At 46.0% G+C, this 72,089-nt stretch overlaps 1 long non-coding RNA gene and 1 pseudogene across 3 annotated transcripts; one reads left to right on the top strand and one right to left on the bottom strand.

Annotated features, from left to right (window-relative positions):
* Positions 1–47,229: 47,229 nt before the first annotated feature.
* On the bottom strand, positions 47,230–61,952 carry LOC121822231 (uncharacterized). Of its 3 annotated transcripts, none has more exons than XR_013044386.1 (3): positions 61,067–61,952; positions 60,503–60,622; positions 47,230–52,622 (listed from the first exon to the last, which is right to left on the bottom strand). It is a non-coding gene; the product is annotated as an uncharacterized LOC121822231 (long non-coding RNA). The 3 variants fall into 3 exon arrangements; XR_013044388.1 differs by lacking the exon at positions 47,230–52,622 and adding an exon at positions 58,167–58,555; XR_013044387.1 differs by lacking the exon at positions 47,230–52,622 and adding an exon at positions 59,443–60,237.
* Positions 61,953–69,616: 7,664 nt separating this feature from the next.
* On the top strand, positions 69,617–70,479 carry LOC102905846 (uncharacterized; annotated as a pseudogene).
* The last annotated feature ends 1,610 nt before the right edge of the window (positions 70,480–72,089 follow it).

Below are 72,089 nucleotides of genomic sequence, written 5' to 3'. Positions count from 1 at the left end.
AACTGATAAGGCAGGGGACACAACAATATCGTTCACCTGCCCAGCCGGCTTTAGATGTCGAACAAATACTAATGGACCCGGAAGCGATGGAGGAATGGGTGACCCAGGACAAGAGGAAGCACTCTATTGTTCTTTTTTCACAAGAAACAACTTGACATTGAACGCCCTCGTGGCTCCCGTCAGGGAACTTGCTGCCTGCTTCCAGCCTTGCTCAGCTGTGGCAGTCACTTCCACAGCACTAGTCGCTATATTAGTAATTAGTCTGCTAATATTGAGCATTGTTTGGGGACTTCCCAAGTATGAAAATAATTTTTTTGTAAAAGCAAAACAAAAAGGCAATTTGAAGGAGAGAAATAGAAATGTCAAAATTCTTTAAGTCAGCAGAGTGGTTTTTTTTTTTTTTTTTTTTTTTTTTTTTAAGGCACTCACTTCCCCTGATAGGCTCTCAACACTGGCATAACAGCCAACTCGTGTAGATGATGAAACCTCTCAGTGTCAATGAAGAAGGACCCTTGGTGTCCAAACTTGTGACTGGGGTCACACTCATGCAGTATAGGTAAATCAGCCCTTAAACATTTGCTATGAAGCCAAATTACATCTCTTTAAAGTTAATATATTGAAGCCCTAACCTCCGGCAAATCAGACGGCAGCTGAACGCGGAGAGGTCTCTTAAAAAGTGATTAAGTTAAAATAAGGTCTTTTGAGCAAGCGCTAATCCAATAGGACTGGGGTTCTCATAAATAGAGGACATTAGGGCCAGCAAAATGTCTCTGGGGCAAAGGTGTTTGTCCCCAAGCCTGATGACCTTGGTTTGATCTCTGGAACCCACGTGGTGGGAGGAGAGAACCAATTCATTCAGGTTGTCCTCTGACCGCCATCCATGTGCCATAGCACATGCACGTGTGTGTGTCACACACGCACAATAAATAAGTGGGGAAGAAGGAACTCTTAGGAGACCCTGGGCGGGGACAGTGTGAGTTGAGTACGGACCGTGAAGGCAGCACACAAGCTGTAGAGAAAGACCCTGCTGCCGACACCTGGGGTGTGGACTTCTGGCTTCTACAAAACACAGACACACAGATAAATTTTGGTTGTTTAAGCCATCTGGTCTGTGGTATGTCGTTACTACAGTTTTAAACAACTAATTTAAGGTTTATTATGAAATTCTTCATCATAGTGCTAGCATAAAAATGTGTTTGTGCAAGGCATTCATGCGTGCATTAAGCACTGTATAATTGAGATTACATGATACAGTAAAGCTAACTGGTAACACAAGAATCAAATTGTTAGAGGGAAGCAATCGGCAAGACTTTGTCCCAGGAAGTCATATACATCTGAACACGTGGAACTGTATACACCTTTCCTGTACACACTCTGCCTTGTATACATACCCCCTGTATGCAGTCACCCTGTAGACACTCCCCCTTGGATATACTGCCCCCCCCACACTCCTCCTATATACACACCCCCAAATACATTCACCCCACCTCGACACACTCCCTTGTACACAGTCCCTGATCTGCATGCTACCCTGTATATATTCTATCACCCACACCTCTACCAAACCACATCCTCTTTCCCTTAGCCAGGCCCTGATACCCATTTCTGGCGCTCTGCTTAATACAAAGTAACATGGCCACTGTGGGTGTGTTTAGCTGTGTTTGTTTTTCTGAGACTTTAAGCAGATCTCCTCAAGCAAAAAATGAGAACCAACTTAAAACACTTGCTTGTAGAGGGCAGATTTTCAGTTTGACCGGAGTCAGTCAGGCAACATGGGTCTAGAAAGCCGGGCATCCTTCTAAAGATTTCTATTCATGGGAGACAGCATTTTCCAGACTAGCTGGGGAGTCTGCTGTGTGCAGGGCAAGGAGGCACAGTGGTTGTGGCTTGGCCAGTACCATGATCTGTGAGGAGCAGAAGTCTGCTTCAGTTTCAGCAGAAGCTGAGGCTGCCTTCTGCAGGGAAGTGCCCCCCCCCCCCCCCCCCCCCCGCCCTTTCTGGGATGCCAGAGCATTGGCTTCCTTAGGGAAGGCAGTGAGCTGTGCTATGGGAGGTTCAGGGAAACTCACAACACTCTGGACCTGAACTATGTAAAGTTTCGTTCCCTGAACAGTAAAATAAGAGGATTAGATCAGATCAGTCACTTGCAATTTTTTTAACTATTAAAAGAACTTTACTCAAAAAGCTTATGTGTGTTTAAAACATACAAGCCCAGGTAGGGCTGGCCTAGCTGGGGAACGGGGCCATTAGGCAGGGTCCTGCCTGGTTTTGCCTCACCTTGCCCAATATCACTTCCTCTTCCTTCTCCTCCCCTTCCTTTTCTTCCTCCTTCCCCCCTTCCTTCTCTTCTTCCTCCTCCTCCCCTTCCTCCTCTCCTCCCAGGTAGAATCCAAGGACTCTCAGTGGAACCCTCTGCTGAAACACAGGTTCCAAACATCAGCTATGACTCTAACTAGGATTGTCCATCATCTGGGAAGTGGGGATGGGTTTTTGGGGAGGTGCCGACTGCAGTGTTTAATGGTCCCGTTGGTGTAAATGATTCTACCATGGCAGAAGTCAAGCTAAGTTACATCATTAAGTGTAGCAATGAACATGTAACAGCATGCCATGTAGTAAAGTAATTATAAAGCAGTGATTTTTGAAGATTTAAATCTTTTGAGGAGTGGGATTGGATGGTGTTTCTCTCCATAAAGGGCAGCCTGGAACTCACTATGTACCCCAGGCTGACCTCAGACTCTCAGAAATCTTCCTGTTTCAGCCTCCTGCTGAGTTTTAGTATTGCAGGCATAAGACATTACACCTAACCTACCTTTAAAATATATATAGCCAGGCATTGTGGCATATGCCTTTAATCCCATCAGGCAGAAGCAGGCAGATTGCTATGAGTTCAAGACCACTCCAATCTATATAGAAAGGTCCAAGTCAGCCAGGGTTACATAATGTTACCTTGTCTCAAAAAAACAAACAAACAGACATAGATAGTTTAACTATGTGTTTATATAATTAAGCTTTTTGGATTATGGCTGTTTTTAACATAATTTGCTAATTAGTTCTCTCGAGTTGGCACTCAGGATACTAGGACTATTAAATAACCAGTGTTCAAATGTCTGCACAACAGCACCAGCCATCGGAAGCCAGAGAGGGCTAAGTGGAAAAATGCTGGGGATGTGGGAAGCGCACTCAGGGTAGAGAACAAACATGTTTGTGGTGTGGTGTCCAGCCTACCTAGCTAAGGAGAATAGAAAAATCCAGTCTGTGAACCACTGTGGGATTCAGCAACCCACATTCCGCAGGCTGTGTGCTTTTGTTTTTGTTTTGATATGCATATTTCTTTCAGATAGTATTTGGGTATATTTACACCCATCCCTCCACGTTCTGTCTTCTGGCCTGACACTGGGCCAGGAAGACTTGTGGCCCAGAGGCATCTGCAATGTGCTCAGCTTCCTAACTGATTTTACAGATGACACAAGGACTTCCGGTGTGACCCAAGCAGATCACAAGTGGGTGTGGTCTTATAGGGCCCTCTCATTCCTCCTGGTTACCTTTAGATACAATTCGTGCTTGATTTCCATTTTCCTCCTCCATTCTTCCCGGAGTCTTTGGACAGCATGCAGGACTCTAATAATTAGTCAAGTAGTTAAGAACGTGAATTCTGAGCCCAACTCCCTGGGATGAAAAATCCTAGCTTTGTCACTTATTAGCTGTGCGACCTGAGTTCAGTTCCCAGAACTTGTGGAAGAAGGAAAGAATCACTTCAGAAGTTGTCCTCTGGCCTCCTCAGTCACACACACACACACACACACACACACACACACACACACACACACACACACACACACACACACTAATGACAATGATGAAGTTCAAGTATGGAGAATAATAGCTCCCACTTCCCAGCATTATTGGGAAAATTAAATGAGTTTCCATATTAAGTACTTATACACAATGCTCAGCCCACAAACCATGCTATTTAAAATTTGTATTGTTACAAACATACATGTACAGCACATCATTAATATTATTGTGTGACAGATGAATGCATGTGAGTATTCAAATGCATGAGAAAGACCTGAATAGATTTGAGATGGAATTCTTCTGTAGAAGTAAAAAGCTCAAGTGTAGTTTTTATAGTAATTAGTATTCTAACAATAACCTTGGCTAGCATTTAGTGAACTTAATCCACACAATTATGTAATTAACTCCTCATAAAAAGTCCTAACGGAAAGGAGCTACCACTGTCTCTATTACACAGTCAAGAACACCCAGGCTCCTGGGTAAGTGACCGCCATGTTCTAAGTCCCAACCTCATACATTAAAATTCTACCTATAAGATGATAGTATTTGGGGGAGGGACTTTGGGGAAAGTAACTAGGTCATAAGGGTAGAGCCCTCATAGGATGGGGCCCTCATAAGAGACCCCACACAGCCCCCTTGCTCTGACCCTGTGAGAACACAGCAAGAAAGCTCTGTCTAAGAACCAGGGAATGGGTCTTCACCAAACACTAAAGCTACTCAATGCCTTGACCTTGGATGTTGATGTTTCTGGCATTTATAAACTGCCTGGTCTACATTCCCAAGATCATAGTATACCTCAGGGGTTCAAATGCAGGGCCTATTCCCTAGTACAAGAGCTCTCAGCTACCAGCCTATTGCTGCCCCACAGCCCTGTTGGCCACTCCAAGCCCATAGCCCACCCACCATCCCTCCTCTACACTACACGCCCTCTCCCTGTCTCCATCTCTCCACCCATCCTTCTAGAAGACTTTCTGCAGATGGCTCCCAGAACACCATACCTTCACTCTCTCCCGCCTATGACAATGCCACTTTTCATTGTGTTCCACACGAGTATCTCTTTCTTCCTTCTGAGAAAGAAGGATTTTTCCAGTCAGTGGTAACAACTGCCCTTTCTTCCCGTCTCTGCTGCACTGAAAGTTTCCCATGGTAATGGAAGCTACCAGTTAATGAGAGCAGAGCACTTCTTATACCGTACTTTCCTTAATTCTCATAACAGGCCTATTCATTGGATGGCTTGTGTTCCCATCGGTGGCTAGAAGTAACTTCTAACATGTAACCTCCAGACAGAGCTAGATGAAACAAAGCTCTGCTCATCTTCTCAGTCCTAAGCCCCTGTTCTTTCACTGTTGGTTTCTGTCTGTTGGTTTTTGAGATGTGGTTTCACCTAGCCTCCTAGGCTGGCTTTGAATTTGTTGTGTAGCTGAGGATGACCTTGAACCTCTGATTTTCCTGCCTCTACCTCACAAGTGCTCACACTGTGACAGGTCCACGATCTGAGGCCCAGGACCTTGAGTTCCAAGGGGCTGGGAAATTAAAGAAGATGTAAGAACCAGGAGGCAGTATGCCCTTGGTCTCAAGGACTCATTTAAGTAAAACTACACAAAAGTGCCATTTTGCAAGAAATGGTTGTGTGAAGAGTTACATGATACTTATATTTATTGCTAAGCCATGGTTGCCCAGACACCTGGTAGCTGCCATCTTGGTTCATTTGTTACAGATGGCCACACTGGGGCCATGTTGTCCAAACCTTTATCTGACCCATGCAGCCCTCCTTCCCTTTACACTACTATGCCTGACTTAAATCTATTACCTTCCATTCTTCCTTTTCCCCCTTCCCTTCCTTCCTTCCTTCTAGGAATAGAGGTTGAGACTCAGCTGCCTGAGTAATAGGGTGACAGGTGTGTGTGTGTGCCACCACGCCCAGGAAAACCCAGGTTCTTGGTCACATCTGTTTTTAATCATGTTTGTGTTTAAACATACACCAGATGAGCAAATGAGTCATAACTCGTCCTTTACCAGGCCTCACAGAGCTGTTGAGGACTTAGAGAAAACCAATGAGAAAGAGTAGCAGGCAGTGGTAGCGCACACCTTTAATCCCAGCACTCAGAAGGCAGAGGCAGGCAGATCTCTGTGCGTTCAAAGACAGCCTAGCCCACAGGAGACAACTTCCTGAATATAACACCAGTAGCACAGACACTGAGATCAATAGTTAATAAACGGGATCCCCTGAAACTGAGAAGCTTCTGTAAGGCAAAGGACATGGTCAATAAGACAAAATGGCAGCCTACAGAATGGGAAAAGATCTTCACCAACCCCACATCTGACAGAGGGCTGATCTCCAAAATATATAAGGAACTCAAGAAACTAGACATCAGAATACCAAATAATCCAATTAAAAATGGAGTATAGATTTAAACATAGAATTCTCAACAGAAGAATCTCAAATTGCCAAGATATATTTAGAGAATTGTTCAACATCCTTAGCTATCAGGGAAATGCACATCTCACAACTCTGAGATACACCACCTTACACCTGTCAGAGTGACTAAGATCAAGAATGCTAATGACAGCCTGTGTTGGAGAGGATGTAAGATGAACATTCCTCCACTGCTGGTGGGAGTACAAACTTGGACAGCCACTCTGGAAATCAGTATGGCGGCTTCTCAGAAAATTGGGAATCAATCTACCTCAAGACCCAGCTATACCACTCTTGGGCATATACCCAAAAGATGCTCAATCATACCGCAAGGACACTTACTTGCTCAAGTATATTTATAGTAGCATTATTCATAATAGCCAGAAACTGGAAACAACCTAGATGTCCCTCAATGGAAGAATGGAAAAAGAAAATGTGGTACATTTATTTACACAATGGAGAATTAGTCAGAGGTAAAAAACACAATGGCATCATGAAATTTGCAGGCAAATGGATGGAACTAGAAAAAAAAAATCATCCTGAGTGAAGTAATCCAGACCCAGAAAGACAAACATGGTTTGTACTCACTCATAAGTGGATATTAGCTGTAATTAAAGGATAACCAAGCTACAGTCCACAGCCCCAGAAAAGCTAGGTAACAAGGAGGACCCTAGAGGGATGCATGGATTTCCTTGGGAAGGGGAAATAGATGAGATCTCCTGAGTAAACTGGAGGTGCGGGGTGCGGGATGGGGGGTGGGAACATGAGGAGCTGGTGGGGAGGGTAATGAAAGAGACATTTTGATGAGGGTGGGCATTTGGGGGTTAGGGAGAAACGTGGTGCCAGAGAAACTCCCAGGAATCCACAAGGATGGCCTGAGCTAAGAAGACTCCTAGCAATAGCGGAGAGGGTGCCTGAACTGGCTTTCTCCTGAATCAGATTGGTGACTGCCCTGACTGTCATCACAGAGCCTTCATGCAGTAACTGATGGAAGCAGATGCAGAGATCCACAGCCAAGCACTGGACCAAACTCCTGGCGTCCAGCTGAAGACAGGGAGGAGGGATCGTATGAGTAAGGGGTGGGTCAAGATCATGATGGGGAAACCCACAGAGACAGCTGAGCTGAGCTAGTGGGAGCTCTGGACTCTGGACCGACAGCTAAGGAGCCTGCATGGGACCGACCTAGGCCCTCTGCATGTGGGTGACAATTGTGAAGCATGGTTATACAGCTTATGGGGCCCCTAGCACTGGGATCAAGACCCGTCCCTGGTGCATGAGCTGGCTTTTGGGAACCTGTTCTCCATGCTGGGTTGCCTCACCCAGCCTTGATGGAGGGGGAGGAGCTTGGTCCTGCCTCAACTTGATGTGCCATGCTTTGTTGACTCCCATGGGAGACCTGCCCCTTTCTGAACGGAGGAGTGGAAGGGGGAGGAGGTAGGCAGGAGGTGGGGAGAGGGAATGGGAGGAGAGGAGGGAGGGGAAAACTGTGGTAGGTATGTAAAATAAATGAAAAAAAATTTAATTAGAAAAAACAGGATACAAAGACAGCCTAGTCTACATAGTGAGTTCCAGGACAGTCAGAACTACATAGTCAGACCCTGTCTTAAAAATAAGTAACTAAACTAAATAAATAAAATAATTTAAAGGCTGTCTAGACCTTTTGAACTATCTGGATTAACTTTATGCATAGGCTAAAATGTGGGCCCCAGGTTCCATGACACAGGAAGTCCTCACAGAAAACTGCCCGGGGTATCTGGATTCCCCAAAGACTGCCCTCTGGTGCTACCTACACATCCGAAATCTACTGTGGTGATGGCAGTCCAATGAGAGCCTTGCACATGCTAGCGCAAGCGCTCCAGCCAGTGTCAGAAATTTTACCTTGGGGACAATGGAGAATTCATCAGGGGACAATCAAGCCTTGCTCCAACCGAACACCCTCAGTTTCTCACAGTCTTGGACTCATCTTGTATAATATTAGAGGGACCAGCCTTAATATTATACATCCCAGGGGCTCAGGAGAGAGAACTACTAACGGCGAGGACTATTTTCTGTAAATTGAATCTCAGCACACCAAGTTCTATAGTCCACTTGCTTTAATTCCTCTGGCATAACATCCTTTATACACAGCTTCAGTTCTGTTCTTATGTCTAGCTCCTTTCTTGTCTGATTTCTCTCTATATTTATCTACTGTCCCCTCTAGGTTCTATCTTAATTCCTTCATCTAGTTCTGCCCCTTCTAGGTTCTCATCCATCTTGTTCCTTCCCATATCATCTCCTCTCCCGTCTCCTTCTCCCTCATCTGGCTCTTCCTCATCTTCCATCTCGTTCCTGTCGTACTATCCTGTAGCCCTTCAATCTACTTCTTCCCCATCTCAGTTCGTTCCTCTCCAGTTCTTACCCATCTCGTTCTTCCATTTTCTTCTCCCTTCCTCTCCTCCTGTCCTCTGCTTTACAGTTATATATCTCCCCAAAATCACAATCCTCCCCTCCACCCAGGACACTCAGCCTGAACTTCCTCAGGCAGTGATTGTCCGCTATCAGGATCAAATGGAGGGTTGATAAGAATTACAAAGAGGGGCACTAGTTGTTAATTACCATTTGTGACCCAAAGGGGAAGTGACTAATGAATTAACTAAAGGCTAAATATGGGTAACATCTAAGAAGAGGGATCTTACGTGCACAGCTATAACCTTAAATGTGTTTGGTAAAGGATGTTAAAAATCTATAAGTTGCTAGGTCAATGGGAGAAAATAAAACTGTCTTCTTTTTTCCTGTGGCTCCTATCTGTCCAAGCTGTCTGCCGTTTTTCTGCAGGGTGGGGGAAAGTGTGCTCAGTCTCTAGGCAACCTGTGTACAGCTAGATGCCCCTGGTGATAGTTAAAGGGAGATCTGGAACTGGAGGTAAGGTTTGGGAAAGGAGGAAGTTAAGCTTAATTAGCACATCCACCAGGCCTTCTCAAACAGGTAGCCTGGATGCTTAAGTCTGTTCTTAGAGAGTACAAAGGTATCTCTGATAAGGTACTTTCCTCCATCCAGTGATGGACCTGGCCGGATGCTACCAATAATGATAATTACAGGGAGGCTTGAACTGGGAGTTCTGACTGAGCATAGCTGTTAGCACAGAAGTTTATCTAAATATTCTAGAAGTAGTTAGGTAAGTAGTTAGAGGTCTATAAAGTTAGTAAGGCTGTAAGAAAGGAGGGCCTAAGCTAAATTGTGTAAAACTATTACTTAGTGTCCACCTGGCCTAGGCGGCGTCCTCTTGTGAATTTACTGTAAGTCAGGAGACTTGTACGTGGGCTGCTATCACTTGTTAGTCCTTGGAAGTTGGGCGCCCCCCTGGGTGGTGTCTCCTTGTGGAATTTAAGTCAGGAGACTTTCAGGTGGGCTGTTATCATTGTTAGTCTTTGGCAGTTGGGCGTCCACCTGGGTGGTGTTTCCTGTAGTCCTTGAAAGTGACTAAGGGAGATAACTGGTTCCAGAGAAAGCCTTTCCTGAGGCTGTTCTCCAAATACCTGGAATGTGTATGTCCAGAGAGTGATCAGTCTACACTGTTAGTCCTTCTTAGGGGAAAGTCAATTGGGAAAACTATGAAGGCACACATGATTTTCATAACAGAATACAGCTGATATATAACAAGCCAAGTAACACCAAAAACTCCTTGGGATTTGGCTTCCTCTGGAGGAATTCCCTGATCCCTCCAGGTAGTGACTTTGCCATAACCAGCTGAGTTCTTATGATATATTTCTGCGGCCCGCAAGAGACTCAGTTCAGGGGTAGGTAGAAGACTGAAGTTGGCCAAGAAACACTCGAGCTATTTCTAAAGAAGAAATGATACAACCTCTCCCATCAAATTGCCAACTGCCTACTCAAGGATGCTCAACCCCTTTAAGAATGTCTACAGAGCACCCTCGAGCTGATGTAAACACGACACAGCACAGGGAAGGCGGGTGCTGAGGGGGCTGGAGGCTTCAAAGGGGTGCTCAGAATTCAGTAGAACCCCTCAGGGAAAGTTTCCTAGACATGGCAACAGGCAGATTTTCTAAAAGCCAAAAATGATTCTTTTCTTGGTACAAATGCAATACATGCATGCTCATGGCAAAACAAATCAGAAAATGCAGACAGGAAATCAGAAGAAGTGCCCGCCTACCATCCGCCCACCCAAAGACAGCTTCCGTCAACATTCTCAACACCTTACCAACCAGCCTGTGGAGGAGCGATGTGCAGAGGTGTGGGACAGGTCAGGAGGGTGCTGGTATCTTGGATCGAGTGGGGGTTCCGTGGTAAGGAGTAAGTGTTAGAAATGTCCTGGACTGGGTTGGGAAGTGGATGGTTTAGTACGAAGACTGACAGAAGAACTTTCAGGTCAGGCAGAAAGTTGAAGCATGGGGCAGTAGTATGACCTTAGCTGACTGGTGACACCATTAAAGTCATCATAATAGCAAGAGCAGTGAACCTGTGTTGTGTGTTCACCATATGTAAGACATTACACTAAGTACTGTACATTCCATCTTTACATCCAAGCTTCGCAACCGCCCTACAGAACTCTGATCCTCAGTTTAGTGGAGGTGAGAGCTTTGCCCATATTCCAAACCAGTACATTGATGTGTAGGCTATCTGTGTAAGATCACACACACACACACACACACACACACACACACACACACACACACACACACAGAGTGTTCATTAAAAATTCAGCCTTTGGGGGCTGGGATTCAGATCAATGCACAGATCAGCCCTCATCAGAGAAGCTAACTGGACAATGTGCAGAGAATGGGAGACTTCGGAGCACTCCATCCTCAATGGGATGTCCTCATTAAAACCCTCCCCTCAAGGGCCGGGGGTCTATGCAGAAGAGGAGGTGGAAAGATTGTAAGAGCCAGAGGTGATGGAGGACTCCAAATAATGAATGAGTGTCTTGCAGACACACAGACACACTGATACACATATGTACTCACAGTGGTCATGACAGCACACACAAGACATTCACGGGTTCAAACCAGGCAGAATCCCAGCCCTGAGAAGGGGAAGTGGACACAAAGTCCCACCCCTAACCAAGAAGCTACCTGCAATGGATACCCACTGGAAAAGTGACAATCGTGTTCTCCAATGACTGTCACTGGGTGTGTCAAACCCACTCCAAGGCAGTCCCCGTGCTCAGGACTAATTGGCCAACACCAAATAGACCCCATGGTTTTTTGTGCACTTTTTGGTTTGTTTTGGTGTTATTTTGTCTTCTTGATTTTTTTTGTAATTTGTTTTGAATTTGGGTAGGGAGGTGGGAAGATCTGGAAGGAGGGGAAAGAATATGATCAAGATATATTGCATTAAAAATTGAGAATTTTTAAAATTCAGTCTTTGACCAATGTACACTGTATGTATGAAATTCTCAATAAATTAGTAAAAATATTATATTTAAATGACTTTTGAAAACCAGGGGCTAGGGAGATGTCTTGAGCGGTTGAGTACACACTGCCCTTGCAGAGGGCTAGCGTTTAGGGCCCGGCATCCATGTCGAGTGGCTTACCACTGCCTCCAGCCCCAGGGGATCTAACACTACTGGCTGATGAGGAAAGCCTGGTTCGGGCTCAGAGTCATGGAACCCAGCAGGACAGAAAGGAAAGGAAACTTGGGGACATGGGTAGTAAGGAAGCCCTCACCCTGGAGTCTGGCTAAAGCCTCTTGTCAGCCGGGAATCAAGGATCTCAATGTAGTGATGTTTGCATAAGGCTTGTCCCTCTCACCAGCTATAACCTGCAGTTTTCTCGGCTAATATCTAATCCTTCTATCTAATATTTCCTGCTGCCCGCACTCAAGAAAACTCTGGGGAGCTGTGGGGTTGATGGGTAAACACCCCACACTTCATGGTTAAGAGTGTTTGCTGCACACTTATAAGGACCAGAGATGGGATCCCAGCACCCACAGGAAAAGCTAGGCATGGTCCTGTACCTCTTCACCGAGGAGAACGAACATTGGAGGACCCCCGGAGCTTGCGAGCTGCCAGCCTAGCCAAAAGACCTGGAGTTCTGGGTTCAGTAGAGGAATAGGAGGGAGGAATAGGGGAGGACCATCAACTTCCTCCTCTGGCCTCAGAATGCACATAGACACCCACATCTGCACACCTACCCTTACCTCGCACACACGCACACACACAAAATTAATTAACTAAAGACCAACTCTGCTTCCTATGTGCTCATCCTGATATTGTTTCAATCCTGAAAATTCTTTTCTCTGGTGAAGCCAAGGATCTGGCTTTACCTGAGTTGAAGTCCATAACAGGTCTCCTGCTGTGCTGTGGCTAACACAATCAAAAGCATAACCAGGATGGAGGTGAACATGGGAAGTCAGAGGTGAGGAACCCAGGGTAAACAGAGACTGCCCTGGAAACCTTGGTACCATTCTACCAGAACACTTCCTGGACTGCCTCCAAAGCTCCATCAGATTTTTACCAAGATAGGCAGCTCCCTGGACAGGCTCCACCCATATCGACACCACAGCTACCCTGCAGATCATGTGACCAGTCTGTGTTCCGTGAATAGGCAGAGACAAAAATCACTGCGCTACAATCCAGAGAGTATTTTGGCTGTGGCCCCAATTCTTCCTTCTAAAAGTGGCTAACTACGACAGGTCATCTAACGGCTCACTCAGTTTCCAGATTTGAGAAAGGGAGAAAATAGTGTTCAAGGAAGCACTTAGACCTTGTAATTTGAATTACAGAATGCTGTATGTGGAGAGTGGCCTGGAACACAGTTAAGGGTTTTTGTTGTGTGAGACCGACAGGGGCTCATGATATAGCCCAGGTTGGCCTCGAACTGGAGATTCTCCTGACATGGCATCCTGAGAATTGGGGTCTCAGGTATGTACCACCACTCAGCATAGTTGAAGATTTAAAGACAACTTTATAATATAGCCATTTTAGTTATTAATTAAGCTATTCAAAACCATGGGAAACCAAAGGCCTCAGAATTGCTTGCTATGTGATTTGACTTAAAGTCATCCCTAAGCTGAAATGGTTCAAACCAGAAAGTCACATGTGAACATGTCCAAAACATACCTGTAACAGGTATAGTGATGTAAGTTTTTAATTCCGGCTACAAAGGGGGTTAATGTAGGAGATCCTCCCCCACCCCGCCCATCTGAGAGTGCATGTGTGGGAAATAATGAGGGTGCCTTCTGAGCGACTCATGGTGCCAATCCCCTTCAAAAATGCTCTACAGATGATGGATGATGGATGTGAGCAAAGCCCAGGCCAATATCTGAGTCCCATGAGCTCTACAAGCATTCATTGTCCTTGGGTTAATAATCTCACAGCCCAACAGGCTGGAAAGAGCAGGAGTCAGCAGGATGGGTCCCGGATGCTGGCCTCAGAGGCTGCAGCAGCAAGATAATGCAGGTAAATCATCCTCAAGGACCCAGGGAACAATAAGAATTAAGGGAAAGACCGGAGCGTCAGGGTGTTAATGTAAGGCTGAGAGTAAGAAGTGTACCGAACCCGGTCCACACATGTGACCTTAGCCAATTTCCTTGGCTCCTCGGAGCCTGGCTGTATCTATAGGTTGGAAGTCAGCTGTAACCATCTCAAAGGTCCTTTCAGTTCCAGGTGGGAAACCATAGAAATCCAAACTGTATGGACATCTGCTGCGCTGAGTTAACCGAGAGGAAAGGCCAGAAAATCCAGTGTCATGTGGAGGTGGTGACAGATTCAGGCTGCAGCTCTAAGAAGGGCGACCCACAGAGAGGGAGGGTGAGAGGGCAAGGGCTGCTCCAGCTCTGGGTGGCAGCCAGGGCCTTCCTCTGTCAGAACAAAATCCTTTCACAGAAGTGATTTCATTTTACCATTTCCACCGCTCGTGAAGTATGTACGGCGACCACATGATCCTGAGAGACAACCAAGACATGACCCTGAGAGACAACCAAGACATGACCCCGAGAGACAACCAACACAATGCTTAAGAGAAAAGAAAGACATTTTTTTTAACAACACCCAGGGCTGAAGTTAGGAAAAGAGCCAGCCATATCCCGAAGCTTTGAGCAGCCACATAGGCTTCCTGGAAAGTTCTATGGAATGACACCTTCTCTCTCTTTGTCACGTGATTATTGGGTTCACTGGCTGCTGCCCAGCACCGAGCCAGCTCTCTTATGGGACTGGGTTCTCATCAGTCATCTCTGAGGTGCCTGCGACAAGACAACATATTACATTTTTTTTTTCTGTATTTTTCCGCAGCCTCCTCTCTCCAAGAAGTGCTTCTCGTAGGGTTCCCCCTACCCCTAGGAATTCTTTCAAGACAGGAAGCAGCTTAAAGATAATGGAGCTTCCTGTCTTTGGTAGTAACAGACACGGAGGAAGAAGCAGGCAGGCGATGGAGAGAGGGGGACCTTGAAGGAAAGGCGGCAGAGAAGAACGCTCAGGGGTCAGAACATTAGAAAGAGACACTGACTCTGGCAGAAATCAGGTCCCAGAAGGCATAAAGTGTTTGCTGTTGGGCTTTCCCCCTCACTGAAGACCTTGGGCTCAGAAAGAGCAAGATCACCAAACTGGAAAGGATCTGAGTCAGCAGAGGCACATTTATCATGGCCCTTGACTGATGACCCCCGAGGCTTTTCACTAGTTGGGCACAGTCTTTCCAGGGAGAGTGAGCCTGTGGGGTGGTAGATTAAATAATCTGTCTACTAAACAGTGTGAACTGGGGGTACAGCTCAGCAGGTAAAGGTCTTCTTTAGCATGCACAAAGCCTTCGATTTGATCTCCAGCATAGAACCAAGTATCATAGTGGATGCTTACAACCCCATCACTTAGGAGGTAGAGGCAGGAAGATCAGAAGTTCAACATCGTTCTTGGCTCTATAGCAGCTTTGAGCTCAGCCTGGGAAGCATGAGACCCTACTCTCCCAACACAAGTAAATAAAGTATAAACAAGCCAACAAGATGAAGGCTCAGAGTTTTACTTTGATTTTTAAAGGAAATAAGAACAAAAAGGTTCAAATAAAAATACAGAAATTCAGTATTGGTGACTCAAAGCTGGTCATGGTAGCCCATGCTTATAATTCTAGCACTGAGAAGCCTGAGCCGGAATAACCACCATTACCTCTAGGTCAGCCTGGGTTTCGTAGTGAGTGCCAGCCCAGCCTGGGCTACAGCATGTGACCCTGTCTCAAAAAAAAATTATAACAATAAAACAATTTTTTAAAGTCACTGGTTTCTAGGGATTTCTGGGTGTGAGTCACCCCTGACGTGTGTAGAAAAATGAATAACCCCATTGTCTTGGCCACACCAGCTTATAAAGACACCAGGTATATCTCCTTAATTCTCAAATCATATTAGCACTAAGCTCCTACCAGCTGGCTCTGGAAATCCAGTCTCCAACTCCGTTGATTGGGATGCTTTAGTCATACGTATCCGAAAGTTCAGGCTCAAACACATTCAGGCATGTGTCATCTCCTAAGTAGGAAGTCCAGAAGTGGTAGGTCCGGGTGTGAAACCAATGACTGGAGATGCTTAGAAAACAGTGTTGTGAAGAGCCTTGCTTTGGCAGCGCCGGTCTGAAAAAGCAATCAGAGCCAAGGTCTCTCTGACCTTCCTTCCCAGCTCTTTGATCCTCTTTCCTTGAAGTTTTTCTTCTCTGACTTAGAAATGAAATAAAGTTTCGTTAAATCTCCCTCCTTAGGAATCTCATTAAATAACCAGGAAAGATTATCCACTTGAGAAAAAAAACTATAAATTGTCACCAAGACCCAGACAGACATTCCATCTATTCAGAGGGCAGCTGACAGATTGGGGGTTGAGAGTGTACTTCATTTGCATAATAAGATAACCTTTGTTCACTGTTCGGTTCCACCCTTACCTCCCTTTAGCTTGTCCACAAGCTGTTCTGTCTCCCGGACTCACTCAACTTCCAGAAAACCACTTACAAAACACTCTCTGGTCTCTGTTCCATTCAGTGTCCTATTTCTCTGTCCCTTATGGAGAAGCATCAACATGGCTCTAAACCTCCTTGGAATACTAATTCCTCTCCCCTGATTTCCTCCTATGCATTAAATGTATCTACATACGGTTTTTCTCCAGTGAATCTGTCTCCTGCCAGTAACTCCGGTGGCACTTCAGGGGTGAACAGAAACTCCCCTTGCACCCCTACATTTTCACCTCTCTGTTGTCCTTGTTGGTTTTGTCTTCGGGCTGCTTTTTTTTTTTTTTTTTCCTGTTGTAAAAGATGTCTCCACAAGATGATGTCCAGGGGAAGAAAAAGACTTAAAATAAGTACTCTAAAATAGTGGCCTCCAAAGAAGAAACATTTCCCCAGGAATCCCATTATGGGTAAGAAAAGGCTAAGCCGAGGTAGAATGGAGTTGAGCAGGCTGGGATGGGAGACTGAATGTGAAGGACACAGATCTCAGGTCAGTGTAGCTTGGCAGGTGAAGAGGGTTATGCTGCTGGACAATCTGCAGCCACCAAAGCTGCCATGAGCCAGTGGCTTCCAGGTTCTCTGGCTTACAAACTTAAAGAATGCTTTTCACAGACGACAATGCAACAGTGAGTTTTAGAAAGGAGTTTTATTACAGAGGAGATGTTAAAGGAAGGAACTCACACAGGAGGGGCCCCAGTGGGTGGCCACGAAGGGTCTTTTTTTAAGGGGCTGATAAGGCTTTACTGGGCTGAGGTAAGGGGAGGTGGTCGGTCAGTCTAAGTGGCCCAACCCCAGATCCCCAGTGTGTTCATGTACCTCCATCCCAATAGCTGAACCACAGTTTCAATCCACACCTTCACAGGCCAACCAAGCGTCTGATCACACCTCACTTCCCGGCCTCTGTGTTCCTTAGGATGCTTACATATAAGGGAAAGTGAGATAAAAACAAGAAACCAGAACACAAAATGGATCCCCTAAACATTTCTGGCCTCTGGACACAGCTCTGACAAAACCAAGAACATCCCCCGCTTTGGGCCAGGACAGACTGTCAGTTTCCTAGGTCCCCACCCTAGCTACCTGAAAAGTTTCTTCCTGAAACAGGAAGAGGAAGAGCTGGCCTCCCAGGAGGGGATTTCACACATGTTGGACAGGTCTTTCTCAGCTTTGTTAATGTATGCATGCTCATTTCCACCTCTGTGTTCCATCCTTTCTATAGAGTCCTGACACTCTCTAGACAAGGGGGAGAGGAACAAACCCCCCCCCCCCCCGGGTGTGGCCAAGCTGTAAATAAATCCATCTTCCCCTTACCAGCTTCTATTGTCTAGCTTCTTTTGAAATGCAGAAGCAGTAGGTTTATGCCCCGTGTCTGGTAGCAAGCTCTCTTCTGGTGTCTGCCCATTAAAAACATGGAAACTTCCCAGAAGCACTCTCCTTCACGTCTCACTGGCCAGATTTGGGTACACGCACGCACACACGCACATGCACACGCACACACATGTTCCTAGCTTCTCTTCAAGTCATCTGTGGTGACCTGCTCTCCTTGATTTGAAGGGAAGCGAGAACCAAGCACAGTAATGTGGTGGTATTCTAATTGTACTGAAATGTGATTTTGATTGTATGTTAATAAATAAAGTTGTCCGGGGGTCAGAGCTATTAGAGCCATAGACAGAGTGTGGCAGTGGTGGCACACGCCTTTAATCCCATAGATCTCTGTGTGTTCAGGGATACAGCCAGCATTGGAGACATATGCCTTTAAGACCTGGGGGGCTGTACATACAGACAGTGACGAGGCAGTCACATGTTTGAGTTTACAACCAATGAGAAGGCAGAATGACTATGAAACGACTTACACACAGGGAAATAGCTCTCTTTCGGGAAGCTGGGACACCGTAGGAGGAAGGGTGAGATTTTAGCTCTGAGCTCTGACCTCTTGGCTTTCTCTTTTACATTGGTTCTGTGTTTCTTATTTAATAAGACGGTTGGTTACATCTAAACAGTAAACATAGTAAACCTTCTCAATGCAGCCTTGCTCACTGTAAGATCACAAACCCTGTTTTCCCCACGGCTCACTTTGATTCTCTTCTTGTATGTTGGAATTCCATCTTGTGGACACTCACACCCATTTTTTAGGCTCTCCTACCAGCCTATGATTTACTGCAAATGTAATGCAAATTAGCCCAGACCCACCCTACAATGCATCCAAGGGACTGCCCCCCCCCCAACCCATTAGCTGGCCATTTCCTTTGTTCTGGAATGCATAGGAGTTAGAAGTGCACTCAGCAGCTGGTAGAATCCCTACATCAGTACCCCAGTCTATGGAGTGATACAAATATCACTTACAAGAAAACTGGTTTGTTTGGCTTATGGTTCAAAGGCTAGGAAGTTCAAGATGGAGTATTTGTGTCTGATGAGCTCTGCTGCTGCTGGGTAGAGCCTCAAAGTGAACTAGTTCACTGGTTCACTCAATGAACTCTCTCTCTCTCTCTCTCTCACCTACCCCATTGTGTTTTAGTGCCGGTATGGGTATTGCAGAGAGCAAAGCCATGGACATGGTAGGTTAGTGCTGTACTGCTGAACTCTCTCTTCTTTTAAAGCAACAGTCCCCTTGGGTTAAAGATGTTGTCTTAGTTACTTTTCTAGTACTGTGACAAAACAGCCTGACCACGGCAACTTAAAAAAGAAGGTATTTAATCAGCCTTATGGAACAAAGGCACAGCAGCTGGAGCATCTGAGAGTTCACATCTTGATCTACAAGTTGGAGTCTAAAAAACCAAGCTGGTAATGACACGAGTCTTTTGAAACCTCAAAGCCCACACCCAGTGACACACTTCCTCTAACAAGGCCACATCCCCTAATCCTTCCCAAAGAGTTCCACCAACTGCATTCAAACAAATGAACCTGTAAGGACTATTCTCACTCAAACCACCACAGCCTTGATCATATGCCTGCCCCCCCCCACCTTCCAATTCCACATTAATCTTTCATTATCATGATATCTCAAAATGGGCCTTGGTCCTTAGTGTGAGGGAAGGGAGATTGAGAAACCGTTAAGGGGTGGGCTCTAATAAAAAGTGGGCTAGTGCTTGCTAGGAGCATTGCTCTTAGAAGAGGTTAAGGTAGTTCTCATGGGACCCTGAAGTAATTTTCACAAGAGAATTATCATAGAAACTAAACCAAATGAAGCGGGTCACACTGCAGCTTCTCCGGCTTCCTGTCTAGTGATTCAGTCCCACACTGTCACTTGCATGCCAGTCATTGTGGTACCATCCACCAGGAGGTCTTCAGCAGAGTCAAGCCGATGACAGTGGCATGCCTTTGCATCTTCAGAGCTGTGAGCCACATAAGCTCTTTTCTTCATAAAGCACCTTAGCCTCGGGGACTTCATTACAACAACAGGAAGACCACAAGGAGTAGGTAGGTGGCTATTGGGCTGAAGATGGCGAGGCAGAAGCCACTGCTACTGCCTCAATAGTAAGGCAGAGGCAGCAGTGAGTTTCTAGAAGGATTACAGAAATTCCTGTCAACATCAAGACTTAGAGGAAACGGCCCACAACCGCTTCCTTTGAGGAAGAAAGTCAAGGTACGCCTCCGTGGTAGAGTACTTGAGTAGCATGTGTGAGGTCGTCGTGAGTTCAACTTTTAGCAAGAAAGAGAAGAGGAGAGAGAGAGAGAGAGAGAGAGAGGATGCTAGATAGCTTAGCAGATAAAAGTGCAAGTCTGGTAACCTGAGTTTGATCCCCAGGATGCAGGTAAAGTGGGTGGAGAGAACCGACTCCACCACAAAGTTGCCCTCTGACCTCTACATATGCATGGCGGTATGTGCACCCCCACACATATATCATGTACACATGAACAATAAAAATAAATTTAAATATTTAAATGAAAGTGAGAGAGTCGGGGAAGGCCGTGAGGGGGGAGGAGGGAAAGGATGCAGAGGTGGTAATCCCCACCACGCTCCTATAAGGCTTCTACAGAAGATGGGTGGATCTTGGAGAATGATAGTGGGTTATTATAAGCTTAACCAGGTGGTGACGCTAATTGCAGCTTCCATACCAGATGCAGTTTCATTACAGAAGTAGATTCGTTACAAATGTAGTTCATTCCACGAAACTTCTGGAAGTCTGTGATGTGAGGTATGTCAAGCTATTTCTTCAAAGGAGAAAGATAAGCATTTCCACCTGACCCCCGCTGCCATCACACGCGAGGCCCAGTGCTCGGTTGACTGCTGGGGATTTGTGAGGCCATGCATGTCTCACCTGCCTCACATGGCCTGAAAAGTTGCTAGTTTTCAGTGCAGCCAGAATAAGAAAGTAATCTGAATTATTCCTTGAAATAGTTCCTTGTTGTTGTACAAACTGGTCTGCCACTTGGTCACATGACCAGCTAAACTAATGGTACCTGCATTGCCAGCATCACATGACATGCTGTTTGGAACCTATCACAGGACCCCATGGGTAAAATGCATTGCAAGCCTAGGGTTTTAACCTAAGCTCTGTTGTAGTGGGTAGCCATTCCAGCTTTGACCTGAAAATACCACCCTCTTTGAGGCTTCGGTAACTGTCATGCCTACAAGGCAGAACCTAGAGAGGACCCCTGAAGACCCAAGATCTGGATGGGGGAGCTCTCTTGGTTCCTGGACCCTGGATGCTGGAGGTAGACTGAGCAGAGTTCTCCAGAGAACACCGCCGGACTGCGCTACACCTTTCCCAGACCCTGTAAACTATGCCTTCATTTGTAAGTTACCCCATAAAATAAACCTCCCTTTTAACTACATGGAGTTGCCTTAATATTTTAACCAATACTCTGTTGCCATCTACAGACAAATGCCCCCTTTGGAGAGACAGCTCTTGGTTTGTTAATAGGACTTAGCAGAAACCGGATGGTTGCCCAAGGTCAACTAAGTTGCCATGACACCTAAGCTGGCCACCATTAACAGTGATAGCTGATTTATCAAGCCATCAGCAGGGTATACACTTCAAGACTCCATCATCCTATGAAAGAGATCCATGTCAGGTCTGGACAGGTCCTGAAGAAGGAACTGCACCACATGGAGAAGTGACCCGGCACCAGATGTGATGGCGCACATCTGTAATCCTGGCACTTGACAGGCGGAGGCAGGAGGATGATGCATTAAAGTTCAGTTTGAGCTGCATAATGAGGACCCTCTCTAAAAACCAAAGGGGGGGAGGACTGGGGTGCAGCCCAGTGGTAGAGCGCATGCTCAGCATATGCAGAGTTGATCCCCAAACTGAAGGAGAAGGAAGTGGATCAAAGGGCAACTGTTCCTACTTCAGCCCACTGTCTTTATTCGCCCAGCCTACATCTGTGGCCTCGTGGGGAATCTCCTGATCCCTTGACAGCGGAGGACTTCTCTCCAGGCCTCATTCACAGATGGTCACACGTCTAGGCACCACCTGAAAGTGGACAGATGTGCCTACAGTACCCCTCTGGGACACCCTGAAAGGACTGGTGAAGGAAATCTTCCCAGCGGGGGGAGCTTACAGAAGTCTGCCTGATAGTTCTCGTTGTTTAAAAAGGAAAGTCTATGGTTAGATACAGATTCATTGTCTGTGACCAATCATTTATTTGGTAGATTGGCCAGGGACCTGGGAAGAACAGAACTGGAAAATTCGTATCAAGGAAACTTGAGAAGTGGTTATAGATATAGCTCTCTTGTGGACACAAGACATAAAGACATTGACATGCATGTGAATAATAACCAAAGGGTGACCTTAGCAAAGGAGGGTTTTAGTAGTAAAATGATTTGAAAGACAATACTACGAATGCCAGTCAGCCTCTATCCCCAGCCATCCTTAGCATCACCCAGCTAGCTCATGAGAACACAGTGGTATCAAGGAGAGAAGGCATGCCTAGGTTCAGCAATATAGACTTCTACCCATCAAGGCCAACCTGACCAGGGACCCTGTAATTCAGTCCTGGCTGGTTCCATGTAGCAGAATCTTCCAAAGCCCATTCCACTAGCTGCTTCCAGATGTTGACTACGCAAGTAAGTTTTCTGAGACTCTAACAAAATGTCCAAGATAACTTGTAAAAGGATGGGTTTATCTGGGTTCATGGTTTCCATTCAGAGGCTGCATGTACTGCTCAATGGCAAGCATTTACTTATCACACACAGTCTATAACTGATCAACTCCATTGCTTTGAGCCTGTAGTGAGGCAGGTAGGGAGTACAGGGTGGAACACACAAAGAGAGGAGTGTGGTGCTATTGGGAGATGGTGGAAACTTCAGGAGGCGAGGCCTATTGGGACATTTTGAACCACTGGGGACATGCCCTTGAAGGGGATTGTAGGCCCCAGGTCTCCTCCTCTTCCAGATGGCAATATCTTGTAGGTCTGCTGCAAGGTTCTCTAGAACATTCTATGTGTTCATCACATGGTGCTGTGTCTCCTTAAGAAGGTTTCAAAGGTCCAGAAGTCGTGGATAGATGTGAGTGGTGCCACTCAATAATGTGACCCATGAGCAAAATTGTAGCTTCCTATTACCACATTCTGCTCTGCTGGCCTAGCAGTCTTAGCTACTTCCTCCAGGAGACATAACAATGGCTGCATTGTACTGGAAGTTAAGACTACCCCTGTCCACTTGGGGTTCATTAACTTATGAATCAAAAACAAAGAAAAGGTACTGGACCGCTGGGGTGGTTGATGCTGATTACCAAAAGGAAATGGGATTCCCACTCTACAGTGAAATAAGGAACACACACACACACACACACACACACACACACACACTAGAGAGAGAGAATGTGTGTGAGTATACCTGTGAGTGTGCACAATCCTTTAGGCGTGCTCAGTGATGCAAGCCAATAGAACACTGTAATTCAATGAAGCCAGGATATGGATGGCTCAGACCTCCTGGAATCCAAGTCTGGGGAACTCAACTGGGAAAAGAGCTGGGACAAAATTGAGATGGTTGTTGAAGGACAGGAGAACACAGATTAAGTAAATGGGGGAGCCAAACAAAGCCATGTGACCAACTAGACAAACGATGGCTGTAATTATCACGGGTATTTTCTCTGTGTTTTTTTATTATTATGCATGTGTAGAAAGATAGATAGATGATAGATGACAGATGATAGATAGATAGATAGATAGATAGATAGATAGATAGATAGATAGATAGATAGATGATAGATGTTAATTTATCTTCTTATTTATGTATACACTAAACTCATCTTTCTTTTCCTCTACCTTATTCCCTCACCATGTAGCAGGAGACATATTGATGTTATATCATAGGATTTACACATTGTTAATTTTATGTCACAAGATTTAAGTTACAGAATATTACAGAGAAAGTGAATACCCCACAAGGAATTCAGTTCCTCTTCTGGGGAAGGGAGGTTAGTGATTTTTGACTTTATGCAGGGTATTTTTATGATGTTACTAAAAATTATAACCTCATTATCATCTTTATTTGAAGATTAAGCATGATGTAAGATACATTTGGGTATCAAGTTGACAAAGGGTGGACCAGTGATAACTGATTTTATGTGTCAGTTCTTCTGGGTCAGGAAGTGATAAAATAATTGCTCAGACATTATACTGAGCATACCTTTGAGGTGTTTCTGGGTGTCATTATCATTTGAACCATTAGCACGAGGCCAAAAGATTGCACTCTCCAATGTGAGCAGGCCTCAACCAATCCATTGCAAGTTCAAATGGAACAAAAGACTACAGGATTTTTTGCTCTCTCAGCCAGACTGCCTTCTGGCCAGGACATCAATCTTCTCTGAGTATAACTCAGTCTGGAACTATACTCTGTTCTCCAGAGTCTTCCGGCTTACCAACTGTTGATGTTGGGACTTCCCATCCTCCATAATCATGTGAACCAATTCCTGACTTTAGAAAATCATATATATCTAGATACATAAACAAGGATGCAGAGAGAGGCCTATAGATAAATATCAATAGTTCTGTTTTTCTGGAAAACCTTGATCAATACAATCAGCTAGTTAAGCCACAGAGCCAGGAACACTTTTCCATGAGTCTTCTTATGGATATACTGGGGTTTAGTTTGTTTTTTCTCTTGGACAATACCTAGACATTGAATTGCTGGTCACAGAGTGTGTGAACATCTGACTATGAGAAGCTGCCAGACTGCCTTCCAAAATTATGTGTGAGAGTTCCAGTTGCTTCCCATGCTCATCAACACTTGATGTCATCTGTAACTTAAGTTTAGCTATTTCAGTTCACGTACAATCAGGTTAATTTGTGTTTTCCTGCTGAGATAGTGTGGGTTATTTTCCCACATGCTTAGCAGACATCTCACATGCTGTCTTTTGTGAAGTGTGTTTGCTGATTTAAACAGCATTGCTTTTGTTTTATCAGCTATGGGCTTGCTTTCTATTTTGCTGATTACAACTTTTTTTGTTTGTTTGTTTTGGTTTGTATTTTTGAGACAGGATTTCTCTGTGTAACTGTCATGGCTGTCTTGGAACTCTATCTGTAGTGATTACATCTTTAAATCACAAGCACTTAAATCTCCTGCTGCGACTTGCCTATTCCATCTCTTAAAAGTGCACAAACTTTTAACTTTGAAGAAATCCAATTTGTTGCATTTTAAAGGTTGCTGTTTTTCTGTAACCTACAGGGAAAAAACCTTGACCAGCTCTGAGGTGATAAAGATATTCTTGTACGTTTTCTTCCAGAAGCTTTATAGCACAGTTCTCACATTTAAGTCTACGGTCGATCTTAAATCCATTTTTGTCAACGGTGAGGGGTAAGAGTAAAGGCTCATTTCTTAAGGATTTATTTTATTTGTGTGGGTGCCTGCCTATGTGTGCACACATGTGTGTCAGCCTGTGTGTGTTCAAGCATGTGTATACACATTCATGGGTCTGAGTACCTGCACACACATGTGTATGGGGGTATGTGCACGTTGTGCAGGTATGCATGCCTGTGCATGTACAAAAGCCAGCATGTGCCATCACATCCCTTGAACCTAGAGGCATAGTTGTTGGTGTGGTTCTGGAATTAGAACTCTGGCCCTTATGGCTGCACATCAAGCCTTCTTAACAGATGAGACATCTCTCCCACTCCAAAATCTCACTTTTTAAAATAGGAAAATGCTGTTGTGTCCCAACACCATTTGTTGAAAAGCCTATGATTTTCCCAGCACGTGGCACTGGCAACATTGTAGAAAGGTCCTTGATAAAGAGTGTGTCTATTTCCCATCCTCATATTCAGTTCTGATCATAAAATTAGCCATATGCCACTGACTCTAATGATTGCGGCTTCCTGGAAAGTTTGAACTCACAAAGTCAAATTCTCCAACTTTGTTCTCAGTCTGTCTTCTGCTGTTCTACATTCTTTATTATCCTCTACATTTTAAAATCAACTCTCAGTTTCTACACCAAACCCCAATAACAGTCTTATTTTCACTTTGTAAGTGGAGTGCATGCATGCGTATCGTGTGTGTGTGTGTGTGTGTGTGTGTGTGTGTGTGTGTGTGTGTGTGTGTGTGTTTTGCTGGAGATCAGACCTGGGTCTTTTTGAATTAGATCTCACTATATAGCTCAGGTTGGTCTTGAATTTACTGTGTAGCTCAGGCTGGCCTTTGAACTCTTGATCCTCCTGCCTCCACCTCTTCAGGACAGGCATTACAAGTACACATCCCTACGTCTACCTTATCTTCAGTTCTTTTCACACCTACTTCACGATTAAACTTCCTGAAAGAGTTAATCATGCCTCTTCTCTCTCCTTACACCCCCTTTAGCTACTCAGCTCTCTGGAACGTGGCTTTTCTTCCAATGCGCCAGTACGAGCACCCTCACACCGGTCACCAACCACTTCCTCGTTGCCAGAATCTTTTGGACCCTGTCGCTGCTTTTGACTTGTTCAAAAACACTGGCAGCATTGTCAACTGGCCACATCCTACTTCCTGCCACATGGCACCTCCCTCTGGGAGCATCCTCTCTATATCCTCAACAGTCTCTCTCTCACCACAATACTTACTGAGCACTCACCGTGGTTCAAGTGTCCAGTGACGTCCTGTACCTAAAGCATACATACCACAGAGAAGAAGAGGCAAAATTCCGGCATTTGCCATCTGGATGCTAAGACACCTGTCTGCATTCCAGACCTCCCCTCTTTCCCACAGGCACCCCAAACTTGACGTGTCTGAAATACACTCCACCCCCTTTCCTTATTTCCATTTCTCTTCCTGTCTCAGTTATCCATACCCAAAGCTGTTCCTCATCTGTGTTCATTTTCACTTTCACCCCCAACACCCCCAACACACACACACACACACACACACACACACACACACACACACACACACACACACACACATCTCTGCGCCACACACTGCTCTCCATGGCCAGCACTGTGTCTGTAACTTGGGCCAGTGTTCTCTCTCTTGGCTCTTAAAGGAATCCCTCTAGTTCTGTCGCATCCTGCACCCCATCTCTGTGACAGCCTGCCTGGCACTCAGTGATTTTCTAATGGAACGGATCATAAGACCTCGCTGCCAAAAAACGCTTCCCTGACTTTCTTAGCCATTGTTCTATTGCTGTGAAAAGACACCACGACCACAGCAACTCCTATAAAGGAAAACATTTCACTGGGGCATGCTTACAGTTTCAGAGGTTTAGTCCATCCTCTTCATGGTGGGGAGCATGGCGGCACACAGGCAGACACGGTGCTGGAGAACTCGCTGAGAGTTCTACCTCTTGAGCCATAGGCAGAAAGAGAGAGACATTGGGCCTGGCAGGGGCTTTTGAAACCTCAAACCCATCCCTAGTGACACGCTTCCTCCAACAAGGCCACACCTCCTAATCCTTCTAATCCTATGAAAGAGTTCCACTCCCTGGTGACTAAGTATTCAAACAGATGAGCCTATGGGGGCCGTTCTTACTCAGACCACCACACTTGCCTTTAATAAAAGCGACCTCTTCAGCGTGGCCAGAGGACCTCTTCTTCCCTCTCAGTTCCATCTGTCCACACCTCCCTTCCTTCCCTCATTCTCCCGTCACACTACATGTTTTCTTCCTGTGTCCCCCAGGTGTCAAACTCCACTGCCCCCTCAGTCTGGACACTACCCCACTCCCAGCTCCCAACCCCTTCCTTACCCGGCTAACTCTCCGACTCCAGACTTAGCATAAAAGTTCTCTAGCTGTTTTCCTGTAAAAGCTGTAGTGTGAGCGATTCCCTGTGTTCCTCTGTGTCACCATGTATTTATTGTCCACCCCACTCTACCTGCCTGACTTTGTTTCTCCTTTCTGCACCCCTCCTCCATTGGACGATAATTCACAGGAAGGCAGGTACACCATCGACTTCTCTCAGGGCATGCTACTGTGTTTCTAACTCTAATAAAATAGTAACCTGTATAAATATTGTTTGTAAACCCAGCGCCTCGGGGATAAGGAAGGTCTACTGAAGGTTCAAGGCCAGCATGAGCAGTACAGTGAGACACTGTCTCCAAAACCAAATACTTGTTGAATGAACAGACCATCCCTTACCCTCCTCTTTCCCTCTGGCTGCAGACCCTGTTCACGGCTCATGCCTCTGAGTTTTACTCAGTTGTTTTCTTTCAGTTTCACTAATTGGGATGACTTCAATGATGAGGTACACCTTTCAGATCGAAGCCTGCTTTCCCAACATCGGGGTACATATTTATCCTTTTAGGGCTTTTCTTGTAATCATTTCCAATAAAGAACATAAAACCTGAAAAGAAATATGAATAGATGTGATTCTGTCTTTATGGCCAAAACATGAGAAATGACCCAGGTGTTTATCAGAAGAGAATTGGGTGCTAGGTGTGGCAGTGCCCGCAATCCCAGCACCCAGGAGGTGAAGGCGGGAAGATCAGGAGTTCAAAGGCAGCCTGGGCTACAAGAGCTCCCCTCCCTCCAAAAAAAAAAAGAAAGAGAAAACAAATAAACCACAATATTATCAAGCAGTCATAAAAATACTAGGAAGATTCATACACTGGTATGAAAAGATGTCCATGATATACTGTAGAGTCTAACAGCAGTTTCTTCTGTATGAATACACAGAACTTTTTTTGCCTGGTTTTCCCTTTCTCTGATTCCAAAGTTAATTACATTCATATGTTGAGCAATGGATTATACAATGTCTTTTTCCAAAAATATGTAGAGATGTAAAAAATACTATTTATTATCTGTTAATACCAACAAGTTTCCAGAACTATGTGTAGAGTTCACATTAATCTTATTTAGTTATCCATTTATTTCACTGAGTATCTATTAACATGCCATTTGGTCCTACTGAGCTACACCCTCAGCCGTCTCTCTGCCGTTTTCTGTTGCACATACTCGGGTTGTGCAAGAACGAGGCAATGTCTTTGCCTCCTGGAGTTTTCTAGGTCGATGATAAGCGGCAAGTAGACAAGAGAAGGCACTATGAAGAAACAGGACAATGAGATGTGCTGTTTTAGGGAAGGCGACGGGGGCAGCACTCTGTGAAATGGTGACAGTTAAACCGAGATCTGAGTGACAGACCGAGGAAGAACATTCTGGTCTTGTATAGGCTGTGGTGGTGGCCTGATCCGTGAGTTCTAGAAACAACAATGAGCTCAGTCAGAGCAGCTGGGGTCGGGGGAACCACAGCAGTCACCCTGGGCCCAGAGTGCCATGAGATTGGTTCTCAGGGGTGAGTCATTTACAACACAATGAACTTTTGCATATTTCATTTGTAAAAATCTAAAAATACTCACCAAACGGTTACTAGAAAATACGTCTGAAATGTGGAATTACCTAAGAGTTTCTTCTCCCCCCCCCCTTCCCCCTTCTGCTTTTTCTTTCTTTCTGACAAACAGGGTCTCCTGTAGCCCAGGCTGGCCTTGATTGAACTTAGCCATGGATGACCCTGAACTCCTGATTCTCCTACCTCTACTTCCTGAATGTGGGACTACAGGGAATACATCACCACACCTGGTGTGTGTGTGTTGCTGGGTATCCGAACCAGGGCCTTTATGCACACAAGGGCGACCTTCTACCAACCGAGCTGCACTCCCCAAGAAAATGTCATTTTCAAAACCACACCCTTTTGCTGTTACAGTCATGTGTATTACTGCCATGAGCTTAAGAGACTTGTTCCTGGGTCCTCTCAAATGCCCCTCGTGGGTAGGAAGGCCCCACCTTTCAGGGCCTAGGGTAGGGACCTGCCACTGCAGACGATTACACAGCAGAGTAATCCTAAGGTTTAGGATGGCTGTGGCCTCTCTGAACCCCACAACAGCCTGCCTTTTCCAGAGGAGGCTGCTGTGAGGTTGGGGGGAGGAGCATGCCCCGGTCTCTGTCAGGCCCTGAGCCAGTCACTGGTCCTGTACCGTCTACATCACATCTATGACCAGGACCGTCTGTGTAGAAAGTGTGTATCGTTTTCATAATTAGAAGAAAAAAAAGTAGGTAAAATCAATTATGGGGGAACTATACAGTGAATTCATGGGGAGCATCACCCTTTCCCTAGTGACTTCCATTCCCGACTTCAGGAACCGCGTCTGCCTGCCCTTGCTAATGTGGGCTCTTCCTTGAAACGGACTCGTGTCTGTACCGTTCCGCTGGCCCTCACCAAGGATTATTCCATTGTGGGACAACTGTCTCATGCTTCGCTCTCCGGAGCTGGGCTGAAGGAAGCAAGCAAACAATCTCAAGCCTTTGAAGTGCGTCCCACGGGTTTTCTTCAGTGGACTCACCTTCCTATTAGCTTTCCGTGTGTTAATAGCTACACCCATGAATGCTTTCAAGCACATCCACAGGCAGCAGAAGCCTGAAGCTGGGCGAGGACAGGGGGAGCTGGGCCAGATCGTGAGAGCCGCTCCTCTGAGCTCCCCTTCCTAGAGACCCAGGAATACCGCCATTGCTCTATTCACAGATGGCTCGCCGGTCCTCTGAAGCTCAATTCTGAGGCCCTGTGTGAAGAAGAGTCTCTCCAGGCTTGGGACTTTAGACCACAGCAATGAATCACCCAAGGACTCCTTCCCTGTCAGCTGGAGTGACGCCGCCGAGTGAGTCCACACAGGTGCTGACTCAGAGACTCTGATGGAGACCAGGACACATTCCTCCCCTCATTTCACTGCAGCCTCCTCTGGAAAAGGCAGGATGCCATGGGGCACAGAGAGGCCACAGCCATCCTAAACCAACCTTCAGGTCAGCCGCAGCTCTGTTTTGTAAGCTTTCTCCGTGGAAGTCCTGCGGCCAAGGCCCCCAACAGTGGGGACTTCTCCGATGGAGCCCATGGTTATGACCGATCAACACAGACATTGCTGAGTGTCTCTAATATCAACCCCAAGCGAGGCAGTGCTGGGGGTGGAGAAGTCAGGCTTCCCATGGTGGCCGGTTCCCATGGTGGCCGGTTCCCATGGTGGCCGGTTCCCATGGTGGCCGGTTCCCACGGTGGCCGGTTCCCATGGTGCCAGGTTCCCACGGTGCCAGGTTCAGCCACTTTATGCCTGAATCTAGGGACAGGCTGCACTTGAAGAGCAGTCTTCCCAGGTGGGTGGACGCGCCTTCTTGGGGGACACCCTGCTGCCAGTGACCCCATATGGCAAGGCCTGAGGTTGATTTTTGAAAATCCCATTACTTAGACCACAGTAATAATGGCTACACAACAGAACTGCATTGCTCACAGCTCTGGAAGCTGGAAAGTCTAAGCCCAAGATCATGATTAAGGACTGGAAGGACTCCTTTTTTCTAATCATCGTCACAAGCCAGGGAGGTCAAGTTCCCTTGGACCTTTTTTTTTTTTAAACAACAACAACAACAACAACAACAAAAACAAGGTGCTGTGCGTGTCTCTCCTCCAAGCCAAGAACCTGCCATCTTGAGCAGTTCATCTGTACTCCCTTGCAAAGGACCATCCTGGGCTTGTTAATTGCTTACACCCCCAATAGACAAGTGGGAGGGTCAAGACTCACCTGGGCATCCAGCCGCTCCCTACCACCTGTTACACCCGATTCTGCCCTAATTGCACATGGCCTTAGGTAAAGGCTAAGGTACAGAAGCTGAGGAAGATTAAAAAGAGGGCTCCATCTATGGGGCTATGGGGAGCCCTCATCCTTGCTGGCCAAGGGCTCTCCAGGTGTAGCACTTCAGGGGAGCAGCGCCCACACCCCTTTAAGTAACTCCTCACCTATGCTCTGTAAGGAAGCCCCATAAACTCATTGGCTCTCCAAAGTGAACTTTGGTGGACTCATGCCTCGGTTTGCTGTTGGGAACTTAGCAGAAGAGGCAGACCTTGTTTACATCTTCCCAAACAAAGGGATTTCACTGCCCAGAGTCTTGCTATATTCCCTAGGTTGGCCTTGGACTCCTGGACTCAAGCAATCCCCCTGCCTCAGCCCGCTAGAACTACAGGTGTATAGGCCCCACACTGGCCCCTAGGGTCTGCCTTAGGGCGTGTTCTTAGGGTGCAGCCCTCAGCACCTAGCTGCTAGTCAATGGTAGCTCTCAAACTGTCACACTGGGGACTAAATCACCACAAATCTATTTAAGGGGGCGGGGTAATAAACACCCAGCCCACAGCAAAGACAGGAAGAAAATTATACTTAAGTGTTGGTTTTTTTAATGTTTATTTTTGTTTTGCCTTTGAGAATTCTCAAGGGGGAAAACCTAGTGTTTGTTTGTTTGGAATTTATTTTTTTGAGGCTGGGTCTCATGTAACCCAGGAAAAATTCTCTCCCGCACAACTTTAATCCCAGCACTCGGGAGGCAGAGGCAGGCAGAACCCTGGGAGTTTGAGACCAGCCTGATCTACAGAGTGAATTCAGGTCAGGTCAGCCAGGGCTACACAGAGAAACTCTGTCTCAAAAAAACCAAAAAGAATGTCTGAAAATCCTCAGAAGGCAGGAGTAGATCTGGGGAGGAAGGGGTAGGGGATAGGTGATGGAAAGAATTGGGGGAGAGGAAACGTGGTCAGGATGCATGAGAGAATAATCTATTTTCAAGTAAAGAAAACCTTCAGAAGGCAAAATTCACAGCCTGATCATTAGAAATTTGTGATCAGCTCTTTTTCTTGAGCCAAAATCACGCTGAGATTCCTGGGAGGTCCATGCTGAAGAGAAACTTTGCAGTCTCTTTGTCCAACTAAACAAAGTCATAGGAGCCAGGTTCCATGATGAAGACGAGAAAAATGTCTGTTCTTGGGGAGTTTCTGATCTGGCTGGCTTTTTACAGCTCAGCTTTTCTGCAACAAAGCTAGCCATTGGCTAGGCAAAGAAAGCCACCTTTTAGAGGTGGTTTCTGTATTGGTCACTTTGGCCATTTCTGTGACAAAATTTTTAACAAGAACAACTGAGGGAAGGACCGGCTTGTGTTGGCTTGCGATTTGGGGTGTGCAGCTCATCGGGGTGCAGAAGCATGGAACAGCGGGTCACAGTGCATCTGAACTCAGGAGCAGAGAGAGATGGGCTGGTGTTCGGTCTAGAACCTCAGCCCACGGTGCGGAGCCACCCACATTTAGGATGGGTCTTCCCATCTAATCTAATCCAGGAGCTCCCCTTAGTGCTGTGGGATGTCTTTCTGTACGCTGTCAATATGTGTTGCTCTGATTGGTTGATAAATAAAGCTGCATTGGCCTATGGCAGGGCAGGGTGGAGCCAGGCGGGAAAATCCAAGGGAGACAGTGAGAGGAGAAAGGAGAGGCGGAACCTTCCGATTACGCTATAGACATGCCCAGGGGTTTGTCTTGCAAGTGACTCCAGACCCTGTGAGACTGACAATCAATATTAACCACTGTGGTTCCCTTCTGGGGTCAGCCTACAAGACAAATGACAAGTCTGTTTAATCTCAGCTCTGAACGCTCTGAGTGGGAGAAGGTTCATATTGATTCTCAACAGAAATAGAAAGTGACTCCAAGGAGAATTAGCCAGGAGGCCGGTGATATGCTCACTGACGGTGGTCTGTACTGACAGGGGTGATAGGTTCACTGACGGTGGCCTGTATCGAGCCTGGACGTGTTTTCTCCTCTCTCATCTTACCTTGTCTGCTTTACATATCTTTGAGCTGATGAGCCAGGAAGAACTGACTGACAAAATGGCAGCTTCAGGGTTTTTCATGATTGCTCCCTCCTCTTGGGAGCTGTCCAGATAAACTACCCGGCATGCCAAGAGGCTCGGCTCCCAAATTGTAAAGACAGGAGTTCTCTGTGAGGGACACCAACCACCACAGCAGCTCTGTCAAGTGCACGCCGACACTTTCAAATTCTCTGGAAACGTTACTGAGATGGTTAATCTGGGTTATCAACTTGATGAGAGAGAGAAACCCCTAAGAGATAAGCAGATGGAACCTCTGACGTGTCTTTAAGGGGGTTCTAGAGACAACTGAAGTGTGAGGGCTCTGGTATGATGGATGGACTAATCACTCGGTAGATTTGTAACGTGACAGCACTATTGGAAGTTAATGAAAAATAGGAGGTGGTGCCTAGGAAGTAGGTCACTGAGGCTATGCCCTTGGAGAGCTGCAATCTTGGTCCTGTATCCTCTGTTTCTTTGCTTCCTGGACGCCATGGAGTGAGCTACTCTTCCACCCCCCCTCCCACCCCACTTCCGGTTATTTGGCAATGAAAGTAACTCAGAAAATTGATACCAGAGAAGTAATGGCATTCCTGTGACTGATACACTTGACCTTTAACCTTTGGAACTGATTCATGGGAGCGGAGCTTAAAGGAAGACTATGTGGGAGCCCCGAAGATTAGAATGCCAGCAAAATGTAGACAGTGGAAACCAAGGGGGAACCAAAACTTAGACCACGGGCTATGTGTGCTACAATTCTTGCAAAGAACTTACCAAGATTTGCCTGTGTCCTGAAGCTTTGTGGGAGGCTAAATTTAAAATTAAAATTCTAATTAACTTGGCAGAGGACATTTCATGATTGCATGAAATAGGCCGTCGTATGGTTATCACCAGCTGCTTTTAGTCAGACTTACAGTGAGAATCTGGATCAGAAGGAAGGGCTTTGAAAATCGTGCAGTTTGACCAAAAAGGGAGCAAACTGAAAGTTGTGGGCAAAGAAGATGGAGCTGAAAATTTATGCCACTGAAATGTAGCATGGCGCTTTACATGGGGACAATCGGGAAAATGGCTTGAAGTATCTCAGGAATTGGCCTGACTCTACCCACCTCAGGCTCCCGGGTAGAAAAGTATAAATAAACTCATTTGAAAGACTTCTCCTTGAGAAGCGAATACTTCTGGGTCAACCTGACTTTATATGGCTACTTAGGAAGTGTTTCCCCCAGAATCTGCATAATCAAATCAACTGCCCAGGCACTCAAAGGCCAGGGGAACTATGGTCGAAGGGTGACCCTGCCAGACCTTGGCATTGCCATGAAACGCTGCTTTTGCACACCGGCACAAGAGTTACAGAATCATGGAAACTTCCATCACTTTCAAAGGAAGGTCTTGGAAGCCACACAATGTGTGGCAGGTCAGATTCTCAGGACCCCGAGAGACTGGGGATTGAAGCCACAAGCATGAATTCTGTGCCGGAGTGGAAACCCTGGGATATTAGAGTTGCCCAGCACGTGAAATGTCTGCCTAGAAAAGCCACAAGCTATGAATAATTTCTCATTTTAAAACTGTTCTGTCAGCTACTGGGCCACAATTATGACAAAAGGCATCAATGCAAGCCAGCATCGGAGGAACACCATTGGCTCTCCTCAATGGCTTCACGTCTGGACTGTTTCTTTTTGGAGGGGGGTGGCAGAGAAACCTTCAATGTCTCTCATTCTCACTTATGAGTCTGCACTCATCAATACCACTGCAGAAGCTTCCTCACACACAGCAGCTGGTGGCGGCACGACATGGGACAGCAACAGGTTCTCCATCGGCAACACGGGTCGTGGACACCAACATGGTTTCTGGTAGCAGCATGGACCACGGGAGTCTTTGGAGAACACCGAACCCAGAAAATGAGCCGTTCTCCATCTCGGATATCTTCTTGTTGCTCAGAGTCAGGGTGATCAGGCGGTTAGGTAGTATGTCCAAGGGCAGGACCTGCGAGAGCTCCAGGCCGCTGCGTACCACCCTGCCCTTGGAGCCATTCTTTATAAATGACTCAGTCACAGTGTAGTGTTCTAGCACCAGAGAATCCATTTATTGCCAACTCATGGAACATACTTCTTTTGCCTTTGAGGTCTAGCTCACGATATGTTGTGATACCATAGACCACATTCCATACATATATTACATACACAACCCACAGTACCATGCATTAAGTGCTGTGTGTATAAATTATCTTGATAAACTCATGCATTAGCTGATTGAAGTAGATGTTTATAATCCTATTTTCTAGATAATGAAAATGAAGCTCTAAGAAGTCTATGAAAAGACATAGAGTTAGTAAGTGGCAAGCCCAGGATTTTGATGTGTGCCTAATTCTAGTGTATGAGCCCTTAACTACTAAATGCATTGCTCCACGCAAAAACTTTCTCCACTCAGAAATTTAGTTGGTTCAGATTTTGTGGCTGGGACATATATTAGATTTTAGGGGGAAGATGCAGCTATAAATAGTAATATACAGTGAACATTTATTGAGGATTTACTATATATATATCATGAGCACTGTGAAAAACACTTTACATTCATTACTGCTACATCTTCACATCTCTTGGAGGCACATACTATTATTATCCATAGTTTACAGATTAAGAAACAAAAACCTGAAACTCAGAGGATTACTGTTAAGAAAAATAAGTCATTAGGAAAGACCCTAGGTGTGCTAGATAGTTTTATGTCAACTTGACACACGTTAGAGTCACTTTGGAAAAAGGGAACCTCACTTGAGAAAATGCTTCCACTAGACAGGCCTGTGGGCAAGCCTGGGGTATGTTTTCTTGGCTGTTGACTGATATGGGAGGGCCCAGCTCACTGTGGATGGTGTGGCCGCTGGGCTGGTGGTGCCTGGGGTAGGAGAGGGGAGGGGCCAGCTCTCAGAAAGAAGGAAAGGAAAGGGGGAATGGGAACCCTTTAATATTATTTAGTGGATCTAAGGAGAAAATAACATGATTTCACTCTAAATGACAAAGTCTTTGAGGACGATTTTTAAATGGTGCAACCACTTTGGAAAACTATTTGGCAGTTACACACACACACACACACACACACACACACACACACACACACACACACTACATTCTGACTCAGCATTTCCACTTCTAGGTATATACTTCAGAAAAAAAGGTATAAAATACAGCCAGCTCCCTTTATTCATGGGTTCCACAACTAACTGCAGATGGATGCTCTTTTTAAAATAAAAACCATGGCTGGTCATGGTAACTTACAGCAGGGCCTCAATTTCCTTTACCCTAATTAATAGCTTGATGGCTCTCAGCTAGCCTAATGAATTTAGCCCTTCCACCTACTATTAATTTAATTGTGGAATTGTTTGTAATTTCATCGCCATTCCAATCACATTACACTTTAACAGGCCTCAACACACTTACCATAGTCTTGGTTCCCTCTGCATACTAACCACTACACAGTGGAGACATTGTATATATCGGACAAATAATGTCAACCCTACAATTACATGAGAGACTGCATTCATAGCCATACATATTATTCCTGTCTACTCTCCCTGAACTTGAGACTTGGAGGCAGAAGGATCAGAAGTTCAAGGCCAGCCATTCAGCTACATAGTAAGTTTGAAGCCAGCCTGTCTCAAAAGTAAATAGAGAGAGAGGGACTTGATTTAATTTCATTACTCCCAGAACAATACAATACAATAATTATTTATTTAGCATTTATATTATATTATGTATTCTGAACAATCTAGAGGTAACCAGGTGTGCTGACTAGTCTTATGTCGACTTGACACACAAACTAAAGTTATCTGAAAGGAGGGAACCTCAGTTGAGAAAATGCCTCCATAACATTCAACTGTAGCACGTTTTCTTAATTAGTGATCAATGGAGGGGGGTCCACTGTGGGTGGTGCCATCCCTGGGCAGTGGTCCTGGGTTCTAGAAGAAAGCAGGCTGAGCAAGCCATGGGAGCAAGCCATAGCAAGCACTCCTCCATGGCTTCTGCACCAGCTCCTGCCTCCAGGTTCCTGCCCTGTTTGAGTTCCTGTCCTGACTTCCCTCAATAATGAACAGTAATATGGAAGTCTAAGCCAAATCAACCCTTTTCTCCCTGTCTTGCTTTTTAGTCATAGTGTTTCATCACAGCAATAGAAACCCTAAGACACCAGGTGTGGTGGTATACACACCTGTAGATCCCAGCACTTGACAGAGGCAGGGGGACCACTGCTGTGGGATGGTCTATATGTCAAATTGCTCTGATTGGTCAATAAATAAAACACTGGTTGGCCAGTGGCCAGGCAGGAAGTAGGTGGGACAAGGAGAGAGGAGAATTCTGGGAAGCGGAAGGCTGAGGCGGAGAGACACTGCAGCCACCGCCATGACCAGCAGCATGTGAAGATGCTGGTAAGCCACCAGCCACGTGGCAAGGTATAGATTATGGAAATGGATTAATTTAAGCTATAAGAACAGTTAGCAAGAAGCCTGCCACGGCCATACAGTTTGTATGCAATATAAGCCTCTGTGTTTACTTGGTCGGGTCTGAGCTGCTGTGGGACTGGCGGGTGACAAAGATTTGTCCTGACTGTGGGTAAGGCAGGAAAACTCTAGCTACAAATGGCGCCCAACGTGGGGCAAGAGTTTCTACCTAAAACCTGAGAAAAGATTCTAAAATGGAGCTAAAAACAGCTTCCTAATTGTCTCTCTCAAATGAGCAGCAGCTGCCGGTTTGAGTTACTGGCGGGTTCCTGGCGTGTGTGCTTGACCTGCAGTATGGCGGGAATGAGGCCTCTGCAAGTGGCACATTAAGCTGCATGGTGGATTTAGCCTTTGCTAGTACAAAACAAAAAGAGGTTTCTGGGCTACACGCTGCTTTGATAAGAAGCATAGACCCACTATTTCTGAGAGTTGATGGCTCCCAGAGCTGGCGGGAAACGTACCACCGCCATGTTGGGAAGCTGAAGTGGGCGGAGCCAGCAGCCACAGCGCTGTTTCAGGCTTAGAAGGCTGCTGTTTAAAGCAATAGGCTCAAGGTAATATAAAAAATAAGTCACATAAAGATGGCTATCACACAGAGAATCTGGATTATGTTCTCTCTGATATTTGTAGCTGAAGAAAAACATTTGATTGCAAAAGCTGTTGAGTTATGCCAAAATGTATATTTTAAAGGTAACTTGACTTCAAAATTTAGATGTAAGGATATGTTGCTTTGGAAAAGAGGCTCTGCTTTTGTTTCTACAGAAAGCCAGAGGCTATGGATTTGTTCCAGATTAAGATACATCAGGTTTCACCAGCCAAGACCACCTGAAAGGTCTCCGAAGACACCATGGCCCAGATGATCCCAAATCCAGAATCGTCTTAAGGCAACTGGCTCAGACGATACAGTCTCACGGACTACTCCATGATCCTAAAATTTTCTGTGTCCCCATAAGATACAGCGCCCCCCTCCAGCAGGAAGTAGTAAGAGAAGCTACGCCCAAATTCCCAAATATACCAAGCTGACTTTGGAGATGTGTAAAAGTTAAAACCTTCTTTTAAAAAAAAAAGAAAGGGGAAGTGCTGTGGGATGGTCTATATGTCAAATTGCTCTGATTGGTCAATAAATAAAACACTGGTTGGCCAGTGGCCAGGCAGGAAGTAGGTGGGACAAGGAGAGAGGAGAATTCTGGGAAGCGGAAGGCTGAGGCGGAGAGACACTGCAGCCACCACCATGACCAGCAGCATGTGAAGATGCTGGTAAGCCACCAGCCACGTGGCAAGGTATAGATTATGGAAATGGATTAATTTAAGCTATAAGAACAGTTAGCAAGAAGCCTGCCACGGCCATACAGTTTGTATGCAATATAAGCCTCTGTGTTTACTTGGTCGGGTCTGAGCTGCTGTGGGACTGGCGGGTGACAAAGATTTGTCCTGACTGTGGGTAAGGCAGGAAAACTCTAGCTACAGACCACTGCAAGTTCCAGGCCAGCCAGGACTGCATAGGGACACCCTGTCTTTACAGCCTAAGTAAGAGAGAGGGATGACTGTCTTCAGGAGGCAGCATTTGTGATGTTGACCCATCGAGAGCAAATTAAAAATTGGATAATGCTGAGAGCGGCAAGAAGGCTTTAGTTCCGAAGTGTGCCCGGCGCCACTCGGTGGGAAAGGGCGGCAAGCATTGGACTGGACCATATCCATGGTCTGTTTGGGCAGAAGCCAGATCACGCCTCTGGATTCTCTTATACAGATACTAAAATGAGCATTACCGGGGGAGAGAATATCTGATGGAGTTTTTGGGGAATCCCAGGAAGTACGTCCCTGGAACAAAAGTGATCTTCGCTGGCATTAACAAGGAGGGAGAAATGGCAGGCCTAGGGGCCTATCTGGTGAGTAAGGCTACTACTGAGTACTTCCATATCATCTAGTGAGTAAGGCTATTAGTGAGTACTTCCATATCTAGTGAGTGAGGCTACTAGTGAGTACTTCCATATCATCTAGTGAGTAAGGCTACTAGTGAGTACTTCCATGTCTAGTGAGTAAGGCTACTACTAGTGAATACTTCATGTCTAGTGAGTGAGGCTACTAGTGAGTGAGTACTTCCATATCTAGTGAGTAAGGCTGCTAGTGAGTACTTCCATGTCTAGTGAGTAAGGCTACTACTAGTGAGTACTTCCATGTCTAGTGAGTGAGGCTACTAGTGAGCACTTCCATATCTAGTGAGTAAGGCTGCTAGTGAGCACTTCCATATCTAGTGAGTAAGGCTGCTAGTGAGCACTTCCATATCATCTAGTGAGTAAGGCTGCTAGTGAGTACTTCCCCTGCCTTATTTATTACAAAACAAACGTCTCATGGCTTTTCATGTGTACTGTAATCTAATTTGTACACCGGAATACAGATCACGAATGGCTAATGTTTTCGTTGGACAGTCCTGATTAAGGAAAGCTGACTTGCAGTGAAGTAGATACGCCCTCTTTTAAAATGACAATTCCGGTCACAGAAACACTGTCACTGCTCTCCCTTTCTCCAGACAGGATTGAACTTGATTGGTGCTGTTCAACTTTCCACAGAGATAGGTGTCGCCTCAAACCTGTTGAGTGGTTTTATACCGAGGTGTGTATAACTGGGCATGTGAATATGTTTAAACACTGGGAAAATTCCATCACCGTCTCAGAAACAGGAAGACTCACCTGTGCTTCAGTCTGTGTTCACTGGCCTGTTACAGACAACGGCTACATGTGAGGAAGCAACTGTCTGTTCTTGAAGATGCCGATTTAATTAGAATTCCCTACGTCATCGAGGATGCTGCCTTCTACCTCTGAGAGGCACTTACTGTGGTTTATGTTTAATATCAAAGAGTATTTAACACTTAAAAAAAAGCCTAAATAAATAAAGAAAGCCTAAATCAGGAGGTGATTTAGCGTATATAGGAAGATATACGTAAATGATATATGTGTAAACACATCATTTTGTGTAAGCTGAGCAGCTGTGGGAGCTGCTATTGTTTGAATAACTGTCCCCCCAAAGGCCCAAGAGTTAAATGCTTGGTTACTGGGTAGCACATCTGGAAGGTGGTTGCACCTTTGGGGGGGCCTGGGGCAGGTCTTTGCCGGGAGAGCGCGCCCTGGAAGAGGAAGACATGGACGGTCAGTGGCTTCCTCTCTGTGGCTTCATGGTGATGACGGGAGCACCTTCACTCTACTATGGCTGCTACCATGACCAATGTCTCACACAGAGCATGAAGGCAGCCACGCACAGACTGGAACCTTAAAGCTTTGAGGCAAAATAAACCTTTACTCTTTATAAAATAGTTATGGCGAGTAGAACCAACTCCCCCACCCTCCTAGATACCAAGGGACATAATTGTATGTTCATGCAAAAAAGTTCAAAGGAACATTACTCCAAGATGGAAGCAAGGTAAATATGCCCCAACAGATAAACAACTATGGACTGGCCACACCATGCATTATTATGCATGTATGTAAAAGGAATGAAGTTCTGATACACATCACAACTTGGATAAATCTCGACCATTATGAAACAGGCAAAACAAGTCAGTCATAGAAGCCCACATGTTGAGCCAGGCAGTGGTGGTGCACACCAGCACTCAGGAGGCAGAGGCAGGTGGATCTCTGTGAGTTCGAAGCCAGCCTGCTCTACAGAGTGAGTTCCAGGACAGCCAGAGCTGTTATACAGAGAAACCCTGTCTCAGGAAAAAAAAAGAAAAAGAAGTCTACAAGTTGTATGACTCCATTTATATGGTGTGTCCATCATATACAAACTATAGACCCAGGAAGTAGATTGTGGTGGCCTGAGGCTTGGGCAGGGCTGAGGGGGCAGCATAAAGGGGAGAATAAATGCCAATAAATAAAAGGAGATGGTAAAGATGTTCTAAGATTCGATGGTGAGGATTTTATGAGTATTCTAAAAACATTGAAGTGTAAACGATTGATTGATTGGCTGGCTGGACTGGAACTAAGTAGATCACAGAGATCTACCTGCCTCTGTCTCGTGAGTGCTGGAATTAAAGGCAAGCACAAACCCCCAGCTAAACCAGACACTTTAAATGAGTGGATTTTTGTGTATGTTAAATTTATCGCAATGAAACATAGAATTAAAACAGAAAGATGGAAGGAAGGAAGGAAGGAAGGAAGGAAGGAAGGAAGGAAGGAAGGAAGGAAGGAAGGAAGGAAGGAAGGACGAGGGAGGGAGCGGAGCAGTCCAGTCGCCCCACTAAAAAGATACACAGAGAGCCCACATGGAGCAGAGGCCATGGACTCAGATGGGGAAGGAGAAATTCCTGCTCTCTCGAAATGCACATCAAGCTTCTGAGTAGCCTCAGGCCAACATCAAATGCCACAACCATGTGTCAGAGCAAGACAAGCAGGCCCAGGAGGCTGAGCTCAGCCTACACTGACCACGTGAAATAATGAAACAGATGTGTTTTCAAGCCACTAAATTTGGAGCTTTTTGTCATACAGCAAGAGACAACAAAAACATTCATTTGAGAAAATACAAGTTCCAAATGAATCAGAGAACTAAGGGGGGGGGGTGGTATTAAAAGAAAATATAGCTAAATTCCTCTATTAACTGGGTATGAGGGAAATGTTCTAAGTATGCCTCAAAATGAGGGTTCACTAAGATAAAATATTGATACATTTAATTGTGTTAAAATTGTTTAAGATGTGTCAGAGTCAGATGAAATATTTATAACCTACATTACAGAAGAAGAAAAGAAGACCAGAATTGGGGTTGGTGGAATGCTCGTAGGTGGAAAGGTTTGCTCTGCAAGCAGGAGAGGATGGTTCAACGGACTTCCTCTTCTTTGAGAAACTGCCTCAAGGTGATAAGCCGAGAGCAATAGAGGAAACCACCCCATGCCCTTTCATGTCCTCCACAAGTGCGTGCATGGACTTGTGTACTTGTACATGCACAGAACATGACAAAAAAAAAAATAGAGGGAAAAAAATGAACAAAAAAAAAAAGAAAGAAAAAACACTAAAATTCCTAATATATAAAAACCATTTTTCAAAAGTTTATTTTATTTTTAAGTGTGTGTGTGTGTGTGTGTGTGTGTGTGTGTGTGTCTGAGAGTATGTGTGAACACATTACAGTGGCATCCCCAGAGTTGGGATCACAGGAGATTATGAGCTGCCCCATATGGGTGCTGGGAACCGAACTCTGGTCCTCTGCAATGGCCTTACTGGATCTTCAGAGCTGAGCCACCTCTGCAGTACCCTCCCACCCCCTTTTGGTAAAAGAACCCTCCTACTTCAGGCTCTTGAGTGCTCGGACTAAAGTTTCATACTACCACACCCAGTTTATAAATAATTTAAAACTTTTTAGGATAAATGCCAAAAATTTACCCTAAAAGCCAGCAAAGATGTGACTAGAAAATTAACAGCAACGAATGTAAAACTGACACTTAAACAAGTGAATCGCTGCTCAGCTCACTCATCATAAGCAATATGTAAATCAGAACTATCCCAAGTGCCCTCTTGGCACAGAAGGCCCTGCATCAGTCTTACATAAGCACACTGAGACAGGATTTCTTTTACTTATGAGATAGGCCAAAGTTCAAAATCTTGACAGGATAGTGTGCTGCTGGGACTGGAGAAGAACCCGCACATATTCCTGGTGGAAGGAAAGGTGGTACAAAGCTGATGGAGAAGAATTTGTCAGTGTCCGGCAAACCCTCAGAGATCCACCGCAGCCCAGTGGTCCCATGTCTAGAAATCTACCATGAGAACACACCTCCAACAATTCAAAAGTATTCATGTGCCAGGCTGCTCTTACAGCACTATTTGGAGTTTTAAAAAAAATCTGCAGATGGTCATGATGGTACATGCCTATAAATCCAGCATTCAGGAGGCAGGGGGATTGCATATTACAGGTCAGGTTGGCTACATAGTGAGATCAAAGCTAGCCTAAACTATTTAAGTCCCCTTTCTTTAAAAAAAAAAAAAAAGGAGAGCGAGGATGAGGAGGAGAGAGAGAAAAGAAGGAGGAGGAGGAAGAGGTGGAGGAGAAGAAGGAGAAGAAGGGGAAGAAGGAGAAGAAGGAGAAGAAGGAGAAGAAGGAGAAGAAGAAGAAGAAGAAGAAGAAGAAGAAGAAGAAGAAGAAGAAGAAGAAGAAGAAGAAGAAGAAGAAGAAGAAGAAGAAGAAAAGAAAAGAAGGGAGGAAGGAAGGAAGGAAGGAAGGAAGGAAGGAAGGAAGGAAGGAAGGAAGGAAGGAAGGAAGGAAGGAAGGAAGGAAGAAGGATGATTGGCTGGGTAAACTAATAGAATCTGACTGAAGAATACTTTTTAAAGACTGGAAAAAATCTCTATCAGAATAAATTGAAAAATTTAAAACGAGGTACTAGTAAGGTAGATCAGCATGTGAAGGTGCTTTTTGCCAAAGCTAAGGACCTGAGTTCGATCTGTCATGGGGAGCTCACCAGAGATGACTCTCAGACACAGTGTATACCCAACCAGAAGTCTTTATTCCAGCTGGCTGGGACCACACCCAAGTGTTCGGTAACCTAGGTGTGGCCCTGAGTGTTCAGAACATGGGGTTTTTAAGGGGAGAGACCTCGTCCAGGCATCTCACTCGGCAGCTGCAAGAGGGGCCTTGCAGAGTAAACAGTTGGAAGGAAGCAATTTTCACAGAAGCTAAGATAACTGGTTAGCTGGAGGAGGTTCTGCACAACTGAGCAGTTTTGACAAAGGCTAAGTAAGATAAGTTAGCAAGAACATCCTGACCTTTAGTTCCTAAATAGAGTTGGGTAGTTTTCCATGGGATTCTCCATCAAGGAGATCAGATTCTAGTTAAACCGGAAATGGCCTCAGCTAGAAGACAAGATGGAGGAACCTCTGCACTGTCTTGTCTCATCTCAAATCTCTGGGCTTCACATGGTAGAACTGACTCCAGTGTGAGTGGAGTCCAGCTCCCACTTTTTAAAGGGTTCTTCGGTGAAGGAGAGAGGAATGAGGTAATATCAGATAGAAAGAGAGATGAGCAGAAAGACAGAAACACAGGACAGCTTCGGGAGGGCCTAGATCAATACCCAACAGCCTCATCCTTTATTGAAAAGGGCCTTTTATAACATGCCAAGAGGAGAGGCAAAAGACCTTCCCCTTGCAAGATCAAAGCACACCGTATAGCCAAGTGTAGACCTTTCCAAACACCTGGTAAACACGCCCATGGCCAAATCATCTCCTTACAAAGCCCTGCTGGGTAAAGCAAGCCCAGATTCTCTGATCCTGAGTAAGGTCTCAATAGATAGCCTCTGTGGGCTCCCATACTTGAGCAAATGTCCTCTGACCTTCCCACAGGCACCATGGCACACGCATTTCCCCATGCATATGCCCACACACAAAATTAATTAATTAATGCAAGTGAAATTTTTAATTCAAAATGAAGATAATTTTGGATAGTATATAGATACAAGCTATTATTTGGATCTGGAACATCTCAGCTGGGCACTGTCTGGATATCAGAACTTTTAAGCAGTGTGGCTTCCTAAGAAGTCTTGCATAACTTTGGACCTGGGAACATGTGCTCAGGCCTTGTGGGGTGTAGGTCTCTGCCTCTTTTAGCTTGCTGCTGGCGTAAGTTGAGCACTGCTTTGTAACAATATCCCCACCCTAATGTGCTGCTCACCTCAGACCAAAAGCAGCAGGGCCAAGCAGCCTTGACTGACCCATCCAAAACTGTGAGCCAAGACAACCCTTGTCTCTTTACACATTCATTTACCTGAGGTATTTGTTACAGTCCAAGGAAGCTGACTAACACAACATGAGAGAGAATAACGTAGTATCTGTCTAAGTCTAGAAAATATCCACAAGAAGGATAAATGAGAAAATAACAGATGGGTTACCTATAAGGGGTGGGAGGACAGGCTGGAAGGGTTCAGGGTTGAGGGGATTTCTCAGGAAACACCTTTTTGTTTGTATGGTTGTGATTCTCTGGATGCATGCTAATGTGCTCCCTTAAGTAAGAGGGCAAGGGGCTGTTTATATCAAGACAAACAAGAGGACATAAGCCCACCCATACTTGTGACTGGCACTTGGTTCCAAGGCCACCCCTTCGCACTGTGTCTTGGGATGCTAAGCAAAAGCTCCACAAGACCATGCTCCTGCTTTCCTGCTGTTTCTGTTGGGCTCCACAGAGGTGATACAGGACAGGAAAGCTGCAAGGCTGGGGGAGGGAGGAAGGACTGAATCCTTCCCGTTTGCATCTCCAGTTGAGTCCCACCCCAGCCATGCTTCTTCACTCTGGCGGCCACAGCTCCTTCCCTCAGCAACAGTGGAACACACCTTACGGTTTCCCCGACACTTAGAAAACCAGTCCCATCCCGCCACTGCCAGTTCCACCGCTCCAACCAGCTGGCACCCCTCCCCAGAGCTGCATCTCAGGGTTGCCAGCTCCATAGGTCCCTTCCTCGGGTTCTTAAATTCTAGTCATTGGAAACTTTCTCTCTCATCCCCTCAACTGTCGGAGTGCTAGCTCTTTCCTATGCTGCTGCCCCGAGACCTCGGGACAGCAGGGTTTAGGCACAACCTTTCATGGCTGTGACCATCCATAACAGCCATACCAGACATAAACAGCTAAAGGGGAGGAACTGCCTATCTGAGCTCAAGGAATCTCAGGCGTCAGTCCACCTTAGCAAGGAAGGTACAGCAGGACGTGGCAGCTCACATCGTGAAAGCAGAGGGAGACAGACAGACAGAAAGGGACAGAGAGACAGAGAACACCTGTGTTTTTTTTTCTTTTTCTTTTCTCCAAATTTTATTTTCTTTAGGTTCCAGACTATGGATTGCACAATCACATTCAGGGCGTGTTTATGTACCCACTCAGAGGGGTGCATTTTCAATCTCCTAGGGACTTCTTAATCCCATCAGATTGCCCATCAGAATTTACCAGCACAAGCTGGTTATATTTTGGGGTCTATTTTTATTAAGCCTCTAGAGAGAAAGATTAAGAATTTTGCTCCATTTTTAGATTACCTGCCCAGCACAAACGAAACTCAGGTCAATCCCCAGGACCACATAAACCGGACACAGTGGCACATGCCTGTAATCCCAGTTTTCAGGAGGTGGAAGCAGGAAGATCAGAAGTTCAAGGTCATCCTCGGCTACATAGTGAGTTCAAGAGCAGCCTAGACTACCTAAGACAAAGGAGAGGGGGGGAGGGGGAGGGGAAGGGAAGGGGGAGAGGGAGAGGGAGGGAGAGAGAGAGAGAAGAGGAAGAGGATCAGTTGATCTGTGAGAGAGAATCCTTGAAGCTTTGCTGAAGTTGAAGAGGTCAAAATATTTTGTAATAATAATAGGAATTATTTTTCTTTTTTGTGATATGGAATTTGCAAAAGAGCAGTACAAAGGCAATGCAAAGCAAACCTATTGACACTTTAGCACAAAAAAACTTTGCTAGGCATGATGGCACATGCCTTTGATGCCCGCACTCCAGAGGCTAAAAGGCTAGAGGATATCTGAGTTCGAGGCCAGCCTGGTCTACATTGAGAGTTCTGGAACAACCAAAGCTACATAAACCCACCCCATCCTCAGAAAATACAAAGCACGAAAAAGGTTGTTCAGAACTAGTTTTATTTGTGTGTTTAGAAACTGAACCTTAGGCCTCATGCATGCTAGGCAAGGGCGTTCCCACCAAACCCCTCCGACAAGCTTCTCTTGGTCACTGTGTATGTTTTTGCTACCATGCGTTTTCAAGGAAATCAATCCAAGTGCACACCATCAGGATATCCTTGATGAAGCAGTAAAGTTATTAACTTTATTAAATCTCACTCATTATGGGTATATCATCTAGGAATCTCAGGATTATGTGAGAAGTATCTCTGTTGTGTTGAAGATCCGATGATGGTCTGAAGGCACAAAATGTGTGCAGCGGTTTGGTTGTTAATTACACTAGTTAACCACTTCCTCTTTCTCTGTTTCTTTCTTCATTGTTTTCAGGCAGAGTCTCCTGTAGCCCAGACTGGCTTCAAATTTTACACGCAACCAAGGCTAACCTTGAAGTCCTAATCCTCCTGTCTCTACCTCCCAAGCACTGGAACACAGGTATGTGATACCATGCCTAGCCCTTCTACTATTTTTTTTTTTCAATGAATACATGTTTCAAATGAAAAAAAAAATCATTGAAAGATAACTATGGCTCTTCAGACTTAGTCATTCAGCAAACATTGTCTTGAGAATGAATAAAGTGAGCCCCTATGGCTTTGAGGAAACAACTAAGACAGCTTGCTATCAATGATGAAATGTGAGTTTTCAAACTAAAGTTAGATATTTGGGAGATGCGCCCCTGCCATTCTGAGCATGACCGTTCCTAATCCTGAGAGGCTTTTCTGATCCTTTTGTCTGACCATGAGTGGTGGCTGAGGAAAGAAGAGGAGTCACTTCCTTCAGTGGTGTAGACACTGAGAAGTTGCCCAGCAAGTAACCTCCCAACTAGGTTCATGCAAGAAACCCAGTTAAGCTCAGTGGGCCACACCCAAAAGACATGGATTTGTTGGAAAGAGGGAGTTTATAGTGGGGAAGAAGTAGGGAATGAGAGAGAGTAACAGAGGGTACAAATGACTAAAACTTGCTCTATACATGTATGAAACTCTCAAGCAATAGAAAATAAAAATGTTAAAAATAAAAAAGATTTTATACTAAAACTGGTGGCAATATTTGTAACAAGTCTTTCTCTGTACCACCAAATAATGACACAGAAACTTAATGAATTATGGAAGCTTGGCTTTTAGCTTAAGTTTGTCTCAACTAGCTCATATAACTTAAATTAACCCATATTTTTTAATCTGCATTCTGCCACGTGGCCTTACCTCTCTTCCATCTTGCACCTTCCACTTCCTCTCCCCATGTTCTTGGGTCTCTCTCAAGGGTGCCTAGATTCTTCCTCCTGTGTCCTCTCTTTGCCCAGAAGTCCCGCCTATACCTCCTGTCTAGCGATTGGCCATTCATCTTTTCATTTCACAATCACAGCAATACACCTTCACACAGTGTACAACTATCTCACAACAAATATTAACAAATGCGATTTTAATAATACATAAGAAATGTGTCAAAATTCAGAATAACTGTATTATGCAGTCATTGATATTTTCTAAGGACTCATATGTGGGATTACAAAATAATACAGAGGTAAAAATGGACTCAAAGTGGAAGAGAGGCTAAGAGGCTTTGATGTCACAGATATTTTAAAATCTTTTTTAGACATGGCTTCAGACTCCTTGCAATGATTAGTCTTAAGAATAAACTACCACATGTTCTGTTTTCATGTGGTATCAAAAGGAAACTCAGAAATATCAGAAAAGGCTATTAAAATATCTCTCCCTTTCCCTTTTTATTTTTTAGTGTGTGTGTGTGTGTGTGTGTGTGTGTGTGTGTTGTATACATATGTGTGTATCTCTGTGTGCAAAGGCCAGAAGAAGACAGCAGGTATCATTTTTTATTGTTCTCCATCGTATTCCCTCAACATGGGGTCCTCACTGAACCTGAAACTACATTTATGCTGGCAGCTCCCCAGCATCTGCCTGGCTCCACCCTGCTGTCCTGGGGTTACAGGCACATCTGGCCGTGCATTCCTTCTATGTGGGCACTGGGACTAGAACTCAGGTCTCCATGCTTGCGCGGTGAGCGCTCTTACACAGTGAACTGTCTCCCCAGGCCCTGTTTATCCTAATTTTCCTCATTACAGATCTGGGTGAGACTAGTATGAGAGCTATAAGTTTAAATGACTGCGCTTAAGAGAGCTATAAAACAAAATGTCTCTCACCGGTCAGCCCCACTCGCCCAAGGAGAGATGACTTCCTGGAATGCTGGGGGCTGTTGTGTAAGATAACAAGCCACATGTTTTCACCTCTATAAACAAGGTCGGTTGCCATGACTGCACAGAATGTATTTAATCGCACCTAGGTGGGAGGTATGCATGTCAGGATGTATGCTTTCCCCTGATTGGACAAAGGCAGGGAAGTATGTAGCCTTGTGGGTTTTGCCTTTATAAGCACCCAACTAACATAATTCTGGCCATTCTCTGGGAATCCCGAGTATGGATCAGGCCACTGTCTATCATCCCGGCCAGTATTTAACAAAGCTTGCTTCAAATTTGGCTCAAAAATTGTGGTAATGGTCTTATTCTCGCCCAGTGGGATCAACACTAATTTTTTTCTTCATATACTTCTATTGAAACTACATGTCCCAATGTATTGAATACAAACACAGATATGATTATTCAGCTGCTCTATTAAACCAGACGTTAAAGAGATTTGCAAAACTATCGGTGTCGCTATTCTCATTAAAATGTGTACATATTGTTATTTCTCATCTATTTAAACTGTGTTATTAGTGCTGGGCATAGGGGTGCACACCCTGTAACTCCAACACTTAAGAGACTGAGGCAGGAGGATGACAAGTTTGAGGAAGCCTAGGTTGCGTAGTGATACAGTCTAAACCAAGAATGTTACGGCATTGGCATGCAGTAGGTTTGCTGCTGTTCTTAAACGAATTAAAAAGATAAATACTGTAGAAAGTTCTCACTCTTCTTTCTAATGATGATACACGCTAATCAATTCTACCTACACAGACATCCTAGGGGCCCCTCCAGGAGTCTGCACAAGTATGAAAGACTCCTGTAAGCCACAGGTTTTGCCTCCATAATTCAATGCCTTGTTTAACAAACATTGCTATTCCTTCTGTTCATAGAAACTTATTTAGGACCAGGGAGAGCGCTCCGTGGTTAAGATCCCTCACTGCTCTTGCAGAGGACGCTGGTTTGATTCCCAGCCTCCACATGGTGATGCACAAGAGTCTGTAACTCCAGTTCCAGGGACTTGTTACCCTCTCTTACCTTTGCAAGGTACCAGGCATGCAAGTGGTATCCATGCAAACATGCAGGGAAAACATTCATATGCATAATAAGACAAATCTTTAAACACATCAGGACCTAATCTTTAAAAGTGTGACTTTCATAAGTGCCCCTAGAACTGTTTTTTATGCAGTCTCTCGGAGACTTTCCCCTCGATCCTGCACACATCCGGGGCCTGGTGCTCAGCAGAATCTTCCTGTCAGACCTTCCAGCCATCTTGTGTCAATCCTGCCTCCCTTACATTCTGCTAGGCAAATTCCAACCACCTCAGCCTCCCCGGCCCAACTTCTCTGCTGAATGTTCTCCTTGGTTTTCCATGCCTGAGCTCTGGTCTGGAATTTGCTTCAAAGTAGAAATCTGGGACCATCTACTAACTGATTACCTCAACTGCCCTTCTTCAGCAGATTTCTGAACCTTTGAAACCCCTGTCCCACCTTGTTCTAGTTTTCTAGAAGCTTCCACGGAGGGCTAGTTCCATGTCTGCTGGCTTTTGATAACCAGAATAACCTCTTTCAACCCTCCTGCTCTGCTTGAAACCAAAGGGCCTGGACTTGAGCCATCCCAGACCCTGCTGGTCAGTGAGCCCTGCTCACCCTTAGCCTGGCAACATGGGCCTTGTTCCAGACAGAGCTCTGACCTCAAACTCCAGTGCTAAATGACACATTACCCTCCCCATGCCTCCAAAGAATGAAAGGGAAGCATTGTATTTTTAACTAAAAAGCCCTGGATTTCACGGGTTGGTATAAATTAACGTGGTAGGAGGGAGTACCCGATACTCCAAAATGTTAACAATGACAGCCCAACCTCAGAGAAATCAACTGTGAGTCTTTTTTTTTTTCCTTTCTGGACTTTCTAAATTTTTAAATAAATGAACATGTGCTATCTTTAGAAAATAGAACAATGTCCCATACTTGTGGTCCCCTCCCACTGGGTGACATTTCATTGTGCCTTAGTACAAATATAGGCCAGGGTGTGACTGATAGTGGATGATACGGGGTTCATCTGGGTGCTAGCCAGGGTCTGCCCTGGATCCACAATACAGACCGTCGAATTCTGACATCCTCCCTTCCCTGACTCCCAGCAGAAGGTTATTTGAAGAGTTTCGCTGTTTGTCAAGCAAATGACTGCAGCCCAAGAAAACACATCCCTCTCAGAAAATTTTCCAGACGTTTCTGATACAGCCAAGTCTCTCTGAGGAGCTTGAGGGAGGGAGTCCTAAGGAACTCATGATTTATTCGTCGTCGTTCCCCCCCCCCGCCCCCCGCCCAGGCTTGGGGCCCCCAGCCTTTGCTCCCTAGCTTAGGCAGAGGCAAGGGAGGACAGCCTTTCGCCAGTGGCTGTCCAGCTGTCTGCGTCCCCTTTAAGAGCAGGAACTCGAAGGTCTCAGGAGACGTCTGCATATTCTGGCAAGGAGCCTGATGGATAATAGATAACAGGTTATCCAGGAAATAATTAGAAGCCTGCGCCCACACGGATCGGTTGCACACACTGACCCCTGTCGTTCAGGATGTGGCCCTGAGTGTCAGAAGCTTTTCTTCTTTCGCTTCCAGGCGTCAGAAAAATGTCAGGCCTCTCTCCTGCCTTTACGTGTGACAAGTTAACAAGCCGCTGAGCTTCCAAGAGGCACTTAAGACCGTCCTAAGTATTGCGGGTTCCGGGGACCCAGAAGGTTCCTTCCCATGAGGCCCTGTGCAGGACCCGTGGGGAATCAGCTTATCAACCCCCCGCTGCTGTGTAGGAGGCTGGCTGCTCAGGCCTCTCCACCTCTCCCTGCTTCCTTCTACCCTGGAATGGACTGCTTTCACAGTCCCTGCCTGGCGCTCAGCAGACGCTACCTAGTCTCCCCGTCTCTTCTCCGGTTCACGACATTACCCCACAACCCCACACCGGCACACACTGTTCTGTTTGATCCTGAGATTTGGGAGTATCTGCTGTTGTTTGTAAGTGCAGTGTCTCTATGCATCCACTGCTGTAGATATATTTTGATGCTGGTAGGATGGTCCATGATGGCTTCCATCAGCTTTATCTTCTCCTTTGGTAAGATGTGTGGGGTTTGAATGTAAATAGGAACGCTGTGGTGAACTGGAGCAGGCAGAGATACTGAAGACGGTGGATTCCATTTTCTCTTTCTACATCTTTGAGTGGGGCTGACTTTTTTTTTTCCGTCCTAAAATCAATAGTAATAACAAAGACGACTTACTTTGACCACGAAAGTAGTGGGCTTCAATAAACACATTGAGTGCACCTCTGAACTCTTTATGTAGTCTTGTGTTAGTATCCCCATTTCACAGACGAGAGACCTAAGTCTTGGGGCAATTAAATGACCTGCCCAAGGTTCACACACATAACCCAGAAGTAAAACTGGAGCTGTCGGAGTCCTAAATTCCATCATCATAAAACCTATAAACATGAACGGACCGTGCAAACGCGTACCAGGCAAACGGCACCGAGCTCCTTCACTCACATCTTCCCGGAGAAGGGTGGTGGGAAGCTGTGGTGTATTCTTGCCTATAGCATCTGAACCCTCCGTGTTTAGTTTCCGAAGTGCGTCTGGGGCTACATTTCATTAGGAGCCTCACACCCCCACTCAATCCCCATGAGTCTACATTGTTTCTTACCACCTCTCCTCCACCCGGAGTTAGAAACAAAGTCTAAGCTAAGAGCAGAGAAATGGTTTGTTCACGGTCCTTGGGGTTGCAGGTAGCTTGAATTTAGGCTTCTAACTCTTAACTCTATGTCTGTCTTTACCACCTCCGCCATCCCCCAGAGGCCTCTCAAAACCACACAAAGAGCTGTGTTTCGCTTGTTTGGTAGGCAATCATTTGTAAAGTCAAGAGCTCAGGCTCAGGAACCGAATTCCTAAGGTCATATATCAACTCTGGCATGCACAAGTTCCGTGACTTTGCCTCAGTATCTTCATTTCCTCCACTGGAAGATAAGAGAGCACCATGTTCCCCCCAAGACTGCCTCTAACTGGGTGCTGGGCAAAGTGCTGGTGTCGCGCTCCCTATCAAGGAGGCTGTCAGTAAACGGAAGCTGCTGACACTTTTTGCTGTCACCCGTGGCTGAACTTACAGAGGAGCCGGGGTTTCAGCTAGCATAGCTTATGTTTTCCTGCTGGAGACAGGCTTTCCATGCTCACCGCCTCAGCTTTAATCCCCCACCGCAGACGGTAGGCAGGCGCTGGGGCAAAGGTTTGAGAACAAGGAGTCAGTGATCAGAGGAAGCTCTGTGAGAGAACCGGGAAAGGGAAGCAGAGCCGGGATTGTTACATGAACACCACAGGAGGCCACTGTTTCGGACTAAGCCCTGGGCAGATCCAACAGACCAGAGGAAAATCAGAATCAAACTGAACCATCAAAGCCAAAACCAAGTTGTTATCTGGACTTCCGGTGGGGGGTGGGGGGGTGGGGAGGAGAGTCACCTTCTAATCAGTTAATTTTTTTCTATCAATTTATCTCTCTGCACTCCCCCTTACCAGGGAAGCAGCTTTGAGGTGACTAATATACTCTGCTGCTCATCATGCTCTGCCTCCTGCTCCTTCCGTCCTCCCGCACCCTCCTCCTCCTTTTCCTCCTCCTCCTCTCCCTCCTCCTCCTCTCCCTCTTCCTCCTTTTCCTCCTCCTCTCCCTCCTCCTCCTCTCCCTCTTCCTCCTTTTCCTCCTCCTCTCCCTCCTCCTCCTCTTCTTCTTCTTTTTCTTTTTCTTCAGTTCTTTTATATCCATAAAACTAAACTACTGCTTGGCTCATTGACACACATTTTATTCGACTGAATGAAGTACTGGCTGCATCTAGAACCACAGGTAAAGCCAATTAAGTCTCTAAAGTAGGGTTAAAGTAGCCCAAGGAGCTCTGCCTTGTTCTCTGTGTGGTCTTTAAGAGGCCTGCCTCAAGGGTCACTGAGGTGAACCCATACTAAGACAAGCACAGAGTTGAGCCTTAGAAGCCTGAATTCAAAACACTTACGGATCTAGGGACCTTGGACAGACCTCGCTGAGTGCAAGGTCCTGGGTTCCATTCCCAGCTCCACATAAATGGTTTGTGTTAGCACACACCTGTAATCCCAGAAAGCACGAGGTGAAGGCAGGTTGTGTATCCAGTTCAATACCAGCCTGGGATATACAAGACCTGTTTCAAAAAGGCGAGGGGGGGGGTGTCTTCGGATTAAAAAAAAGTTAGTGTAAGGTTCATTTCACTTTTATACATAAGGATGTTTTGTCTGCATATATGTCTGTGCACCATGTGTGTGCAATGCCTGGGGAGGCCGGAAGAGCACATTGGATCCCCCGAGTAGTGTTACAGATGATTGTAAGCTGCCATGTGGGTGCTTACATGTACCGTCCCATGGGGCTACACCCGGGTCCTCTGGAAGAGCAGCCAGTGCTCTTAGGAGCTAAGACATCTTGCTAGCCTGTATTGCTTGCCTTTTGATAGAACAACTTGTTTAAAATGTTTTACATTGGTATAGATTTTAGTTTATGTTTAAAATGTTTTACATTGGTATAAACAATTTTAGTTTATTTAAATAAATAAACTAAATAAATTTTAGTTTATTGATACAAACTTAAAATTAATTTTGTTATACTATATATATATATATATATATATATTTCTATTCTTGTTTGAGGTATTATGCTTATGTAACTCATTTAAAATTGTAATGGATAATTTAAAAATAGATTAATAATTAGTCATCTATGATAATCATATTTGTAGCCATGTTAGTTAAGTCTTCTAGGTATACATAGATATATTTCAGATAGATAGGTAATCTTCAAACACTTCATAGACCTAGAGAATATGGCATTTAAATAACTTAGAATTCTGTTGATGTGAGACACAATTGCTCCTGGCTGCACCAATTTGATCCTGAGAGAATGTTGGGCTTCTAAGACATTTCCATTTGGAAGTTTGTCTTCTTGGCACAAAATGGCCTACTGGGCAAAGAACTGCCCTTGCCTTGACGGCTAACAGTACGAATACAATGCTGTCCTTTCTGGACAAGCGGGACACAAGGAAAGCAACCACTGTACTCTGCCAAGACAGGGTAAGATGGTCTTTCAAAATTTCTGCTTCTGAAAATGGTCTGTCAGATACTCTAGGCCTGTAGCCAATTTGAATGCACCAACAATGCTGAGAAACATTAGGTGACTGTCCAGGCTGCCAGCTGTCTTGGTCTACTCTTGCAAGATTCCTGAAAGTTGCTTACATCCATCTACCATTTCTCAGGTACCATTATGTTCCTTCTCAGGTCTTTGATGTGGTTAAAGACTAGATAGTTGTAATTTCCTCAGTTATGATAAAAGATAAGTTAGATATAAAACCTTAAACTCACAAATATAAGATAGATAGGATATCTTCTTTAATATTGTAACTGTAATTCTTGCTCAATAATTGTTTTGTTATATATAATTTTACCATGTTAAAGTTAAAACCTTCCTTTTTAAAAAAAGAAGAAAAGGGGAAGTGCTGTGGATATCGCTCTATATAAATAAAACACTGATGGCCAGTGACCAGGCAGGAAGTATAGGCGGGACAAGGAGAGAGGAGAATTGGGGAAACAGGAAGAAGGAAGGAGAGACACTGCAGCCACCACCAGGACAAGCAGTATGTAAAGACGCTGGTAAGCCACCAGCCACGTGGCAAGGTATAGATTTATAGAAATGGGTTAATTTAAGATAAAAGAACAGTTAGCAAGAAGCCTGCCACGACCATACAGTTTATAAGTAATATAAGCGTCTGAGTGATTATTTTATACATGGATTGTGGGACTGCGGGGCTTGGGGAACCTGGAGAGAAGCTCTCCAGCAACAGGCAAGCCTGAAAGGGGTTAGGAATTAGGTTTCCATGAGGGGAAGAGAGTCAGTTCCTCTGAGACCTTCTGATAACTTGCTTGGCACACTCCTCAGAATGGTTCCCGAGAGCCCTGCACCCAGGGTCACCGGTCAGGGTCACCTCTGGGACAAGCTCTTCAAGGACCAGAGCACATGCTCATGCAGGCGGAAGCAGGAAGCAGTTGGCACCTAAGAAGAACAGGCAAGTGACTTGGAGTGGGCCACTGTGAGGGGTGGAACCCCAACTGACGGCTACAATCACCTCTACTCTACCTATACTCCCTTCTCAGAAACACTTGCCAAGCAGGCCAGTTCTTTGCCCTGGATCTAGTCTTAAAGAGTAAAATGTCCTCTTTGAACTGGAAATACCAAATTAGCAGGAGCTTCAGAATTGCCCAAGACTCTGGGTTCAAGCTCAGCACCAAGGACAAAAGCTCTAGGTACTCAACAACCCCTATAAGGTCCTTGTAGTTATGAGGGTCCCACACATGTCTGTACAAGTCTCCAATAGACATGGTTATGGAAGAGCATGTGCATGCATTTGTGTGTGTGGATGTGTGTGTGTGTGTGTGTGTGTGTGTGTGTGAGAGAGAGAGAGAGAGAGAGAGAGAGAGAGAGAGAGAGAGAGAGAGAGAGAGAGAAGCAAGGCAAAAGGCAGTCCTCCAGAGCAGTCTCGCAGTTTTCAAATCTTCTATACAAGATTATAAACAGTTTGGTGATTTCAGTCGAGTGTTGATTCCAAGACCCTGGGGGAAACTTCGCAGCATCCCCTCTTTATCTCAGCAAACCCTCGGAGGCATAAAAAGCCCTGTTCTGGCCATTGTTCTCGTGTTTGGACGCTTTCAGAATGTTGTTGCTTTTAGAGTAAAGCAGCCCAGCACTTTGACACGTTTTCTGTGTTCAGTTCGCACATATAGCAAGACACTAAAATAGAAAGTCTGTTCGGGCACAAAGACACCAGCACTCACCCGCCAAGATGAGGCACCAAAACATCCTGCAGGATTTAGACGAGAGGACACTAGTTTTGACTCTTGAACTGCTTGCTCATGGTGATGAAATGGCTCAGAGTTTGAGGATAAATGCACATGTGGACAGAGTTTCTGGTGCTCTGTGGCAGAGACAGGACAGTGGGGCTGCCATAGAAAGCTTATGAAGGGGGGCTTCAACTCATCCATCGTGGGACCTCACTATGATGCATTCCTTGTGAAGTTTAGAAAACACACGAGGCTGGTTCCCCTCTAGAACATTTAGAGAGTAAGTAATAGGCTGACCACGGGCTCTGACTATGGAATAAAAAGAGGTCAAGAGGACAGGGCTAGGGACACTCACATTTCCCAAGGTCATTCCAGCAGAGGGTGTGAAAGTGTATAGCCAGGTGTGAGCCGTGTCTAAGAAAGGAAGGAACGCCTCAGATCTGTCCCTAGGTCTGGTGATATTTTATTTGTGCTGAAATGTGGTGATATTTTGTGTGTGTGTGCTTTAATAAATAAAGCTTGCCTAGAGATCAGAGGAAAAAGCCAGCCACAACACAGAATTCATGTAATGTTAGCACACGCCTTTAATCCTACCACTTGGCAGGCAGGATCTCTGTGTGTTCAAGGCCACACTGGAAACAGAGCCAGGTGTGGTGGCACACGCTTTAAATTCCAACACTGGTTAGCCTTGGAGGTCTGTACCAACAAACAGGAAGTGACGGAACTGGGCAGGAAGAGGGAGTGATGAGGCTGAACGGAGAGAGCAAATCAGATGGCAGAACAGCAAGGCATATAGGCATGGGTAGACAGGAAGTCATGGCATTTGGAAGCTGCAGAGTTGTGAGGTAAGGTTAGCTGTGGCTTTCCCTATTTCCCTGATCTCTCTCGGGCTTTCACCCCTATATGTGGCTCCGTGTTTTTTATTTAATAAGACCGTTTAGAACTTCATCTATACCTAGGGTTGTGTTGAGGGATAGACAGACCCCAGAGGAACACTCCAGGTCTCACCAGTTCCTAGAGGCTGAACAGAGGGATCTGTCCTGGGAGGCAAGCTATGAGGAAGACATCCTCGGAGGAAGGAAAGATCACCACAAAGGGCCTCTGAAAAGCAACATCTAACATTTGCCCAGAAAGAACGTTAAACAGTCAAGAAAAAAAAAACCCCAGCCCCATACCACTTCTCATGCCTGGATCTCCAATTTTGTTTTCTGTTTTTCTGTTTTGTTCTGAGAAGAGGCCTCACTATGCAGTCAAGGCTGCTCCTAGAAGCAGGATTTTCTTGCCTTAGCTTCCTAAGTGGTGGGATTATAGGTGTGTTCAGAATTAGAACATACGGATAATAAATGGAGAACTATTCACAGCTGGTCATATACCCTCCTCCCCACCTTTTTTTTTTTTAAAACTACTTCTCACAAATCCTAAGCTAGTAGATGAGAGAAAAACTAATTTTAAAGTAAAATGTTGTGGAGTGTGTATTCATGCATTTTCCATTACAATAACAAAATACCCAAAGCTGGATGTTTTATAAAGAAATGAAGCTTATTCAGTTCACAATTCAGGAAAGTCGATGTCCAAACAGCATAGTGCTGGTTCTGGCAAGGACTCCCTTGGCTACAGCATACCATGATGGAGCCCATGCACCCGGGAGAGATCACTTAGGAGTTACGGAGCCAGAGTGTGGGAAGGAACATGTCTGGTCATTCCCCTCTAAACCCCACCTCTGAAAGAGTCTGCCACTCACGTCACCACATGGACAATGGAGCTCCAACACATAAGCCTTTGAAGGACATGTTCAAACCACAGCAGGGATGGGATAGTTTAATTGTTAAATTTATATTGTGTGGTTTAGGGCTGTGTTACTTCCTGTGGCCAGAACACCATGGAGTTGGCTCTCACCTCCACCTGGGGCAGAGGAAGCCTTATACTGCCTTGAGCAGATGAGGGAGAAGACACAGTGGAAAACCAAAATAGTTTTGCTTTTTAATTCTATTTGCTGAGTCATGTTGGTTGGGCATGATGAGTGTTATGAATTTGCACGAGTAGGCAACCCACCGCTGGCCGGGCTGGAGGATCCCACGCGTGCAGGGAAAGATGGTGGGCAGGGCCGAGGTGCATGCAAAGTCATCCACACCCAGGTGCTGCTGCATCCATGTGGAGAGTTTATTATAATAGAGGGATGAAGAGAAAGATAGGAAAGAGGGAGACAAGATAGATAAGGCTGGGAAAGCAGAGGTGTGCACACCTCGTGGGAATGGAGCAGGAGGGGGAGAGGGAGGGGGAGGGAGGGGAGGAACTTTTCCTTAAAATGAGCTTTTCACATCAGGACACAGGGCCGCCCCAAGGGGCAGGATTTCAAGGGTCGAGTTGGAATATTAACAATGTGAAGCCATATTTCCAGTACGGGGAGATATTCTAGTGTCCAAGGAGAGAGTGGGCGATGGCTTCTGAGTCAGAATCCCAGAGGAGTTCACTAGAGAGGTAAGATGGCCTCTATAAATAGGCCAGTGCCCACAGCATCCATGAGCCACAGTCAGGAGGTCTCCATTGCTGCCCACTCAGTAAGAAGAGAATCTGACCAAAAATGGAAATAAGATTCTCTGCTAAAAGACCATGGAGGAAGGTGGCTGTTACTACCTTGCCATCGGGAGTACCAAAGTCTACTAAAAATCCATCAGATACATTACAGAGTCTGCCCAGTGACGAATCACACAGAGAGCCTGGAGAATGGTTGTGGGTATTTCAGTAAACAGAGTCTTTGGGGAACCCTTCTTGCCTCTCTGCTCCAAGCCTAGCCTGTGTGATGCTGGAGCCGAGACTCTGCCAACCACGATTCTGCTTTGCCAGCTGGCTCTGTGGGAACATCTTCTCCATGGTAAGGATGTGGCGGGCAGAGGAAGGAAGGACTGGTTCCCTTCTGTCTGCTTCCTGTGGATTTCTGCTCCTGCCAGGATCACCTTAGCCTCCTCTCTGTGGCCTGCCGTGAGAGCATCTGTCATGGCAGTTTATACTTTTCCCAACACTTGCAGAATCAGCCTCGCCATGTCCCTGTTCCAGGAGACGCCCCGTCCCATGAACCCCTCTCCAGCTCAGAGACGGTAGCCACAGCTTTGGGTTGTTACATTGGAATGATTCCCACCTCTCCCCATGATTCCCACCTCTCCCCATGCCCAGCCCTCAGGGTAGAGGTTGCTTCCTGGAGCTCTCCAGCAGCGGGACTTTGGGTCCCCTCTGATGCTTACCTGGTTAATAGCTTCATTCTTGTCAATATGTCTTGTCCCCTCTCTCTTCAGATACCTGATGATATTTCCTGTCAGCTGACTGGCTCTTGACTAAGAGGCTTCTTGATGAAAGCTGAAGAACTGGATTAAAAAGAGAAATTAGTCGGGCCTCTGTGGGAATCGGGAGTGGCTTGCCTGCCTGTCTTCCTTCCTTCCTTTTTCTTTTCTGGGCTGGAGACTGGACTCAAGGTCTTTACAAGGCAAGCTTTAGCACTAAGCTGCACCCCAGCCCGTAACTCGGGTTCCCAATGTGTTTTTGAGAGATTGGAACTCCCAGAGAAACTGAAAACAAGCTTCACCCTGGGAAATCCATATACCTATCACTCACCCCCAACCCCTGTCCACACGTTACACACAGAGCTAGGGCTTGCGGTGGTTCACAACCTGGGGGTCCAATGACCCTTTCACAGGGGTCGCCTAAGACCATCCCAAAACACAGATATCTACATTACGATTCGTAACAGTGGCAAAGGTACAGTTATGAAGTAGCAACGAAAACCATTTATGGTTGGGGGTCATCACAACGTGAGGAACTGTATTAAAGGGTCTCAGTGTTAGCAAGGTCACCAGTGGTTTGGTGGCTCCCTGAGGCCAGGCCGTAGGTAATTCTGCAGTAAAAAGTTGTCTCGGCAGTCTGCATCTTGAAGAAAACCTTCTTGGCTCTCAAAGGCTATCGCCCAAGCCTGGGAAAGTTGAGCAGAAGTTCCGTCAGCGCTAAGTTGCCAAGTTGCTGTCCTAGATTTTTCAAAGTCCTTGAACTTGAGATAAAAATCCTCAGTGTGGACCTGCCAACCATTCAGGTTTGTAGCTGCTCACATATCTAAAGCCTTCAAAATGCGGCTTTTTTAGCAAGCACCGCTTTCCTCGTGGGGCCCAGCCAAGAGAAATGAGGCAATCTAAGGCAAAGCCCTGTTTTCTTGGCTCTCCTTCCTCCAGGCTGCTGGCTGATCAGGCCAGGTCCCAACCTTTGCTCTCTGAGTCCTTCAAAGCTGCCTAGAGCATAGTCCTGGAGAGAGGGAGAGGGAGAGGCGTCGCCACCTCCTGGCCTACCCTATTGCTGCATGCCGAATCCCAGAAAGGAAGTAAACTCCAATTTTAAATGTGGCTTTTCGTAAAGAGGACTACAGTGCTTGAGGAAGACACCGTCTCTGGGCCTCAAATTTTCCATTTTAAAATCAACACTGTTATCCTTTATGATCTCACTTCCCTGCTAAGTTTTTTCGTGTTCAACGGAGCATGGAGGATGGAGGCGCCTCTTTGTGTATCCACAGTGTGAGCAGCCACCACACATCCCTACAAGGCCATCTTATTCATTTCTTGGGTAAATATTACTTGGACATTGCTCAAGCTTCCAAGGATTGATGTCTTCTCTGCTAATTCAAGAAGGCTTCGCTGTTTCGCTCATTTCCTCCACGAAATGACTCACCCCTTTGACACGTTTTTCTTGCTTGCTCTGGGCCAGAAACTTCCCGATGTGAAGGCAACAGCAGCAGACGAAGCAGAAGTATGCCCATCCCCCCTCCCCACCCCCCTACCCCCCCAGGAGGTGCTGCCCCGCTGGAGGAAGTGGCACACAATTGAAACATGTAGGTCAGCCGAACCAGGTCACCGGGAGAGAGGTAACTGGTCGGCGCTGCTAGAGGAGAGAAATTACAGCCGTTTGTCTGCCGGTGGGTCGGCTCAGGAAAGTGGGGGAAGGGATGAGGTGGGAGAGGAGAGGAGCGAATTGGTAGAATGATGCCCTTGAATAGGGGAGAGGCCCTGGCATCCAGTTCACCTATGAGGAGAGAGGGTTAGTCAGATGTGCTCCTGCCAAGTCCTGGGTGCTGAATGGGTGTTGGAGATACAATGGGGAAAGGTGATGATGTTCTTACTGTCCTGTAGGTGTTGCTCTCACTAGGGAAACAGACAAAAAAAAAAAAAAAAAAAGACGCAAATTCATACTGCAGCATGACAGCCGTGGCCTGGGATGTGTGCTATGGTGCTGGTAGTGGCAATAGTTTTTAAGACGACTCTGCAATCGGGTGGGTTGGAGAATTGACTGAGATAGGATCTCATGTAGCCCAGGCTAGCCTCACACTCCGCGATGGAGCTGAGAATGACCTTGAACATCAGATCCTCCTACCTCCACCTCCTGAGACTGGGGTTTAAAGGAATGCACAGCCCCTCCTGATTTATCCGGTGCTGAGGATAGATCCCCCGGCTTTGCGAATGCTAGGCAAGCACATCGCGTTCCAGCCTGAGTCTTAATGTATGACAAGGAGACAGATGCTCATACGAAGAGCCTTCGGGAAGAGGATTTCAAGCAGAAAGAATAACAACTCCCAGCCCCCCTCGGGGTGAGAGCTTGGCCCTTCTTGCCAGAGAGGAGGTGATTCTGTAAGCATGGAGCCATCTGGGAGGGCAAAGTGAGAGATAGGTTACAGAGTGGTCATTGATGGCCTTTTTTTAAACAGCCAATAAATTTTATGGGCAAATTCTTAGATAACTCAAGGCTAGAAAGGACAGCTCACACTGTTAAATGGGGAAAACAGAATTTAAAAAAAAAAAAACATTCCTACAGATAGTGCATAACAAATCTCAATGTCATAGTTTGCATTTGAACTCAAAAAAATCAATGGTAAAAGAACAATGTAGGAAGGTCAAGTGTACCACTGCTCTTACAAGGAAAAATATCCGCGTTTCTGAAAAGTAGAGCCTAGGACAGCAGAGCGATAAGAACTCATAGCTTAGCAATTATGGCTGGAGTGCCGGGCTTGACATCCCTTCTCATGGGGAATGTGGTCCTAGGAGCAGAAATGAGGGAGTTGAGGGGAGGGCGTAGAGGCAGGAAGGAGCCAATGCAGATCTGTGTTGTTAAGTTAGCTATGTCCATAGCCAATGTGGAGTTCAAGCCCGTGTGCAAGCATCTCGGCGCAACCTGGAGGGCAAAGGCATGGACCCAGTTCTCACTGCCCCACAGGGGCTTCTCAGTGATGCCTCTGCCACGGTGGTCCTATCCACAGTGTCACTCAGAGTTCTCCCTACCCAGAACCAGAGACAATTGGAATAAGAGGTGAGCCTACACCTCTGAAGTGATTCTCAGGGGTGTCTGATAAATAAGTAGTGATGAAAGATGATCTCTCCTCTATCTTTGGAGTCGTGTGTGTGTGTGGGGGGGGGGTGTGCATGCATGTGTGTGTGCCTGCGTGTGTGTTGGCTTACCCCATATGCACATGTGGAGGCCAGAGGTCAAGGTGGGTGTCTTTCTCAGTCACCCTACACCTTATTTTCTCAGGCAGGGTCTTTCACCAAACACAGAGCTCACTGTTTCTCCTAGACTGTCTGGCCAGCAAGCCCCCAGGGCCCCACCGGTCTCTGCCCCCAACCACAGGGGTCATAGAATATCTTCACATTTCTGTGGCTTGCAGCAATAGAGTAGCTGCTGAGCTGGGCTCTTTCGAGGGTACCGGGATCCGAACTCAGGTCCTCACATTTGCACAGGAAGCCTCTTCTCCTCAGCTCCTCTGAGATCATGTATTGAGATCTCAGAGTCGCACAAACACAGGGAAAGCATGATGCTCTTCACACATGCAGAACATGTGTCTCCATTACCAAGTGAGACTGCCCATTGTCCATGGTGGGGGAAATGCTTTTCCAAAGCTGGGCGTGTATGAAAATGTCATGATGAACAACTGTTGGGTTTTTTTTTTCCTCACTAATACACTATTTTTTTCAAAAGCTGGGCATGGTAGCACACACCCATAATCTCAGTACTTGGGAGCCTTAGGAAGAGGATCCCAAATTACAGACCATCTTGGGTTACATAGCAGGACCTTGTCTCCAAATAAATAAATAAATAAATAAATAGTAAATAGACTGCTATTATGTTATAAACAATTGTTTATCTTTGGTGATAAAATATACTTGATTATGAAGTATAAAGTTTGGAAAATATATTATTTCTATTATTATAATTCACCCCACCCTCTCTCTGTCTTTTTTAAAAAATTAAAATAGAGGCTAAGAGATGGCTCAGAGCACTGTCTGCTCTTCCAAAGGACCTGGGCTTGATTCCCGGCATCCTCATGGTGGCTCCCAATTGTTCCAGAGCATCTGATGCCCTCTTCTGACCTCCACAACCATGAGGGGCACACATGATGCACAGACATACATGTAGGCAGAACACTCATATACATAAAACAATACAATAATTTTTAAAAATTAAAAAACAATGAAAGTAGTCTTTGCAATTCTTGATCTCTCCAAGTCTTGCCAGCTTGGAGAAAGTGCTGCTTCTAGAAGTTCTACAGCAACCCCCGCACCCACCCCACCCCCACCCCCATTCTGAGGGCTCAGCATGTCTACAGCTTTCTCCTGCACAGAGAATGTAAAAAGGCACGGACTGGCAGTGAGCAAGGAACCCTGGTCCTTGTCCAGCTCCGGGAATGTTTGTAGATGCCGCCCCAGGCACTCAGGGATCACATTTTTCACACCACAAAGGGCTCGTGGACCCTGTGTGAACTCTTGCTGTGCGGAGTCAGGGGAATCAGGCCTCTGTTGAATCCCAGGAGTGCCTTGTCTGCGGCTCTACAGTCTTTCTATTTTTCAGGCTATTTCAAGTTCAAGGTCGCAGGCTGCTGTCTCTCCTGTTTTATCCCCCACAGCACTACAATGGTGCCTTTGGGGGAGGCCCCACTGTAGCTGGAGGCCCTGTGAAAGTCGGGGGAATGTTATCTCTTGCCTGCAGGTGCAAAGCTAACTGGCTATGACTGATGCACCCCCTGTTCCCTTCCTCGGTTCCCTCCTGGGCCTCTTAGTTTCTAGGTAGGGAGAGCCAGCATGAGTAGTTCAGAAAAGCATACGCTTGAGGAAAAAATCAACCAGGACTGCAGTCCAAAGAGAGAGAGCAAGCCCCACCACTCCGGAACCAAAGGGTCTCTCCTCCACAGAGTGGAGTTTCCGGGCCAGCCCTCAGTCTGCCATCCCCAACAGGACTCGATGTCCTTGGCCTGTACGTGGCCGCCCTTGCACAGTGCTTATGGTAATTTGTTCTAGAGGTAGGTGTTCCCCATTCCTGTGGCCACCTCCTTCCTCAGAGCTGGGGCCTCTGTTATCTTCGGGCAATATATCTCCAGGCTAATCTCTCCTGTACCCCTGCTTTGGAGAACAAAATGAGCAGCAGGAGGAACGGACCCGGCTCCACTAATCTACTTCCGACGGGTGACTTTGAAAAAACAGGATACAAAAAAAAAAAAGTAGGTGGAACTCCCAGCCCTGGAGGGAAACCACAAGAGATCAAGGCGTGTTCTTCTCTGTCTCCTAGTGCAGTTCCCAATCTGTCTTAGCTATCAGGGTTGACTGGGACTCAGATTTCTCAAATGGAAACTTACTAAAGCCCATTTGGCACCAGGGTGGCGCCTCTCCGGGTGCAGCCTGAAGAGGCCAGAAATTGATCTAAGTCTGTGCCTGGAGGTGGGGCAGCTAGTCCCCTTCCTTCATCTATGAAGCTCCACCTTCTGGCTGGTAGGATTTCCACCCAGGGGGTGCCACACGGGTGAGCATAAGCTTCCACACTGGGGAGCATAAGCATTCAGGGAGGACTACAGAGGTCCAAGGAGCCAAGTCTCTAGGGTTCCAGAAAGTGAGGCACAGGCCTTATGGGAAAAGAGGAGGGAGAAGGGGAGAGAGCAGAGAACGTCCAATTGGGGCAAAGCACCCGGTCTGCAGCCTCATCTCCAGACCACAGAGTATGTGCTCGACTCTGTCCCTGTTTGTGGGGAATACACACGCGGCTGGGAGAGGGGCACAGCCCGCCCTGAAGGAGGTCCAGCCGCACAGCCCGCCCTGAAGGAGGTCCAGCGGCACAGTCCGCCCTGAAGGAGGTCCAGCGGCACAGTCTGCCCTCTCACTCGTGGCCTAAGAAGAGGCAAGGGTGACAGGTGAAGTGGAAGAGAGTGCCTGTGGCTGGAGCTGTAAGGAAGGCCCTCGCGATGAGCAGACGTGGGAAGAACGCCAAAGGAAAGAAAGGGAGGGAGAGTGCCCAGGCCTGAGAAAACAGAGAAAGAGCATGGAAGTCCACGGAGCATCTTCAGACACGGAGATCATTCCCTACATGCTCTCCCCCAGGACAGACACCCTCTTCTTGCCCTTTATTCATTCTTCAGGAAGTCTCTGGGGAGCTGGCGCATCCCTCAGCTTGGTAGTACTGTGAAAACCGTCTTTACCACCATTCACAGGAATGACAGTACCAGCAGGGACTAGCGTTTACTGAATGCTTCCTGTGGGCCAGATGCTGTGCCAAGGGCTTTATAAGCATCAGACTCATTCAAGCATTACACGACTTTTCGATGCAGGCTCTGTTATTAGGTAGTACTACTACTGCTGACATTATTATGTCAGTACTATTATTAATTAATACGACCTGTCTTGGCCAGTTTCTATTGCTGTGATAAAACATCACGGCCAAAAGCAACTTAGGGAGGAAAGGTTGTTTTTTTTTTCAGCTTACAACTCTCAGGCCACACTCCATCACTAAGGGGAAGAAGTCTGGGCAGGAACTCGGGTCAAGAACCTGGAGACAGACACCAAAGCAAAAGCCATAGCGCAATGCTGCTTATTGGCTTGCTCTTTATGGCTTGCTCAGCCTCCTTTCTTATACAACTCAGGGCCACCAGCCCAGGGATGGCACTGCCCCCTGTAGACGGGGCCAACACGCACCAAGCATTAATCATGAATCTGCCCTCAGACTTGCCTACTGCCCAATCTGATGAAGGCACTTTCTCAATGGTGGTTCCTCTTCCCAGGTGATTCTAGCTTGTGTCAAGTAAATAACAACAACAACAACAAAACAGTATTAGATATCATTGGTACTATCATTGTCCCTGTTTTGGAGGTGAGGAGTTTCAGTCCCGCAGACATTAAGCTCATATAGATAGTGATTGGTGGACAGCAGACTTAAACCCCAAACCCTGGCTCCGGACCTCCTGTGATTAACCAGTCTATACATTATGACAATTCTTATGTATTTCTTTTGTCTGTCTGTCTGACTGTTTATTTTTGAGATAGTGGCTCTTGTATCCCAGGCTGGCCTCAAATTCCCTACAGCCAAGAATGACCTTGAACTTCTGATTCTCGTGCCTGCACCTCGCCGAGGGCTGGGATTCCAGGTGTTACCACCTCGACCAGTATAATGTGGTACTGTATTGTGGGATATTTTGTACACTGTGTGAAGATGGGTCATTGTGATTGCTTTAATAAAAAGCTGAATAGCCAGCAGCTAGGCAGGAGAGGTTAGGTGGGACTTCCGGGCAGAGAGAGGAACTCAGGGGATGAATCTAGGCATGCAGCATTGGCCAGCGAGACGTGGAAGGAGCCAGACGTACAGAATGGAGGAGAGATAAAGCGCCATGCGGCAGAATGTGGATGACTAGAAATGAGTTCATTTAAGTTTTAAGAGCGAGTGGGACAAGCCTAAGCTAAGGCCAAGCCTTCGTAATTAATAAGTCTCTGCGTCATTATCTGGGGGCCGGCGGTCTAAAGAAAGTCGGACTACAGTACTGAGACTGGAACCCAGGGCTTCCTGGGTGAGCACTCTACCAACTGAGCTATATTCCCAGGCGCCATCTTAAGTACGTGTGTCACATTACACAGTAATTATCCCCTCCCTTCTTCTCTCCCTCCCTCCCCTCTGCTTAGACAGGGTCTCCATATGTAGTCCAGGCTGACCATGGACTCTTGATCCTCCGACCTCTGCCTCCCAAGGATTACAAGCAGGCATGTACCATCACGATGCCTGGTTTGGATGCCATGTTTCTAGGAGGTGGATTTGCTCATCCATTCTCCCATGTTCTTCTTGAACTAGGAAAGCCTAGTTCAATTTGATCTCTCTGGGACCTTAGGGCCTTTGAGTTCATGCAGGGTGACCTTTCTCCTGACTCTCCACTCCACTAATTGGCATTTTATCATCCAAGGACTCAGGTCACACATGTCATTCAAATGGAAACATCTGGTCCTTCCAACTAGTCTGCAGGCAACCCTGGGTAGGGGCACACCTTGCTTCTTGAGGCAAGAAAACACCGTGAACCTGGGAATGACTCCCACTGCAGGTCCCTCTTGCTGAGGCCGAGGCCGGTCTGCAATGTGTCCTCTGGCAAGCCTGGCTCTGGACTTCAAGGCCATTGTATTGCTCTGTCATCTTGGCTGCTTGCCCCTCCTTCCTCACCCTGTGGTGACTTTTTTTCTTCTTTTTGCCTGGCAAGAGAAATCTGGCAACTTCCCACTCCTCTCCCGATGCGACTGTGTGACGCTTTGCATCTAGAGAGGCCACTGCAGCCTGTTCCCCGAGAGCTCCTGGCTGCCTTCCAGAGAGGTGGCTTCCCAGATGCGCTGCTCTAGAAGGTCACCGTGCTAGGCAAAGGGACAGCCGAGCCCCAGCACAAGGCAGTGCGTACTGTCCTGACACCCTTCAAGAGCTCCCCATTAACTGTCACCTCTGAGAAGGAATCAATCCACTCTGTAATCATTCTCTTGAGGGGCCTGGGGAGTGATTGATGGGCCCAGTTGTTTTAGTATTAGCCAGTGTAAGTTAAGTAAGTCAAATCAATAAACTTTATAGGTCTCCCCAGATTGCTCTAGAGGTGAGACCCAGTTGCGTTCACCTCAATAGATTTAGACCTCTGCCTGAGGAAAAATCAGGAGTCACCTGGGGAAACAGTTTGATTTCTCCTGGAGAGACTCTCTTAGTGCCCTTGAGCCTGTCATGACTTAAATCAATAACTTTAACAGCTTCCAAGAAATCCGTTGCTGCTGGAGTGTCTCCAGGCTGCGGCCTGCTATCCCAGGCACGTGATGACCTCAGACACCTGACTGAAGGAGGCAAAGAGGTGATGACCAAGACCCCTGCCTGAGCCATCTCTGGGTGCCCCACACAGTACTGCTAGCTCAGGCCTTTGTCCCTGCTAGAGCCCTTTCTCCTGTCTGTCTGTCTGTCTGTCCGTCCTAGATTTTCTATAAGAAAACAGGAGCCTGAGTGAATGGAGTAAGAGAATAGAGTGGTTGTGCGGTCGAGTCTCAGAAACCAGTAGCCCTTGCGGCATGGCTGACCGACTGACTGAGGAACAGAGATGGCAGAATTCAAAGAAGGTGTTTCACTATTTGTCAAGGACGGTGATGGGACTGTACCAACTGGGGACTCTGCTGAGGGCTCCTGGTCAGAAGCAGGGCTACAGGACGTGATCAGTGAAGGAGAGGGAGATGCTGAGGGCGCAATTGACATCCCTGAATTTCTGACGATGACGGCAAGAAAAATGGAAGACACAAGACAGCGAGGAAGAAATTAGGGAGCATTCCGTGTGTTTGACCAGGACAGTGGTGGCCGTATTAGTGTATTAGAGCTTCTCCATGTGATGACAAAGCTAACAGATGAAGAAGTTGATGAAATGATTGGGGAAGCAGGTATCGATGGTCAGGGAAACCATGAAGGGTTTGTACGGACAATGACAGCCAAGTGAAGTCGTTGTACAGAATGCACTAACTGCCTTCTACAACACCGTTTATCTGCCTTTTCCTTGTAACTTATCTGCAAAAGGCTTCCCCTTACTGTCAAAAAACCACGCACGTATAGTAATTAGGACTTCATTCCTCCACGGTTCCTTTCCTTATCTCACGCTCGCTGTCCTTAAACCTTTTGTTAGAACACTGATCGAGTAACATGTTGCATGTGGTTTCCGCGGCTTCCTCGAAATATGTCAAGCCCTTCTGCGCATCTGAACTTAGCTGGAGCTGGTCACAGGAGGGAGCGTCTGGGTTGTGCCTTTCTTAAGGTTGATTTTAGGAACTGGCAGCATGTTGTTGTTGAAGTGTGCATAGTCAAGGATGTGCAGTTAAAAGCTGCGCTGCTGGGAAACGCCTTCTATCCAGGCACTCGTATACTGGTTTTTTTGTACTGCTGATATTTATTGTACAAGAAACATTTTCTTTTATTGTTACTTGCTTTTTAAGCTTTGTTTAGCCATTTAAAGAAATTCTGCTTATGGCATAATTTGCCTCAAATCTATTCCAAGTTGTTTGTTTTCTGATTAAAAAAAAAAAATACAATTACAAAAAAAGCCAATAGGATGAGTAAGCCATAGGGAGCAAGCCAGTAAACTGCATCTCTCCATGGCCTCTGCATCAGCTCCTGCCTCCAGGTTCCTGCCCTGTTTGAGTTCCTGTGATAAACAGTTCCTTCAGTGATGAACAGTGCTATGAGCCAAATAAACCCCTTCCTCCCCAAGCTGCTTTGGTCACAGAGTTTCATCGCATCGGTAGGAACCCTAAAACACTCCATCTCCCCATTCTGTAAAGTGTGCTCAGTATGGAACCAGCAATGAAATGTTCAGGCAAGGACCAGGGATCAGCAGAAGAGCAAAGCCAGTTCCATCCTTTCTCTGGCCTCTGTACCCGTAGCAACCTTAGTCACCATGTAGACTGTAAGGCCCCTGGATATTTTCATTCTCAAGTGGGTGTGAGACTCAATCACTCCTTGACCACAGTCTCACACTTGTAAAACTGAGACTTCCACAGTCACGGCAAAGCCCAAAGGACTCGCCACCCAGGCCATTAGGTAGTCATGGTCGGCTTTTCAAAGCCATCTCCACAGCAAGTAAAGTTCTAAATGAAGTGGTGGAGACCCTATGTCCGCATGATGCCCACACCAGAGATTCAGGAGCTCCTGCTACTGGGGTCCCCACTGGAGAGATTGAGGTAAACTGAGGGTAAGGCACCCCAGTCAGGAATTTTGGCTAACGTAGCTTCACCAGAAAATTCACCATTAATTTCTCTTATCATTGGTCATCTTCAGAGATTTCCCCTTAGTAACAGTCAGAGAAAATGGCCGTGGCAGTAATCATGGGCATTATTGGACACATTGATTTATATTTGATTTTGTGGTTGCTGCTGTTTAAGATTTATTTATTACTTATTTTATTTATGTTTTGTGTTTGCTTGCAAGCGTATGCGCACCATATGAGTGCAGGACTCCACAGGGGCCAGATCCCCTGGAAATGGAGTTGTAGGTGACTGTTAGCTGCCATGTTGCCAGCACCTTGTTTTTCACTGTTCTGTTTAAGATTTCAAGAAGACTGACTGGGAATTTAGCATATCGCTGAGGCTAGCCTTGAACTCTGAATCCTGCTGCCTCTTCTCCCTGAGTACTGGTATTACAGATATGCATCACCAGGCCAGGCCAGGCACGTTGATTTGAACAGGCATCTAGTTCCTGGCGAAGACAAGGCATTTTAGATGGCACTTTCGAGTTCCGAGGGGAACCTGCTTCTCCACGTACAATCCCATGTAAGCGTTGTTAATTTGGAATCTGCAACTTCAGTGTTGGAATCGTGGTTCCCCAGGGCTTGGAACTGAGGGGAACCATACCATTAGCTTCTAGCTCTGGAGACAAATGCTGTTGGTGAAACACTTGAATTGGGGGTTAATTCTCCATATTAACCTTTGTGTAGAAAACTGTGTTAGTTCACAGTTATTTAAATGGATTCACTTGAAACGTGTAGATGCACGTGTGTGTGCGCGC

Source organism: Peromyscus maniculatus, chromosome 14, assembly GCF_049852395.1.
Source record: "Peromyscus maniculatus bairdii isolate BWxNUB_F1_BW_parent chromosome 14, HU_Pman_BW_mat_3.1, whole genome shotgun sequence".
Classification (NCBI taxonomy): domain Eukaryota; kingdom Metazoa; phylum Chordata; class Mammalia; order Rodentia; family Cricetidae; genus Peromyscus; species Peromyscus maniculatus.
The sequence above is the reverse complement of the archived record's forward strand: the minus strand, read 5'-3'. Positions and strand labels throughout refer to the sequence as shown.